We start from the raw sequence: 72,089 nt of genomic DNA, 5'->3' as shown, positions 1-72,089 counted from the left end.
GTGGTTTAGATTAGCTTAATGATACTCTATCGTCCATCAGTATCATGGGTATCATTAAAGAGTATTATAGGTATCATAAGGGTAGGATTGAAAAAAAAAACCATAATAAACTTGTAAATTATATGTTTAATTAGGGAAAATCAAAATGTTAGTTTATTCTTCGGATAAGCTTTCACTTATTCTGTTCATTTCATTTATTAGGGTTTCCAGCTTCCGTCGATCGGTCGATGATAGATGGCGAAGGTCCGAAGTTCGGTTAGTCAATGACGTAATTACCCCTAAGGGTATCAAGATAATTACAATAATACCTACTAAAATGGACGGTTGGATCATAACAATGATACTCTTCATCATCTAGTATCATGGTGTACTGTAAAGGTTCTTCACTAATAACCGCAGTTGGAACATTTGCAATCCCATTCTATTTCGTAGTATCTAGCTCGCTCAGTGACGATGTTTTGTAATATAGTCTCCAGGGCAACCAAGAACCCGCGTCCACATGCTAAGATATCACTAATCCATACTGCGTGACCAATCTATCTATTCCTACCACTCCATGTGCCCACAAAATCCTAGCTAGGCTCAAATTCAGTGTGCCATCCTATCCCCCGTGTCGATCATTCGCCATAGTTCGGAGGCCGTGGTGATCGAGAGACTGTACCACTACGTTCTTGTGCTCAACATCGTGATTTGGTTTTCTTTTCATTGCGGGCGCATCGGACTAACGCGTGCAACACAGCTAATCCTATCCTCACTGGAATTTAGGATAGGATTTGCCCCCAGCTTTCGTACAATTCGTATCACATGTAGTGGAGGCTTTGTTTAGTTAATCCCTAGTCCCAGCGCATAGGATTCTCGCTTGTCTTTGACCCCCTCTTTGCATCGCCAAGCTGATCAAGATTAGATTATTCTTCATACAACAACAGATCACATAATTTAGCGACCCAAATTAAATTAGGTGTCATCTGCAGACAACACAAGGGTCCTTTTGGCGCCGATCTCTCTCTCTCTCTCTCTCTCTCTCTCTCTCTCTCTCTCTCTCTCTCTCTCTCTCTCATAACATAAACATATGGAGTATGTAACAATACACCGTCGTCATCGTGTTCGCCTCTTCCCCATGTCGATGAGAGTAGTGAATATTCGGCTGTTTCTCTGACCAACAACTCCCACCATGATTGCTGTGCTTATTCCTCCAATCGTTGCAACGCTCATCTCGCTTTCGCTTAAAAGAGATGCTGCCCGGCCCAGTTGCTGTGTTGTTTGCGCAATTAGACCACGACATGTATCGTTGAGCCGGGTAACGCGCCAGTATTATACACTAGAGATCGAGTAGAGACCGTATCTGCTATCGAGGGATCGTATCGTACCTGCAACTGCAAGAGCTGAAGCAAAAGCGAGAGCCCGGTATGGCTTCATCTGGCCAGTGATGTGTCGAGCTCTCGCTCGTGCTGATGTTCCAAGATGACACGGGCACTCGCCGCTCTATCTATACGATGCATATGGAAAGCCCTTTCTTTTCATAAAGACTTGTCGACAAGTTTTAGCCTTTTGTTCTCGCCCATTGTGGTGCAATTCTGCTCTGTTTCCCTCGTGCCATTCCCATGACAACGATCGAGCATTGCTATATCCTTTTCCCCTTGTGCGATTCTCCGGTGGCCATTATGAGCTGTTTGTGTACTTTGTGCTATGTCTACCTATGCATTTTTCAGCTTCATGCATAGACCATATATATATGGCTACATATAATATATTCATGTTCCGATCTTCACCTATTTAAACATTTTCCGGGAAAGATAAAGAATGGCATAAGACATGCTTAGTGCTTACCATGGTCCGTGTAAGTGCATTGACAGCTGGCTCGATCAATGGCCATATATACTTAGATCCTTTTCAGGGTGAAACAATACTCTTTTAGACATCAAATTGACTAAACAATGTTCCGTTCGTTCCTAAACTTTACCTGTCAGTAACTTTTATAAAGCGTTTTTTTTTCTTTTTTCAATATAGCAAGCTGCAGAAGGAGATCGAATCCAGATCGCCGGCTTAGGAGGGAGCCCAAGGAACCACTACGGCTCAGCTCCCTCCACTTTTATAAGACCTATTTGATTTTAAAAACTTAATTTTTGTAAGTTCTGATGAACAATTAGCCAAGTTATATACAAAGTTTAGTGTACAAATTAAAGTTGTATTAATAAATTTGTATTTTCAATGTTTTTAATATGATGTTGATTTTATAGCAATTGACAACATATTACAAGAGAAATAAAATATCAAAATATACTTTTGTAGATTTTTTATACCAAAATACGCCCTACGACAATAATGGAAGGAGGGAGTAGCAGTGAAGTTCAGTAAACATCGACTTTTCAAAAAAATAAATAAATCAGTAAACAGTTGAGAACATCGCATAGCCAGGTTGTCAAAACTGAAAACATAAGCCCTCCAATGCGTCTGGAGAATCTTCATCACTAAAACCCTAAGTTGGCTGCCGATCGATGAGCCTCCATTATTGTGCAAAAGCTAGCTTGGGGAAGAGAATGTCGCTTTTGTCTAGTTGACACTAAAATTACTGTGCCAATCTGTGCAGATATCGTAGGGACTGCATTGCGGATCGAGAAGCATACTTATAGTGGTGCATGTTCCATGCAACAATTACTATTGCCACCTGCATGCAATCAGCCCCACGAACCAAATTAAGAAGCAACCGAGAGAAGCATACGATCAGTACTCGGTTAGCTTCTTCTTCTTTCTCTCATTGTTTAACTCTGGCGTGCAACGTAACGAGCCTAGCAATATATGGACGAGTTTGGTTAGCAGGACGAGTTGATCAGCCACAGAAAAGCCAAGGCAGGTGAGATCTCGCGCGACGCTCACGGTGGTTGATCGAAACTTCTATGCAATGTGGGGCTGTAGTTGCGTGAGCCGCCTGTCCTATCAGCAGGGAAATTGCACGTGATTAGGGCTGTCAAAAAAACTCGAGACTCATGAGCTACTCGAACTTAGCTCGCTAAAAGTTCCATTTGAGATGGGCTTATCTGAGATGTGATCTAAGCTCGAGCCTGGCTTGAAGCTCGCAAGTCTAGATGTGTCGAACTTGAGCTATTCGTTAAGGCTCGACTACTATAAGGCCTCAATTATTTTTCACTTCGTGCCTAGCCTAAAATCGAACCCTAGAGCAGGAGTCCTCTGTTGCTGTAGAGTGAACCTGTGATGCTACATGTCCCTTGAGGCACCCCCATTCTAACCCCATCGCTATCAATAGTCCAACACCACCCCAACCACTACCAACCTGGTCCGACCCCAGATCTGGTACATGATTGCCCTCGATTTGGTGTACTTGATCTGGTCTAGTGGTGGAGATATGTCACACTTAAGCTCACATCTGGGAGATTCCACCAAGGCGAGATCCTAGTCGCGGATCACGACTGCCACATGTAGGTGCTGGTGGTGTCCATGGAGGACTTGAAGGAGGCAAGGCAAATAGCGGCGGTGAAGGGGTAGGGGTAGGGCAGGGTGTTCCCAACAACGGCGGCGGCGCAGGGTGTCTCCGATGGTGGCGACGACATAGGGCATGATAGGGTGTTCCTAACGGCGACGACGGATGCTCAAGGGGTTCCTGGGGTTTCTCATGCTCGGTGTTGGGTTTATGCTCGGCATGTGTACTGTGTTATTTGTAAACGAGCTCATTTGAACAGAACTCAAGCCTTTGCGAGCTTTACTCAATCCGAGCTCGAGCTCGTTTGCAAGCTCGGCCTAATCATATGCTCGGAACAAGCTCGGCTCGAATTCTTATCGAGCTCGAGCTTAAGGTGCTAGGCTCGCTCGAGCTCGGCTAGGCTCGCTCGAGCTCGGCTCGTTGACAGCCATATACACGGTTGATTCACTATTTCGGCTACCTCATCGCCACATCACCATGCACTAGCTAGAAATATCAAATATCAAGTTGCTGACGAATCAATAATGTCATCAAATTTGTTGTATATGCTCTGTGTAGGTGTTAAGACTGAGTATTAGACTACAGCCAAGGCATGTCGTCGTTCATAAGGATCTAGTTTGTAGGGTAGCTTCTTTGTGTACATTGTGCAATTTAAGTTTATATAACTTGCATTGCAGTGAGTAGCTGATTAGACTTACTAGCTTACAAGATTAATCCAAAAACATGCAAGCTTGAGCTACTATATATGCTCCAATCAACTCACTCAAAAACCTAAGTGATAGACTAAGTGATGGGAAATGCAAACTCAGGTATCAGCTGTAATTTTTTTTATTGTGTTTGCTAAGATTCAAACTCGAAACCTCTGTCTCTAATCCCTGATTGAGCTACTATACACCAATCAATCTAAAAGTCTAAGCTGATGAGAAAAGACGAATAATTCAACACAAACTTCCCTTGCCAAAAGAAAAGGAAACAATGCAAGCTTGCTGGACAGGTTTTTATGAACATGCTAGCGAAACAAAACCTAAAACCTTTTGGGCGAGACTTGATCTAAAGTCACAATCACCTAAGCATCATCACTTGTAGAGTATTTGTAGAAAAAATTAATACGTACACCTTTCCTTGCGCTCTTTGATGAGCAGGACGTTGCTTTGTCGTATGGATTTGTTCGTGCTTCGCGATCATCCGGTTGACTTCCTTGGTAGGTTAACATCCATTCAACCGCGCGCGCTAAGGGATTTGAGAGATTCGACAGTGACGAGAGAGAGGAGGAAGATGGCAACACACACAGGGGCCCATGCTTCCATCTGATCAAGGCATAAGCGAGAAAAAAAAAAATACAGGCACAGCATCAGTATTATGATAGGGCTTGTCACAGTTGTCCAAGTTGGCACATGTTGAATTTTAATTTTCCCACATATGACATTGGACTTTTAGGGGTACAATTAACCTAAGTTTTTTTGGCTTAAAATTCTGAAAGAATAGAAAATTGTAGAAGAATAACTTTTCGAATTTTTTAGAACATTCCCACTGAAATTTGGTCAGAACAAGGGCATGAGCTTTTTTTTTCCTTCTTCAGGTTAAGCACTTCATATGCAATATCTGACGAGTAGCATCTAGGATACTATGGTTGTGGTATTGCATCGTCAGATCTTCATTGTCACCCACGCTTGAAAGAGACCCCGTTGGAGCGCGGATGATTAACGGCTTCTCTTTGGTCGTCGAGATCAAGAATAAGTAGCAATATATATTGGAAAAAAGAATGAGACTATAGGAGCTAGGTAAAATGAAAAGATAATGTAATTTGTGTTTGATTGATTGGATTATGATTCTCTCAATCGGCCAGGACCCTCTCATATTTAAAAGACGGCATGTCTTAGCCCTATAATATCAGGACTTCTAATTTAAACTGAACACTACTACAAAGCACCACATATGTAGCACCTCATTAGTGCCGGTTCAATAATAACCGTGACTAAAGACGTATCAGTGCTGGCTCTTAAACTCCCGCACGCAAACAACGACTGAGGTACTTAGAACCAGCACTGATAGTTACTATCAGTATCAGTTTCATATACCAACCGACATTGAAGCATAGCCAGACCCAAAATTTTTATTGAATGTGATTTTGGCTGTGATCATCAGTGCCGGTTATAGCCTTAACCAGCACTGAAACATAGCGGATCCAAAAAATTTATTGAATGAGATTTTGGCTCAGTCTGAGCTCTCTTGCGTCCAATCGGCACTGGGCTTATCTCTTCGCGTATGTGCTCGTCCGCGCTCTCTCTCTCTCTCTATCTTATCTCATGCGCTCATCCGCTCACTCTGCCTCCGCTCTCTCTCACTCTACCAAAAGCTCCTCGCCGTTGTCCCGCTCCATCCTTCCTCTGCTTTTTCAGCCATCTCAATGTCCCACCACCTCTCCCATCCGTCATCACCTCACCAAAGCAAGCCCCATGCTCTAATCCCCAGATCTTGCCACTATGGATTGCAGGCATGTACTTGCTCGCGTCCGGCCTATGCTGTTGGTGTTCTTTGATATGTTGTACTCCACTTGCATGTTGTCTGACTTACGTAGTAGCGGTGGGTCCGAGAGCGCGACAGCAGCGGCTCCGAGAGCACTGCAGCAGCGGCGCGGCGGTGGCTCCGAGAGCGCGGCAGCAGCAGTGGGTCTGAGAATGCGACAACGGCGATGGGTCCGAGAGTGCAGTAGCAGCAGGTCTGAGAGTGCGGAAACAGCGACAGGAGTGGCAGCGAGAGCTGCATCTGAGTCGGCTCAGATGCCGCTCTCGTTGCCTTCAATTTTCTATTTTTTTTGTTATGTGAAAATGGCAATATTGCCAGGTGACGAACCGGCACTGATAGTAGTCGACTATCAGTGCCGAGTAAAGAGTGCTAGTTAAAAATTTTCAACCGGCACTGATGCTATTTTTCAACCAGCACTGATGTTCTTTTTTTGCAATAGTGGAATAAGACCTACCGATATGATTCGACTATACTTTTTGATCTTCAAATTTTCTATAACTAACATATCTTTTCTAGTCAACCTCGTAAACTCCCATATATTTGCCCGAGTATCTTTTATTGTAGTTCGACATTCTTAGATTTGACTACATGCTCGACCTAAATATCTGCTCACGTACTACCTTCTCGATTTAACTAACTGCTTAGAGACCAATTGCTCGATATACCCATGTGCTCGAATCCGTCCAGTTCTTCCACCTGTTCGGAGACCGACTGTTGAAATTCACCATGCTCGGAAATCATCGTGGTTGGTGGTCGCATGTTCGTGGTTGTTGGTCGTGGTCACTGGTTGGTGGTCATTAGTCGTGGTCACTAGTCGCTGGTCGTGGTCACTGGCCGATGGTCACTGGCTATGGTCGCTGGTCGTGATCACTGGCTGTGATCGTGGTCACCTTCCACATATTTGATCAGGTCCAATAATATCTTATTTAGCCAATTATCATTGTAATAAATATTATAAATACTAAATTTTGTCATCAATAATTAATTTGTATAACTATTTACAGAGTAGACAGCATATCCATAGCCAGAGATAATGGCAAGGATGAGCCTGCTAGCTAGCTGCTACATTTTGCTTTCACTCTTCGATCCACTCCAACGTATATGCACTATTCGGGAACAGGAGGATAAGTGTTGACTAGTGCCAAAAGCACGCGTGTGCTGGGGCCCTTTGTAGGCGAAAACTAGTGGCCTTCTCACCATGGATAACTACCGAGCTCTTCTCGTATGGGGCGTTGACAGATCTGCAAAAGGCTGCAACTTGGCTGCTTATTAAAAAAGTAAACGGATAAAGAATGACTAATCCATACGAGACCCTAAGGTAAATATTCATTAGTGTAGGTAACTAGAGAGGTCAGTAACAAATCAAGTTAGCTTTACTCAGGAATCACCGAGAAGAAGAATAACAAGAACAAGAGATCTAACAGTGACAAGGCATACACATGTAGCAACTAGGTACGGATTCAGCAGGTGCAGTACATCGTGCGTCCGCCACGGGTGACGACAAACATATATAGATGCTCACAGCCCAGTAGAGGTATAACACAAAGAGACAAGGCATATCATATTGGGCTAAGCGGCTGGGAAACGAGGCAAGTACATGCATAGCATGCCCTAAGTAGTTGTGTGGTTTTCTTCTTTCTTGGGCAACATGAGTGTGCATAGTCAAAATGTTCTCACAAATTGCCATCTTTTTGCCCTGATTAGACCAGCCACCAATCAGCTCATGAGTCATGAGCATCCCCTTGATTTGTCAATGATATATAAGACCTGGTGCCGGCCCCTCCACTATCTACCAAAGTGTTCCTTATATTATCAGAATAATTGTCACCCGTCTCCCTCTCTCTCTCCACGCGCGCGCACTTGAAATGAAAAGTGAGTCGATCACCCCTTTTTTACATAAGGAGGTTGCCCATTTCTGCATATCCTGAAAACATCGTCCCTAGACCTGCCTTTTGCGCCTGTTTCATGGCTTTTGTGGCACATACCGTGCGGCCAAATCATTGTCCCTCAGGCGTACGTGCGCAAACGCGTCACACGATCCAACAGGTACCATATCAAGTGCTACAAAACGGATGCCGATCGGAAACGAACCGCAATGCGCTCTAGGTAAGTCAGCTTCAACTTTTACAGTGATGCAGCGAGCCCTCCGGGAGGAGAGAGGAGCGGAAAATTAGTCGGAGGAAATGCTCAGCCTTAACACTGTACGGGAGCCCACTTAGCAACGGCTCAGTGCTCTCGCGAGTTCACGGAATCGGTCGTGGTGGAGGCGGAGGTGGCGGTGTGGATTGACGACATCTCGCACAAATTCGAGGAGGGGTGTTCGCGTGGAGGGAGGGGGCACAACGGCGGAGGGAGAGAGGAGAGCATGTAAGGTGGAGGAGGGCGTGGGGGTTTGGCGCACGCAGAAGGTGGAGGAGGGCGTGGGGTTGCTCATCGTGGCATCGTCCAGGCGAGAGGAGCTCTGAGGAGGCGACGCATCAAGCGACCATGAGCACCCGTCGGACTTGAGGCCAGTGTGGGAGGGAGGTGGAGCGCGACGAGGGCGCAAGCGAGTGGACCGGTGGGGCATAGCGGAGGAGGGAGGCGGCGGTGAGGTCTAGGGTGCTAGATCTGGTGTCTGCGGCGGTGCAGAGCGTTGGATCTGGCCGTAGCGGAGGAGGAAGATGGTGGGGGGAGGGTGGCAGTTGAGGGGAGTGGCAGGCCAGAGTGGAGGAGGGAGGCAATGGTGAGGTAGGGACCGGGGGGGGGTTGGGGGAGGGTGGTGATGGAGGGGAGCATCAGGCCAGAGCGGAGGAGGGAGGCAGGGACGAGGCGGCAATTATAGGAGATGTGTAATATGCGCGAGGACAAGGGCAGTTATAGGATAGAAGGTAGGGAGTGTGTATAGAGTATCTATTAGAGATGATTAGAAAAGATAGTGCTATAATAGTGATAATGGATACTATAATAGTATTATAGAGTACGAGATTTTGAGGTAGCTGCTGGAGATGCCTTAGTAACTATTAATGGTGCCTAGTCATTGCTTGGTATTAGCACTTTTCTCCTACAAAGAATAATGCATCCTAATCTTTCTCTATTCTTCTTCTAATAGGTATTCACTACTACAAGAACTCTCTTCACTGTCGGTTGGTAAACCCCCTTCACTGCCGATTTTTCAGCCGACAGTAGACAACAGACATTGATAGTCCCCGACTATCACTGCTGGCTCAAGGCTTCAGCTGACAGTAATGACCGTGGAGCACTGCCGGCTGGTGGTTTCGACTGGCAGTGATCCTTGGAGAATCACTACCAGCTAAAGCATTGAGCCGGCAGTGCTCTCCCTCTCTTTCCTGTCTCTTCTCCTCTACTCTCCTCCCTCTCTCTCTCCACTCTCTGTCTCTCTCCCTCTCAATACTTGCATACAATAAGACACCTTTATTAATACATAGTAATTTATGTCCTTCATTAATTAATATATAGTAATTCACGTCCTTCATTAATGTACAAATAAAGCTACTTAATCTGGCTTAATGATTCACAATTTGTTATGATCACGGCATGCATAGGGAGGTTCGTCGGTGTCTTCCATGAAACCTAGGTTGACATCTTCTCCAAAAGGAGGTAGCACATCAAATTGAGAAATATGGTGTCATTTGAACATATATACACCGTCAAACCCACTGATAGACTTCTTCATTATTGCATACTCTCTACTAGAAGGCATGATGTCATCTGAAGGTCTCTCATGCATCGACAGCACAATCGATTCATGAAACTCGCCGTTTGAGTTGATAACATGTTCGATGAAGAACCCGACGATTTGTTCTTGAATGACATGTATTTCCACATGGAGTATCACACTTGTGCGATGTTTAAAGAATCGGAAGAATTAGTCCTTGAACACGTATAGAAATTAAAAAGAAGCCATCGATATGTAATTTCATACATCAACATCATTAAACATGACAATGTCTCCGTCTCCGCTGAATATGTGCATGAAACTAAGAACATAGAACCTGCAAAGATTGTTGCCGGGTGGTTGCCATACACTTCAAGAGAAAAGGATTCGTCAGTGAAATGAACTAAACATTTTTATTTAGTAGGAAATGCAAGAGATGAATATTTCCTACATACCCATAAAGTTAGTTTTTACATCATACTCCTTCCTGTATGAAAAGTAGACAACACCATTTTTGCAGTATCTTGTGTACGACATGTACGTGAATATGAATACCAATTAAATTTAGATGCAATCGATGTGAAGATTAAATGATCAAGCTTACCTATTTAACATGTCGATGAGGTCTCGGTAAGTTGACTTATCTCTCATTTGTCAGTCCAAGGCAATAATCTTGCTCAAGTTTGGGTGGATGACAAGGTGGATCCAATGAAAACTGCAAAAATATGTCACCATAGCAAATTAGTACTAGAATCGAGTTGCTCATAAATGCAGAACGCCCTGACATGCAAACACGCACTCAAAGCTATAGGGTAAAAGTACGAAGGTCTTGTGTTGGTGGTGAAGCAGATACTTCAATAAGTAGTCCTCAGTAAATTCTAGATTCGTCTGTACAAGTTCCTTAGTGACAAGCCCAAGATACTTTATTATCTAATTCTTTTCTGCATGTGTGGATCTCCATTCTACGAAAGAGAGAAGTTGCCTATGCAATTTCAAGGTACAAGATCATATAACTTAAATATATGCATAAGTCATTTACAGAGTTCACGCTCTGATTATGAACAAGCCGAGGGCATTTCCCTAGTACAATTCATACAAGAACTCAAATTTCACCCAAAAGGAGTTGTCCCCACTAAGAAAATATTCATCTCTGTATCTTACAGGGAATGCCTATATACCCTATCTGGACTGCTCCAAGTACCACAGATATAATCGACATATTTGAGTTGTAAGGTTATTTTCTATATCTGGTTTGACCAAAGGTTTGTCCAACTCAAACGGCCACCTAACATCCAACTTTGGGATTTTCGCTCCCCCAACAAGCCATGATAGTTCCTCTACTAATAAACCAAAAGTAGACAAGAAGCCCCAAATGCTTGGAGCATCCTCAATGATTGGATCTGATTTGCTCTTAGCTTGCTTCTTGCTGATGTGTTCGTAGTTAGTCGATGGCTTACTTGAAACCACTCCCATCTGTTTAACTTTGGCTATATTCATGAAAAATTTCATACTATCTTCAGGCACAATAGGCTTCAGTGGAGGTGCTGGAGGATGGAAAAGAGCTGTTACACTAGCATCCACAATCTTTTTGGTTTGCTCAGCATTAAGTGAATAGACATCGTTGGGTTCTGCCAACTTCTTAGATGACACCGACTTCTTAGATGATGTCATATTCTTGGATGCTATGGAACCTGATCGTGTTTTTTAGATGATGGCTGGATTTATGATGGTTCTGGCTTCTTGACCATTAGAATTCCTTGAGACGATGGATGAGGAGGTGGACTTCTTCTAGGAGATGGCTGAGGAGAGGGAGATCTACGAGGGAATAACGACCTAGAGTGTCGTAGAGAGTAGAGGTTGTCAGGAGCTGTCCCTAGTGGAAATGTTATGTAGCCCTTCTCCCACATGATGAAACAGTGCTCGTTCTCTCCTATAGTGTTCGCTCCTCCTCTATGGGGTAGTTCACCTCAACATGATGGTAATAGTCAACTGCCTCGTCTACTTCGATTATGGTGTAGCCCTCCGGTATCGGACGTTCGTGCACAAGTTCATGGGCACCGTGGGGATAAGTCACGTCAGAAGCCACCTTGATGCTAATGTTCTTAGAACCAATGTGTTCACATGATGTCAGTGCTATGATGTGGTCCATGGGATAAGTGATAGAGTCAGTTCCTGGAACTCTCGTGGACGCACAACTACTTTAATGACCACCGGGGCAGGAGCACACAACATTAGGAGATGCTGCCGGCTGTTCCTGTTGCATACCAATGGTGCCTGTTCAAGCCTGATGGCTTCCTGTACTCAAGGGCGAAGCCAGGAATTAGATATGGGAGGGGGCCAATTAGATTAGGAATTAGACTGAACTACAGTTAACACGTGCTAATTAACACTTCATTAGCTAGATGGTAGCGCCGTTGGGGGGTGGCAGGCCCCCTCTAGCCATACCGTGGCTTCGCTACTGCCTGTACTGCTTGTTTTATTTTTACATATGTCTGTTCCCTCTCATGTTGTAGCGTAAGTTCAAACATGTTCATCATCCTAGCTTGTTCTACCTCTCATTCTGCATCTTGCTCTGCTTGGGATCTCTTTCGGCTCTTGTAACTGTCGATGACGCCTCAGGATCTATATTTCTAACCCATCACACCAATGCCTCGTCTGCAACCACCCTTCTCCTTGTTTCCCAGGGCCAAAGTGAGCTCGTTCCTATCCCTATCTGGCTTGAAAGAGCCTTATGCAGACTGCATGTGAGCGTCCGCAAGCTTTTTTGCAAGAGTTTGTGTCACTTTGTAGTCTTTGGAGGTTGTAAAGCATAAGTTTCCATCAGCCAAGTAAAAAGCACTCCTCCTACAAAAAAGCACATCGATCATTTTCTCTAGCCTTTCATCTCGTGTGTGACACCTCTCTCTCGTAGTTCATCTAGCTCTTATTGCCGCTTCCATTCTCTCCTCACATACCCATGACTACCGAATTTGTGGGGGGTAAAAGTTCTTCTTCGAGTTTGCTTTGTTCACCTCACTCAACTTCTATGCTTCTTCCGGTAACTTGTACTCCGCAAAGACTTGCCAATGATCTTGCAGTTGTGGTCATTTGCTGAAATATGGTGTTGTACCTTTCTACACATAGGTTCTGTTTAGTGTGCCCTTCAAATTCTTAAATGAAAGGCCCATAATTATTAGCGCCTTACGCTTAACTACTTCCATATCTGTCTCTTCAGGGAACTCGAACTTTCCTAATATGATGAGCCACAAAATATCATCCTTGATTGAATCAGGAACCACGTGTGGTTCACCTCATTCACCAGTCCACAATTTGTAGTTGATGGGTACGTGATCCTTAATAGCTATCCCACAAATTAACTTGTACGATCCTAAAATTTTCTCTGGTGCAGTTGGCTTCCCAGCTGGTGATATCTTCGTGATGTCAAATCGGCCCCCAGGTATCTTCGAGGGATCTTGGACATGATACCACTCCTGGGATTGATCATTGTTGTGACCCTTCGAAGCATCAGACATCTACATATAAGGGAAAAAAATATTGAGAACCTATACGATCATATGTACAACAGATGTATTTATCTACTTATGAATTACCTCATCGCCCCACTGGCGTCTGTTTGGTCCACATTAAGATATTTGCTCGGGCTACCTTCTTCAATTTTTGATGGCTGCACAACTCCTTCCGGCACCTAGGTCAGATCGGAGGAGCCACCTTCCTGAGTGTTCTGCATATGATGGCGACGAGCGGTTGGTGGTGGCATCCCTTTCTAAGAGTTCTGCATATGATGATGACGAGCAGTTGAGTGTTCTATAGAAAGAGAGCTGAGGAAGGAGGGAGGGAGAGAGGTTGTTGAAAGAGTGAGATAAGTAGGAGGGAGTCTATAGATAGAATGCATAGATATACAATATTGTAAATGAGTACATTATGAGCATATTTAACAAAAAAAGTACATTATCATTATAAGTTCAAGTGTCCAATCTAAATTTAAAGAGGAGAACTAATAATTAGCAAGTTTGAGAGCTCTCACATGAGTTAAACATAGATAAACATAACATGTTTGAAACCTAGCATTTTAACATAGAGTACACAGCGGAATATAGTGCACAAAATAAACAAAATGCCTGCCTTAATTACAACTCATGGTATAACCCCTTTGGCAAAAAAAGAGAGTACAATATTGTGATTACATAATTACAACTTACGGTATAACCCCTTTTCCAAAAAAAGTACTATATTCTCAAAATGAATAGCTTCTTTAGCTTCACCAGCTAATCAAGTGTCATGCACCTACACCTGTCATGATTTTCACTCTACCACATTTCGCTCGTAGTTTCTCATCTACAATAATAGGAGTAGAAAAGAAACATGGTCTCAGTGGCTCAAGCAAATGGCCTTATTAGGCACACATAATAGGGAAGATGAAGTGCATTGACTACAGTTTGGACAAATCCTTCTTCTTCCACTATTATATAAACCTAATAAGGCCATTTTCTAGCATCCTCGAGCCATATCATCATCGGAACTATTGTGTTGTATTTCAAAAGAAATGTTTACTTCTCCATAAAGAGCATTTAATGTAGGAGGCTAAGCATGGCAAATCCCTGAACCCAGCTATTCCCTAAATACCCTATGCATATTTAATTGTGACTATTAATTAGCTCACAACAAAATATACATCGCATTTTTAGAAAACATTCCAAAAACCCAAAAAATAATTTGCACAAAAGACAAATACATGTTTTTGTCTTTTACATAAAGGACCCAAATTTCTAAAAAGAACAAATCGACCATGCCAAGGGTCCTCATACAAATATTGATTGTTTGCCATGGGCCAAAATGCAAATATTCACATTTAAAACAAAGGAAATTATTCAGAAATTCCCTACATATAAATAGACTCCAATTTCCCTCTAGTTAAAAGTCTGCATCTGGCCAAGGACAAGTAAAGAAGCAGCTCAACTCAAGAGAGGAGTGGTAATCAGCCTGCACACACATACACAAGAGAAAAGAAGAAGAACCAAGGCAGCAACACTGTCATTGGCCAAGTCATAGTATCTGCTCTTATCTAGGTTAGAGAAACATTATAGAGGACTAGGCCATGTTATAGTATCTGCTCCTATCTAGGTCAAAGCATATAATTTGTTCTTATGAGGATTAGTCATAGGTGCCTACTGTTAAATATTTAGTAAGAAAGAAACAACAACATACAAGCTAAAAGACTATTGAATGTTTGCTTAATAACTTGAACCCAACATACTTAACAACTGAAACAAAAAAAGATCTTTCACACAAATAGGTAAGAAAATAGTAGTAATTTATGTGTCATGACCATAAGCAATAGAAACCACAACTGGACAGCATGATTTAATAATTCTTTTGCTCTTCGGTTGTTCATTTTAGTTGACCCCAGGGTTAAGATACCATGCTCCCTACTAAAGACCTTTTACACATCACGATATGCGCTACTGTACAGAACTGAATAACAAAACATATGAGTGACATATATCATAGTAATAGAAGATCTATAGCTACTGCCAACCAAAACTAAAACACATGCTCCATCCCAGATTACCAGCATATCCAGTAGCAGCAGTAAATAGCATAGTAACACATCAGTGCAAGTATTCCATGTGATTAGAGTATAGACAGTATACAATGTAGCTAAACAAAAGATTGAATTTAGAAACAAAACAAATGGATAGATCCTAGTACAACTGCATCCTTATAGTGCGCAGATTCAGTGTTCATCAATCATCACAGAGCAACTTGGCCTATCTCATCCATCTTATCATAGAGGACAATCTAGTCAATCACAGAAATGTAGCAGATGCTAGCACATGGCAAACACAGAAGCTAATCATCCATCTATTCACAAGATTATTTGATAGGAACTATAGAAGCTAATCATCCATCTATTCATGAGATCCATCATCTCATCCATCTCATCGCAGATGGGAAGATGACTCACCTCGTCGATGTGGAGGTGGGTGGCAAGGGAATGGGGTGTAGGATCATCGGCGTCAGGGCACTCGTTGGAGGGGAGGTGGCGGTCCCCTCAGTGTTGGGGTGGTATGTCATCCTCGGCGACATTGTTAGGATGGTGGTTGTCGGAGGATTAACTCCTATCGCAGGGATCCCGAGAGACCCCTTTTTAGAGATTCGGCCGGGGGGATGATCCTGAATAAGTTCATCGGAGAAATAAATGGAAACGGAAGTAAATACAACGGCCGGTGGTGAGGGATGATCGACCTAGTGCAAAGGGAAGTAAATGCACCGGAGTTTAGACAGGTTCGGGCCGCGCGGGGGCGTAATACCCTAATCCTGTATGGATGCAATAACTATCCTGAGGGTGATCCCTCAAGGATGTAGCTGGTTACAAGAATATTGTGTCTAACTAAGAACTTGAAGTCCCTTGCTCCTGGGCAGGGACTACGGTTTTTGTTCTCGGTGCTTACGGTCTCTTCTTCGTTGGTTGCGGCGCGGTCCACTGCCTGGGATTGTTGGTATCTTGGGTGGTTTGCTGGATGTATCCCGGATCTTCCTTTCTCTTCTGTGTTGCCGGTTCTTTTATGCACTCGCCGGCCGTGACATACCCCGAATGGGAAGGAAGGGGCACAAGTTCCAAGACGTCATGACTGAGAAAGGCGTCATCATTTCCTCTGGGCGAAGTGACTGGGGCGGTCGAAAAACGCGACGCGCGCCCGGTCACTTGTCACCGTGGACGCCCTGGCAACGGGCGCCGTTGAGAGGGCCCACCGAGCAGCCACAGAGCCACCCGGCGTGCCCGCACTGTCTTGTTCCTCTGCCACAGCAGGGCGGCAGGGGGAACGCCTTGATACTGACAACGTTATCCCGAGATACACCGGATAATACGGGACGGGACCCGTGCAATTAATAGCCCCACGCCCCTCTGCCAAAGCATGGAAGGAACTGACGCCGCGGCGGGAGCAGTTGGATATGTCAGACCACGCGCGCTCATTTAATGCGGCCTCGTACCTCTGACGGGCGGACACCTCATCTGTGGGCCCCTTGGGGGCCTTTCTGGGTCGTCGGGGCACCGAGTGCTCGGGGGTACTGTTCGCCTCCCCGAGCACTCTCTCCCGAGCGCTCTTGCACGCACCTTCGGGGAACCGAGTGCTCGGGGGCTGCCACGTGCAACCCCGAGCACTCTTGCACGAACCTTCGGGGAACCGAGTGCTCGGGGGCTGCCACGTGCAGCCCCGAGCACTCTTGTACGGAACTTCGGGGAACCGAACGCTCTGGAGCCGATGCACGCAGCCTCGAGCACTCTCTCTCGAAACTTGGCTCTTTTGATCGTCGGGGGACTAGGGTGCCGGGGGTGAGCGGACACCTCCCCGAGCACTTTCTTCTCGGTACTTAGACTCCGTGGATCATCGGGGAACGAGGGTGCTCGGGACCACTGACTGTGGCCCCGAGCACTTCTCCCGTGACTTGATCTCTTCTCATCCCGCAGGAGGGACCTCGCAGGATGGTGACACGTGGCGGACGGCTGGCCTGGCCTCGGGACTCAGGGACCCCCAGTTCCTGATACACCGACAGTGGTCCTCAGCGATAATGGGACGACGAGGTCGGCGGCATGGGTGGGCAAGGAGGACGGTGGAGCCCTACTTGTCCTTCTCCTCCGTCTGTTGGGTGATGACAACGACGGCGCGAGTGAGCGACGATGATGGTAGCACAGGCAAGCGAGGTGTAATATTATGAGTTTAGCATATTAGTTAATGACAATTTTTTCGTCAAATGAAAATCTTTTGTGATTAATTAGGCTAACTAAAATCAAGGAAATATGTATATGAATGTGTATATACACTAGTATGTATACATTCATATATATTAAATGTATTAAATCGACCAGGTATTCCAAAATGCACTAAAATTGTTTCCAAAATAACCCATGCATTAAATTGGTTCATATGTGTTGGTTTATGGATTTTATGGTTCTTTGTGTAGAGATTTGAAATTGAATATCTCTCAATTTCAAATCTATTCTTAGTTTCTATTCAACCAAATCCCAATTGAATTCAAATCCTCCCTCAAGAATCAAGATCCAAGTCCAAATCACAATTCAAATATTTTTATTTGAATTAATATTAATCCAAATTCAAATACCTTAATTTGAATTTAAACCTAATTCCTTATTCCATTTTCCTTTTTCTCTCTTCCCAGGCAAAACCTCTTTCCCTTCTCTCTCGCGTGGCCCACGACAACCAGCATGGCCTTCCTTTCTTTCCCCCTCTCCTTCCTTCCCCGTGCTGGGCCACAACTGCGCCGCTCAGTCCACTGGGCCTGCTTTCCCTCGCACTAGATAGCCCACCCGTGTGCACTCCCACGCGAGCGTGGCCGTCCACGTGTCGTACATCGGTTGGCTGCCCGCCCGACCTCCTCCTCCTCCTTCCTCCAGCGCGACACCGTGTCGGTCGCTGCTTTCCCCTCTAGGAAAATATCCTCGCCTGGCCTCTACGCCCTCGCTCTCTCTCCTCTCTCTTCTCTCTTCTCCCTTCTCTCTCCACCCATGCTCATGCGCCCATGCATCTGCGTCGCACGACTTTTGCGCCTGTGCACGCACACGGATGGCGCAGAGCGCCCGTACCACAAGAAAAGCAATGGACGCCGCCCCACCACCTCGCCGCTGCGCTGCCCACTAACATCCATCTGACATTCACGCATGCACCGCCTCTCTCTGCGACCCCTCCCATCTATAAATAGGGCTCCTGGTCTCCCTCTTTCTCTCTTTCTCCATTTTGCCATGCCACCTCGCCGCCATTGCCATTCACGCCACCACACCTCCTCCGTCACCAATCCTCCATTCACAAGCCATCGAGGAGCTCCAGGGAGTCACCGCCGTCTATTCGCTAGAAGCCCGATGGGAGGCCATTCGAGCCGAACCCGAGTGGTCCGTTGCTTCAATGCCATCGTTTCGATGTCCCGCTTCTTCCTGTCTCAGAGCTCGGTGACCCTTCTAGTCCCTCCTCGCATCCACGTAGATTGCATGTCGCTACCTGAGCTCTCTGTTAGCATGTAGCCATGTGCCGCCGTGCTTATTGCCTTCCGCCGCCATGTGGTGGTCGATGCCGGTGTGCTGATGTTTTGTGGGTGTGACCAACCATTGTGTCGTGATTCCTAGGGCCCCTTTCCCTTGTAGGTTGGCACCTCCCAGTGCAGGGGTGGTGCTACTGATTTTTCCCACACTGTTGCCCCCTCTCTGGACACTGTTTGGTATCGCTCTCGCCACCAACCACTGTCAATGAGCCCCTGGTTGAATTCCCTGTCCTCTATAGATCCTCGATGTGGACTTCCCGTTGTGAAACCCTGGACGGAGTGTGTCACCGGTGAGCATTCTGGTGTGGCTCCACTGTAATTCCTCACCGTCGGCCGCTTTCCCCCTCCCCTTCACCACTCACACGCATCCGTGTGCCCGTGCGGCCTGGCCACAGGCCATGGCTCGGCCTGGCCGAGTGGGCCACGGCTCGGCCTGATCGCGGTTGGCCGCAAGGCCGGCCCAGCCACCCGCTAGCCATGCCCCAATGGGCCAGCCCAGCTTCACAGCCCGCTAGCCACCAGCTCAAACCCGAGCAAGCCTGCACTATACGACCTAGTACTGTGCAACCCAAGCCTGACTCGGCCCATCCAAGCCCGGACCTGGCCCATCCAAGGCCACTTCGGCCCAACCAGTTCTATTCATGTGGGTCCAGGCTACTGTTCAGTGGGTTCCACACATCGCCCCCACTTGTGAATAGTGCAATTTCATAATGTCTCAATTTAATTTTAGATTAAATCTTCCATGAGTTATAACTTCTCCGTTCTGGCTCAAATTTTGGCGATTCTTTCGCCGAAATTCATCTAAATTCGATATCTACATATCCATCATAACGTGATATACATTAGGGATCATTTGATTTTTTATTTGGTGTTATTTGATTCTTCTCTAGTGTCATCATTATTTATCATAGAACCACCATAATTCTACGAGTGCTATGCCGGGAGCATCAGGAGCGAAGAAGATGCTAACTACAACTAAGACTTTGAAGAGAATCTTGGAGAAGGCAAGTACTATCTCCTTGATCATATTGAACCTATGTTTTCAACTAATCTACATGATCAACTAAAACTAGACTTATATCACATGTGTTATGTATTGCGCTTTCATAAACTGCTTGTAGTACTTAATCCTATTAAACACTTGCCATGCCATAAAGGTTATCGTCCAAAGTGCATATCACCCTAGAATTACCTATTGTTATCTATATTAATGACAGACGACGTCTTAATATCTAGCATACTTAGGATTGAATACGTCTCCTCGGAGATATCGCTTTTAAAACACCTCTCCTCGAAGATAAGAATTACTGTTGTCAATGTTAAACTCATATACCATAGATCTTTGATGATTATGAATTCCGTGATGGTTGTAAATCCTTGATGTCATGTGGGATATGATGGGAGGTGTGTAAAAATAGGTGAAAACTGATTGGTGTGGTTAGGTGGAGTAGTACTCTGGATGAGGATGCTCCGGGGGTTTGAGTCACATCTGTGGTGTTCATTGCGAGAAGATACCTACCCTGGCTGCTTAAGGACCGAGTCTTGCACCGTCATGCTTAGTCACCCCCGTGCAACCATGCATTCTGAATGGACAGGACTTGACTTTTCTTCACCGGACTGAGTTGGGCATCATACTAGGAGGTTGAGAGTAGCGAGCGGTCAAGTGTCCTTCTGTCCCTCTGTTTGAAGGTTGCTAGTACTGGCCTAGGCTCAAAAAGGGGGCTGGTCTTCAGTACATGGATTCTGGCGCTTGAGGGTAAATTTCATAGAAAAGCCTAGTAGAAAAGGTCATTGGAGTGTCTCGGTATGATTCGCTTCTCCGCTTGCAACTGTTGGAGGCTGAACATATCGCATGGGTAAAGCTGTACAACCTCTGTAAAGTGTAAACCTATTCGAATAGCCGTGTCCATGGTCATAGACATGCGAAGGTATGGTCACACTTGAATAGACTCTGGGTGCATATGTCTTGATGAGTGGGTGTGTGGACTAGATGTTTGTGTGATGAGGTTCCTAGCTTAATTCATCAGAAGCTATGGTACTAGAGGTATACCATATGTGATGATAGGGACCGCGGAGTGAGACATAGCCCCTCCTAGGACCGAAAAACCCCTATATATAGCTTGTTACCTAGTTTTGAACTATTCAAACAGTTTAAAGTAAATCATAGATGATACAATTGGATACCTGCATAAACTGCTTTACGCTTAAAACTAAATTGTAAAACCTTATCCTTGAATTATCCCCTTTATGCATCTATCAACACCTTGAAGTAGTATAAGGCTTGCTGAGTATCTTATGTACTCACTCTTGCTATCATTCAGATGAGAAAACCGATGCTGACTTCGCTGGAGATGAAGGCGAGGATGAAGAGTAGTCTTAGAAGTCGCATTCGCACCCTAGCTGCTTGTGGCTTTAGGTCTTTGCTTTTCGCTGTGCATTTTGTTGGCAGTTTAGCCAGGTTTGTAATATACAGTATGGTTTATAACCTTTTGTTCTGAACCCTAATACTTATGTAGGAAGTTTGACTATGATACTACAATTGTTATACTGTGTGTATCAGCTACTTGATCCAGGGACTGATATGGGTGGCACAAGAGATCCTGGGTTGGGGTCTTACATGAGGAAGCACGGGTGGCCTCAGGGACGGGGAGGGTAGGATGACGAGGTCAGTGATGTGGGTGGGCGAGGAGGACATCAGCGCCCTCTTGGACCTTCTCCTCTGTCGGGTGGGCGAGGACAACAGTAGTGCGGGCAGGTGAGGAGGCAGTGACAAGAAGGGGATCGTAAATTTTCTAAGTGTTAGCGAGGAGACGTAGGGTTTTTATAGGGTGTTCACTGCCTGCTCAAAGGGTGTACTGGCAGTGAAAGGGCGGCTTCACTGCCGATTGACTTTCACTACCGGACTAGGAAGTCAATCAGCAGTGAAAACCATTTCACTACCGGCTATGGGGTGGGGGAGCAAAAAAAAATTTGTGCTGCGCACAAGCGTCGAACCCACGACCTGTAGCCCCAAGTCCAAACCAACAAACCACTGCACTACTCAAGTGTGTTCAGTTGAGTTTGTACAATACATCTTTATTAACACTGTGTTAACCTCCAATTAATCAACAAGGCCCAATATTCATATTTATTTCAATTTCAAAACATATTTATTTTAATTTGAACTTGCTATATACCAAAATTACATACATAAAGTTTTCTCTTTACCTAAATTTCATGGTTAAATTTTCTAATTCATGAAAAGTAAAAAATAGATATGCTCATACTTATAGTTACTATATTGGAGTTTGCTAATTAATTAAAAAATATAATTGGAGCTTGCTATATACCTAAAGTTCATTGCTAAAATTTCTAATTAATTAAATTAAAAAATAAATATGCTCATACCTATAATTTCTATATTTGAGCTTGCTAATTAATTAAAAAAATATAATTGGAGCTTGCTATATACCTAAATTTCATGGCTAATGTAAATCAATAATAAAGACATCTTTCACCATAAACTACAAATTGAAGATTCCATAACATAAATGTGGTATAATTGCATCTAAAACAAATTCATACATATTAATTCATTTCATTAAGTAAACCAATCAAATTAGTCCTTCATTAATACATAGTAACTCATGTCCTTCATTAATATGTAAATAAAACTACTTAATCTAGCTTAATGATTCACCTTTCATTATGATCATGGTGTATATAGGGAGGTTTGTCAGTGTCTTCCATGAGACCTAAGTCGATGTCCTATTCAAAAAGAGGTAGCGCATTGAATTGATTGTAGTCTTTCTCATCGATGAAATTCTCTACTTCGATAATCCTTCTTTTTTCTTGAAGAACCACATGACGCTCCTCCTTGTTAGCCAGGTCCGGGTCCTTTACATAGAAGACTTGCATACCATCTTTCACAAGAACGAATGGTTATTCTCTATATCCAACGAGTTTTTAGTCCACTATAGTCATATCGTACTTGTCGATCTTTACACCTTCTAGGAGTCTGACCCACTAGCACCGTAAAAGGTGAACCTTTAACACTCCATAGTTGAGCTCCCGGATCTCCTCTATGAATCCATATTAGGTCTCCCTACTACCAGTCGTAAATATCTATATGGACACCGCTATTTTGATTGACGCTCTTTTTATCTTATGCTCTCGTATAAAATGTATAGCCATTTATGTCATATCCTTAGAATGTGAGGATTATAGTTGACAGTCCGTGAGCCAACACAATCAACTGAGTACACTCTATCTGCTTATTCATTACCTATCTACATAACGAGGCAAAAAAATGATATCGGTTCTCTCGCACTATCCAAACATCAGACTTCCCTAGGTTCTTGGTGTGTAGTATCTTTTGGTGTTCTTCAATATACAAGCCCACTACAACTCAGTGTTTCAGAATTGTGAAATATGCTTGCGTGAATGAAATGGGATCGTTAGTGCGGAATGAGTTTTCACCTATCGTCCCTTTTCTCTGTATCCTTCCCTCATGGTGAGATAAAGGCACACCAATCAATTTAAGATTCATGTAGTCAACGCAGAAATCAATGACCTCCTTGGTTCCCCAACCCTTGGCCATGCAACCTTTTGGCCGATTTTGATTACGAACATATTTCTTCAGAACTCCCATGAACCTCTCGAAAGGATACATCTGATGCAGAAACACGAGGTCAAGAATCTGTATCTCTTTCACAATGTGAACAATGAGATAAACCATGATATCAAAAAATTGATAGAGGGAAACATGCCTCAAGCTAGGATAGAGTCTTAACCATGTCTTCCCGCAGCTTATCTAGCTTGGTCGGATTGATGACATTCTGTGATATCGTGTTGAAGAATGAACATAGCTTTACAATTGGGTTTTGGATCTTCGACGGCAGAATACCTCTAATTGCAATTGGAAGCATCTGTGTCATCAACACATGCCAATCATGAGACTTCATGGCAGTTAATTTCAAATCCTTCATGTTTACTAGTCTCTTTATGTTGGCGGAGTAACCGGATGGAACTTTGATTCTATGCAAGCACTTACACATTGCAATTTTCTCCGCCTTTCTTAGACTGTAGCTAGCAGGACCAAAATATTTATCACATTCTTCCATATCTTTAGGATGTAGATCATGTTTGAGTTTCAAACGTTTTAGTCCTTCCATGCTTGGAGTGTATCATTTGTTTTACCAGGTAGTTCTAGTAACGTACCAATCAAGCTTATCATACACGTTCTTCTCAATGTGCATGACATCGATTGTGTGTCGAACCACCAAATTTAGCCAATAAACTAAGTCATAAAAACCAATTTTTTTTAGAACATAGGAGCTCTAAGATTATATTTCGAAACCGGTGTACTCCCATGTCCCTTACCAAGGATAACCTTAAGTCCCTTTACCATGGTATCAGTGATCAGTCGCTCTCCCTTCTAAGGTCTCGTTTGTGTTCGATCCTTCGCTTCCGCTTCAATGGAGATTAACCCGATCCTCCCTCCGTCCACTCTACCACCACCTCCCCTGATAGCACACCTCCCTCCTCGCCGAGGCACCTCCCCCTTGGCCTGCCACTCATGGCACTGCCCATGCCCCGGCTGGCACTGGCGCGTCCATCGCACCAGGCGCTCCTGCTGCCTCCGCCTCCAATGCCCCAACCGGCCCTGCATTAGTCGCACATGCCCCTCCTCTCCCAGGGGCGGTGGCTGGCAATGGAGACGCTCCTACTCCTCCTCTTCCCCCTCCCTTCGCCGGCGTGATCCAGATGGTGAACATCTGGACGCAATATTCCGGTCACCCTCGACCTCGCCGAGTCCAGCTACTCGACCTGGCGCCTCTTCTTTGACTTTGTCATCGGCAAATTCGGCCTCTACGATCACATCGCCTATGATTAAAGGCACAATGGAAGGCACAATAACCCCTCTCTCTCTCTCTCTATATATATATATATATATATATATATATGTATATATATATATATGTATATATATATATATGTATATATATATATATGTATATATATATATATATATATACCTACATATATATATATATATATATATATATATATATGTGTGTGTGTGTATATATATATATACCTACATATATATGTATATATATATGTACATATATATGTATGTATATATATATATGTATATGTATGTATGTATGTGTGTGTGTGTGTTCATCCAATGGAAGGCGCAATCTTAGACATTGATTGCCACATGGTTGGACACCACTGCGTTTATGTCGAGAAAACACTAAAGAATGTTTCGTGCGGAAGATCTTCTAACTGGAAAAATGACTTAATAATGGTGGGGACATGTTACAAGGTAAATCTTGAAAGTTTCATTCGAAAGATCTTGTAACTGGAAAAAGGACTTAATAATGGTGGGGACATGGTACAAGGCAAATCTTGAAAGTGTATAAGGTGGAGCATGTCAATCATTCAAATATTCTTGAATATCTTAAAAAAAGGATGATTTCACCTTGAGCATTAGGTGTGGTTCATGGTGCGAGTTAGTCCGAATTGTCTTTTAAAAGCTTTGCACTTATTCTATGTAACTATAATGGCTTTATCTACACAGTCAGAATTAGTCCAATCACGCTAAATAAGTGGGTGTAGAACTTTTTTTTTTTTGCTTCCGATAATTAGAGAACTTCTATGATTTTACTATATTGTATTTTATTTTTTTAAAGAAAAATTAGGATCATCGCAGTGCCCTGAATTAGTTCCATAGATATGTAGATAAAGAACTGCTGATGAAGAGTACATGCTAATAAGAGAATGGAATTCAGTAATTGCGACAACTGCTAAAAAGAAATGTTGATTTCCATTATCTGAAAAAGAAATATTCTTTAGTCCCAGTGCATGGTCTTTTCCCTTCATTTGACACCACATCCTCTTGAAGTACTCTCGAATTACAGCCTCATGAACCACTTGTCGAGTTGATATGCAGATCCTTCACAAAAAAAAGGTTGATGTGCAAATGATTTTTCCATATATGAATGAGGTTCAATTGATTACTCAGACTTGGAAGGAACCGTCCAAGTGGCGCAGGGAGTATGTGGTAATAAACGAAATGAGATAGAACGAGCAAATTATGGAAAAATCAAATGGCACATGCATGAGTATCTTGAAAATGAAACTCTCAACTTCTTCTGATATTACAATCATGTAAACGAAAATAACAGTCTTTCCTTATTTGTATGCACGATACCTCTCTATGCTCGTTCACTTTATTTCTATTACTTTCTTTGTCGACGTCTTGTAATTCACCTCTTCTTTGAAACCTTGCTCTTCTATCTTGAGGCAATGCTCACATGAAGTGCAAAAAAAAAAAAAAATGCCATTGTTCATCAACCCTTTAATTAGGTAGTAATTCATGCCAGCTTCTCAGAATGCAAAAGGTTGTATCCTTTTAGTGCTCGACAAGATTTGGCAAACTTTGTGTTTCTTTTTTTACGGGTGACCTTCCTAGGTAGGGCCCTAGACTCTCTACAGAAATTTTGCAAGATATATTCAGAAAGACATGTGCATTCTTAGTTCAGCATTGAGAGTTTAACTTTACACAAAAGTAAAAAAAGTTCCGCAAAATAATAGTACTATTATTTACACACTTCTGATGTAGAAGTTGTGCCATTGTAACTGCTAGAGTACTTTTTTATCCGCCACTTCGAGTTGATTAGTCCAAAAAAGATGAACAAACATCATAACCACCTAGCTAACTTCCCACCCACAGTATCTCTCAGCTCAACAATATTTTCCAAGTAAAGACATACATCTCTCTGCCACAACTAGTTAAGCACTATTATACTTTCCCTAGATCAAATTGTTTTCTCCCTTCATGGCAGCTTAACTAAGCAATGCACAATAGCTAGTTTTGATTAGTACGAAAACGTACGTCATGATCACTAATTCAAGTTCAATTGCTATTAAAAAGACACCAATTCGTGCATTGTCACTTGCAGCGGCTGTAACATCGTTTATTGGCTAGTGTCAACTTCACTTGATGGCCCTTTTGTTCTTTATTTTTTGTGTTGCTTCTGCTTTTCCATTTAACCCAATAACTTGATATATGATTGGCCCAGTGAGTAAAGTATTAGCTGCATGACCACTATATAGTCCACCTTGATTTTTTGGACATATTTATGAGGCTGCTAATTATTCCCTTTAGGAAACCCAACTTGCATGCATATCCCTTTCTCCACCCCCATTGTCTAATGTGGAATTGGACAACCAACAAGCCCTGTATTTGACATTTGGATAACATGCAATCAATCAAATTCACTTTAGTGTTCACACAAATGATGATGATGTATACCTCAAACAGTGATCCACACTCATGTTGAGCGCAGATATATGTTTACCATGAATATAAATGCCCAAAATTAAGCTACCTGTCATGCAATGTATAGTTGTTTAGCAAGGTTATTCAATTTTTGGAGTTGCTGTTGTGCTATATGCAACACCCCGGGATCACTGCAAGACCGAAGTGCTACAAACCTACCTACAGACCCGCCAAACAAGAAAATTTCGGCAGCACCTTCCCTGAAAATGGATAAAGCAGAAGCCATAAAATACAGATAGATATATAGATAGAAACAACACACTGTCAGTATATCAAACATCCTAGCAAAGAGAGGCATGCCTCTAACATACATAAGCACCATGATGGGACACTTAGACAACAAAAAAGCTACAAAACTGACATCACAATAGTTAAACAAAATACAGAGGTGATCGTGCAAAAGATGTGATGCTATGCATCCCATATGTTCGTCATCATGTCAAGGCGCACCTGGAAAGATAGTAAGAGAATTACTTTAACAAGCTATTTAGCTAAATTTGATTAGGCATTCCTCTTTAACATAGACAAGAAGTTGAACATGTTAATAACATCGGAAAAACCTAACAAGCATGATAATATGGAAAACAACGACATGTTATCATCCACTAGCTTTGGTTCACCATAACAATATCTTCCAAAACAATATTAAAGACTTCCTTGCAATACGAAGAACAACATCGATGCGATTAAATTAAAGATCACCATATGAATACGTATGTATGTACATGATATGCTCTTCCGCACCCTTATACCTTCTTGGATAACGTACGAGTGTGAATCGTACCCATTCTCGGATAACACACGATGTTATACCGGCATGGTCGTGAACGCTGCGCGATAAAAACTTTCAATGCATGAGATGTATGTGACATGTGTCATGCATAAATGAAAAAGATAATTTCCAACATATGTATATACTTCTGTATTGCATATGAAGAATATGAACAGGTACCAAAAAAATGACATATCCCACTTCATAATCTAAGAAAATCATCAAATCATCAGGAGGTAGAAAGTAAGTAATATACTCACATTCATTTTAATAGATTATTAGAAAGTGTTGCAATTAAAAAGATGAAGGTACTAAATAACAAGTTAAGGCGTAGCACTACTACTACATTCGCTTACCTTCACCGATGATAAAGACGGGCACTAGCTGCGTCCCGAAGTGGCACCACCAGAACAAATGTATAATTAGCACCAAAACACCGCAACAATAAAATCAAAAGAAGGCACATACTCCTACGCCTGATAACCCAGCATACAAGTCATCACTGAAGTTTACAGAAAAGTATCTACCACAATGCTTGCACGACATTGGGCGGGAATTTCCTATAACTAGGTCAAAGACGGGAGGACAACAACATCGTGCAGACTAACACTTATTGGGCAACAACACCGCTTTATCAATAAATCCTAAATCAGTTATCTAAAAAAAACGAGTCCAATGCCATTAGAAAGACATTAACGGGACCTATGACTTTTATTTTAGACTTATGGATGAATTTAACACCAACCAATCTTGTTTTCTTTTTTCAAAACTAAGTCTCTACACATCAATTGGATCAGTCAATCCTGAACTTCGGTTGGAAATCCTTCAATCCAACTTAAATTTTCATAATAGGGACTAATTAGATATCACCTTAGCAATGAAGTAGTTGAATCGATGAAGAATACCATTACATCTCTTTTTTTCCTCCTTTTTCTTCCTTGCTTCTCCCTTTCTTCTTCTTCTTTCTTCCTTGCTTCTCCTCTCCCTTCTCCCTGCTCCTTGGCTCTCTTCCCTCTGCCCTCATGGGCCAGTGGTGATGACACATGGTGAGCGGCTGGGCACGGTGCAGTGCGGAGGTAGAGGGTGGTAGCTATGTAGAGGACTAGGCAACAGCACGGCACAGTGGTGGTCGACGAACGAGCGACGGCTAGAGTTAGGGTGCAAGTGGGTGGCAGCATCATGCAATAGTGGATGAGATCGGGGTGGTGACTAATCTCGTACTGTTATATATGATTCTTTTTTTCTTTTCCATCCAACGATCTGATTTATTGGGCTCGCCACGGATTCACTGGGTGTTCAAACGGGACATTTAGATAGTAAAACGAAATCATCTCGACAAAATCTACATATCTACAGTCTCCAATTGTCCATCTGAGCAACGGATCTAAAAGTCAAAATTTTCACTCTCACATGTCCCATGACCAACATCTTATTTTTCGTGAATATTCGAGGTATTATATTGTCCCCTCCTTTAAAGGATTTGTCCCCGAATCTACCTGCTCTAAACCTATGGAAATAAAACATGACAATGCAAAGATACGATGATAAACAACAATTAACACTCACTAGCTTTAAAGAGCTGAGGGTACTTCTTTAGCATTTGATCCTCATGTTTCCCCATTGCCTCAAGCTCGGACTGATTCGACCAAAGGACATTCACATACTTGATAGTCCTCCTCCTCATGACTTGCTCGGGTGAGTCCAAGATGCACATCGGATGACACTCCATGGTCAGATCCTGCTCCACAGTGATGGAATCCAGGTCGATCTTATGCTCAGGGTCATGTAAATACTTCTGTAGTATAAAGACATGGAACACATTGTGAACTCCTCTCATCGAGTCTGGCAACTCCAGACGATATGCTAAACTACCAACATAGGCCACCACAAGAAATGGGCCAATATACCACGAGCTAAGCTTCTCGATGGTACCAAAATGAATGATGTCCTTAGTCGATCCCCAATAGTAAACTCTATTTCATTACGCCTAACATCAGCATAGCTCTTATGTCAGCTCTAAGTGGCTAACAGATTCTAGCGAATCCCTTGCACCTTCTTCATAGTCTGTCAAACAAAGGCTGGATCAAGCAAAGATCTCTCACCCATAATATCCTTACAAGGAGGAGAAACACACTTCTAGCCATAAAAACCTAAAAGGAGCCATCTTAATAGTCGTTTGAAAACTATTGTTATAGGCAAACTTAGCCAAAACTAGATGGTTCTTCCAACTACACTCCTAAGATAGAACATATGAACGCAACATATCCTCCAAAGTTTGAATAAGCTGTTCTGACTGATCCTCTGTCTGAGGATGAAAAGTTATACTAAGAGTGAGTTTAGTGCCCAAAGCACTTTTCAAGCTCTGCTGAAATTTAGACACAAACTTGGAATCCCGATCTGAAATGATTGACTTCGGCACTCCATGCAATCTTGCCAATTTCTTAATATATAAGGGAGTCAAATCCTATGCAGAGTTAGTCATCTTCATAAGAATAAAGTGTGTGGACTTGGTAAGCCTGTCCAAGACAACCCAAATAGCGTCTCAATCACAAGGAGAGCGAGGCAACCCAACCACAAAGTCCGTTGTGACATGCTCCCATCTCCACTTGGGCACCTCCAAAGGCTACAACAAATCGGCAGACTGCTTATGCTCGCCCTTCACCTGCTGGCACACACCACAAGAGGCAACGTACTTAGCGGCCTCCACCAGAAGATTTGCTTCAGATCATGGTGCATCTTAGGGCATATTTATTTCAGCTTTGGATTATAAAAAAATAACTTTTGAATTGTGGATTGTGAAAAACTGGATTGTAAAAAGTTGAAGGCTATTTGGCTACCTAGATTGTGAGAGGGTTTAATGATATCTTTTAATTTACAATGTATGTAATGCCCTTAACTTTTATAGTACATATTTCTCATGTTTATTCCTTTATAGATATTTTAGGAATACGAATTTGCAAGATAAAATAACAAATAAAACATAATTAATATCGTATTGTTTTTTAACTATCAAGTTGCTCATACAAAAATTAATCATACAAAAAATGTTAATCCATAAATTAGGAACTGTTAAATCATTCGTATCCTCACATGAACAATCTAGTTTCTCATTCATATCTCTTTTTTTTCTGTTCTTCGTATTTATCCTCAAAAATTCGTAGTGAACAGGATAGATCAAACTATCCCAGGTGAAAAGATATTTATAAACAAGCTAATATTATTATTACGAACACACAGATTCTTAAATACATGCATATTCTATACAAGAACAAAGAAAAATGTTGGGGACTCATCTAGAAGCCCATAGTCGCTTGAACAAATCCCACAAGTCTGTTTAGAAGAAAACCCTACGATCTTGTCTAATTCTTCCAGTAGCTCAATGTTTCATTAGAAACTGCCTTCCTCTGCTTCTCCTTTCTTGTTCTCCTTCGGTTCCAGATGTACACACGACCCCAACTATATGAAGCAAAGCCATCTCAAGAAGAAACAAGGATTTCCCCTGCTTCGGAGTTGCGCGCAGCAACCACAACCAGATCTACTGCCAACGTAAAGAAGAAGAAAAACAGATCGTCCAGAACTAGTAGTGCCAAGAAATAAAATAAGAAATGGTGAAATAAGAACCAGTAGTGCCAAGAGTCAAATCAAGATAAGCAAATTTTATAGTACTCGATCCTATAAAAAATCATCTCTCTTGTGATGATAAGTGTCCACTCTCTTTCTCTCCTCTTTAGCTCAGTTATTGGATCACGAGATGGATGATATGGATAGTATCTTAGGTTTTTTTAGACCGGGTCCTATAGAATTTGCTTCCCAAATTAAGAACCTAATCAATCGAGACAAAGAAAAATGAGATTTCGGAGGAGGGAGGAGAAAATGAAAATTAGATCGATTAAAGACTCCATGGGGGCAGCTTGGAGTAACACACATAAGGGATTTGGAGTCGCACTTTCACAGAGCAGAACGAGGTGCTGGCCACCAGATTTGGGGATGGAGGAAGCGATTTGGGGGAGACAAGATTTTGGGGAGGAGGAGGCGATTTAGGGGAGAACGAGGGTCGGACGAAGGCTGTTCTGGTCAGTACTACAAGGGTTTGAGGACTCTTCTGCGGGAAGCGGGGCTCTTCTGCGGATGTCGGTAGCAGGTGGAGCGGGGAACCGGTGGCTGCTCTGCATTCCTGGCGACTCTTCACTCCAGGTGGATGGCGGCAGGGGATGATGGGGCAAACTGCGGTGGGAAAGGAGGAGATCATGCCGGTGGTGAGGAAGGAGGAGATCATGTTGGCGGTGGGGATAGTAGAGAGGGTGGGATTAGAGCAGAGCGGCGTGGAGCAGCAATGGAGGTAGGGGTGGATTAGTGGTAATTGTAGATAATTTCTATCAATTTTGATGTCCGAATTTGTTCGTTCATCTCACGCAATTTAATAGAAGTTGGGAGGCCGGATTATGGATCGTGGCATAATTCGATCCTAGATTGTGGATTGTTGATTGCAAAATTGAATTGTTTGTTTCAACTTTTGGATTTTGCTACTAAAATCCAAAAGCAAAACTGGAAACAATCATAGCCTTATGGCATGTTTGTTTTAACTAAAGATTAGTAGCTTATAGATTATAAATTGTAAGATGTTAAATTGTAATAAATTGGACTGTGCAATCTGTAGAATTGAAGCTGATGGAATTAAGATGGTTGGATTGTTATCCCTAGCTAAAATAAATAGTGTCTGAGTCTCACTGGAAACACATAATATGGCATCCAATGAGCCTAAAGAACGATATTTGCCTACAGAAGGTTCGTAATTTCGTATCAGAAACCCTAGCACCGGAGACTATATTTCAAAAGATTGTATTAACAAATGTTGTTTTGAATCTAGTAGTTGGTAGGGTAACATCATCCTAATAGTAAACAATCATCTAAGTGTCCACAGAATGATTGAACAACGCATGGACACAGTTTGTTGTTGTGCCCGAAAAACTATTCATGCAAGTACACAAAATTAACCGAGTCACAGTTGTACTTCCTACAAGTACTACTAATACAACCAAAAAAGGGGAAAAATCCAAGAAAGTAACTGTTTATCAATTAAGTTGATCAACACATGTTATACTACACCATAGGAGCAGTAGGTGTAACATGTTTATATGACCTACCACTCCATTCATCCGTCCACAGTTACACTAAACCTTAAACCTTGCAAACAACTAACCACCAAACCACAACCACAAAACCTCTGTCTCTCTCTCTATCATGGACCGTTCCACACGTACGTACGATGTAAACAGCATATATACGTTTGTCTCTTGTGCCATGCATGCCTAGTTTATGTGTCATGCATTGTGCAACTAGACCCATAGGATGTACCATTCATGATTCTTCTCCCACTATACTCTCCTTCTCTTAGCATTTCCATGTTTCACATGCTTCATATATTATTATGTGCTCTAGAAGGGGGAAAAAAGAAAGGGTAGCTCAAACGGTTTCCATTGCACCTCCTCCTCCTCCCGCGCCACTTGTAACGCTCTTGTGCGCGCCGCCACCGTTGGACGCGGCCGCCACCTTGGCATCGCCTTCCTGCGTCTTCTGCTGCGTGCTGTACTCACCGTACAAGTAGGAGGAGAAGCCCCAGACGCAGAGCACGGTGGCAATGGCCTTCTCCCAGCCGAACGGGTCGTGGAACACGACCACGCCGCCGATCACGTTGGCGGTCAGCACGGCGGTCATGCACACGCCGCTGTGCAGCGACGACGTGAGGTACACCATCCCAGCGGTGCCCATGAAGCAGGTCTGCCACGTCACCACCAGCGCGGCGACCACCGCCCAGTACGCGGCCGGCGACAGGTGCCACCGCGCCAGCTCCTCCCGCCCCTCGCCGGCCGCGGCCAGCCCGGCCACCGCCAGCGCCGTCGCCGCGGCCTGCATGATCACCTGCACCTCCACCACCATGCGGAACCCCCCGGACACGGTCCTGCGGTACACCAGCTCCATCACCGGCAGGTAGGCGGCGAAGAGCCCCGCGGCGCCGAGCGTGACCGCGAAGCCCAAGAAGTACCTCGCCCTGCTCCCGCCATCGGGGCGCTCGCCCGAGTCGCACGAGCGGAGCGCGAGCAGCACGGCGCTGAGCGTGAGGAGCACGACGGCATTGATGTTGGAGAAGGTGAGCGGGTGGCGCACGATGACGGCGGCGAGCACGAGCGTGAAGGCCAGCTGCGTAGACAGCAACAGCGACGAGGTGGACACGGGCAGGTACGACGAGCTGTAGGAGATGAGCAGGTTGTTGACCCCCATGAGCACGCCGATGACCACGCACACCGCCAGCATCCGCCGAGTGAACCACGCGAACGGACGGGGCTGCGTGGCGGGGCGGCCGGCGTAGACGGGCACGATCAGAACCGGGAAGCCGACCGACTGTACTAGCGTGGCCACCCAGCGGTCGCGCCCGCCGTGCGCGAAGTAGTACCGGGACAGCAGGCTGGACGCCACTGAGCCGCCGAGCAGCGCGGCGTAGTTGGCGCACAGCAGCAGGCGCCGCCTCGCGCCATTGTTCGACAGCGGCATGTCGAGCAGCGGGGCCGGAGTGGTGGTGGCGGCGGTGGGCATTGGCGAGTCGAGTTGGTTGGGGGTAAGGTGAGGCGAGGCGAGGCGAGGAGGGAAGCTGGCTGATGGTGGTGGGGTGTATTTATGTGAGGTAAGGTCATCTTCAATTATATTTTTTTATTCTTATTTTTTATTTTTTTATTCTTATTTTTTTTATTTTTTTTAATCTTTAACAGCTTCCTTTTGAGAGGAATTGCGAAGGGAAAAAAGAAAATCTTGTTTTGTAAAGGAGAACTGTTGGAGCGTTAAATGAAACGAAAATCCGGTCGTGAAGAGAATTTGAACCTCAAAGGGAAATGATTGGACATAGTTTAAGTGCGGGTGATTTGCGTGAGATTAACTGCTTCTTTAAAGAGAAGGCGAGGGAATTACGACCTTTTCTTGTGATGGGAAGTAGAATAGTGGGAGCGGAATAAACGGCGAGTATTTTGTTTATTTTCTGGTGATTTGTTTTTATATTGCTCAACACATCCGTATATATCCTCCTTGGTAGTGCACTAGATCATTGCAGCTAGCTCAAAGCTTTATTCAGATGAGTGATGGCACAGAAAACTGATCACCATTCACCAATGGTAAGGAGTGTACGTGGTTATGGTCGTGCATCTTTAAATAATTTGTAACTTTCATTTTTGGTCCCCTAAGCTTTACTGTGAACTTCAATTGACCGTCGTTGCAACACATCGCGTGGAAACACTAGTTCAGAGAAAACTCCAAGGCCCTTACGATAAATATTCCCGGCGAAGAGATGGCTACGTACGACTCGCCCAGGCAGGCAGGCACCCTGGATCAGACTCAGATTTGTACATCATTTAAAAATTTATCTTCTATAATATTATTATAATATTTTTTTAATATTATTATACTATTTTTTATTTTTTTCATCTTCAACCACAACTCTATTTCCTACTTCTATTACTCTCTTCCTCCTATCAAACCTACATACATCATCATTAAAAAATATTACGGTCTCTTTTTTATTGGCAGATTTGCTACTGGCTGGAGCCAGCGGCATTACTGTGCCGCTTGTTGCCAATCCCGCTAGAGAGCTTCCGGTATCCCCATCGATAAAAAGTGATACATGGAAGCTGGCACAGTAATTTGAAGGAGCTGCTGGAGTCGGCATTAAAGAAACTAATGCTGAGGATGAACAGTCCTTAGTATTAGCTTCAATCCGAAGTGTTCATTTCGCGAGTGACAGGATAGATCAGTCGTTATAGTAGTGCTGCAACACATAACTAAGTAGTATACCGTAAATTGGAGAACTCTTTTTATAGTAACAGATGATTAATTAATACGGAATACTGTAGCATAAGACTTATTTTACTGTATAAACTATGATTCTCTGCATTGATACACCATTAATACAGACGATCTGAGTCCCCTGATCGCTCGATCCATATAGCTTTCACGGATTCATGACCCGCACATGCGCAAACGGTCGCACCAAAAGCGCATCCGCAGATAGGACGAGGAACAGGGGCGTCGTCTCGTCCCGGCTTCGAGGCTGCGCGGTCGCGGGGCGCGGATGGGAAAAGACACGGGTGAGGCATCAGATGACGCAGTCATCCTCATCCATGACCCGATCGAAATCGAGCGATCCCCGGTGTGTACCTTTGCTGGCCTGCTGCTGCATTGTTCGACGCCGTTGGACTTGAAGCCTGCCGAAAAGGGATCTAAATCCTCTTACTTCACAAAGTGACATCAGGGAGAAACAGTAATATGAGAGAAACGTTACCGTGGAACAACAACAATCCTCTGACTATATTAGTGTAGCATGAGTACTGTAGACAAAGTTAATGTCCGTAGTAATTATGTAGCATCCAGTCTTATCTATCTCAAATACAATAGCTCACAGCAGTTAGAAAATCTCATTTCGCTGAAAAGGGAGGGGCCGGGGGCATTGCGGCCTGCGGTTATACAGAAAGGAGCGTGTGTTGCAGCAGCAGCCACAGGAAATGGCTATAAAGGCGTGTGCCCTTCCGTAAGAAGGGGTCTGACCAACAAAATCCTCTTACTTCACAAAGTGACATCATGGAGAAACAGTAATCCGTAAGAAACATTATCATAGAACAACAATCCTCCGATTGTATTAGTATAGCACGAGTACTATAGATAAAATTAATATCTATAGTAATTATATAGCATCAAATCTTATCTATCTATATTGAATTTTAATAGCTCACGGCAGTTTAAAGTCACTCTGACTTTGCCTCTTGTGAATTTAGAAAATCTCATTCTGTTGAAAAAGGTGGGGCCGGAGGGGCGCTGTGGCCTACGGTTACAGAGAAAGGAGCGTGTGTTGCAGCTGCAGTTGCAGGAAATGGCTATAGAGGCGTGTGCCCTTCCGTAAGAACGAGCCTGACCAACAATGCATGCGTAGTAGTAGTAGCACCTTGAGAAATAATTTGAGATGGGGCGTACGTACATGTAGTCGTGGACATGATCCACTGCTCGACAGCAGTACGTACTCCCTTTGACCACAAGCTCAGTGCGGGCTTCCTGAAATGAGTTATCACGACGATGCTCCGATGGCTGGCAGTAGATCGAGCCTATCTCTGCATGCGCTGTCCACAGATCCGGTCAATCCTGCCAAACCGCTAGCCCTTGATATGGCAATGGCAGTTGCACATCAGCATCGGCGATTCTGCGTGCAGGACCACTGGCACAGATAGAAACCTAGTACTGCAGTGCAGACTCGGGATGGTCACCCACGGTAGGGGGACGGGCCAGCGTGGAGACTGGAGAGGCGAATTGGTGGGGAGTGCCCTTCGTTTGACACCTGGACAGGGACGGAATGGCACCAAGGTCTCGCAACATGACGGGTTGGGATTTGGTGCAGTAAGAACACATATGATCTAAAATCTAATTTGTATCTGATCTGCACTGAAATCCGATGGAGACCCAAAACACGATGAGAATCTCATGAGTAGGAGTGACAGCCTCGGGCGTGGGCGACGGGAGTGGTGCGGGTGGTGGCGGGAGAGGGGCGGCAGAGAGGTGTGCGGACGCAAGGCGCTAGCGACGGCGGCTGGGAGACGGGCGAACACGAGGCGTGCGATAGCGGCCGAGAGCGAACGTGGGGTGGCGGGCGGTAGGCGGTTGTGGCCGCGTGGGGTGGCCAACAGCGTGCACAAGCGAGCTACGATAACAAGGAGTCAGGTCCTTGCCGGGGGCCCGCGAGCGAATATCGGCCTCCGCCTCTGACCCAACCCGCAATCGGCCCCCAAACCGCGACCCCCGTGGATGAAAATCTAGCCCCACCCCTGTCGGTTGTAAAACCCGCGAGGACATGACTCGACCCGCCCTGTTGCCAACCCTAATCGCACCTACCGCATCAGACGACCTCACACCTGCATGTGACGTGCTCTTTCTGAAGGTTGTCATGTGTGGAGTGAAACGAAATTCTATAGCATCGGGTTCTTCGAAAGACCTCCTCTCACGATACGATATGTAACCCTTTTCTTTTTTTCTGCACACGTTAGTTATTGGATCAGAAAAAAAAAGTACAAATCATACTCTCGTGAGGATATTTATGTAAAGAGTCATGGACAGCGCCACGGTTTTCTGCCCCAACGCTGGGCGCGGCTGCGCCACCCGGGACCCGCAGGTGGTGCCCATCCCAATCTGGGAGAGCTGGGCTTTCTGCTTTTGGGCATCTGACTGCCTGTATTTGCGATGTGTGTGACTGCCTGCCTGCCTGAATGGCCCGCTTGGATGGACTTGCAGCAAAATGATTTGCATTTGAGATTGTATTTCGTCCTGTCTGTGGCAGGTAGGCTAAATCACAGATAGTTTGGTTTTTTGTGGAAAAAAATCCCTTTTTACAAAAAAGGCTTGCCGAGTCCGTATACATGCAGTGTACATACTGACAAAGAACGCGTCCGTGAAGGCTATATTTCACCATTCTATGCGAACGTTCATCGACAAGCAAGCTACTCTGTTTTTGAAAAGGTGCAGCGGATACATAGTCATCTTTGAGGCTCAAACCAAGAGATTGCGGAATTGAATTTATAAAAGTCAAGATCCTTCTCTTTCCAGACGAGGATGCATTTTCTGTACAGACACAAGCTTTTGAGGTTTTGGCGCGTACTGGGTTGGGCTGACAACTCCTTAGATTATCCTTTAACCATGGGCTGATTTCCGTTTAACAATCTTAGTTTTAACGACCCAACTTAAGTATTCTGTGTGTGTGTGTGTGTTTCGCGGCACCCAGCATGTTCAAATTGCCATTTAGCCCATATTGGGCTAACTCAGCCGAAAGAAACAGGGCATTTGTCTTTCCAACTCTGAATTGTGCTTTAATTCTCCAGTAAACTTTTAATCACAACTCGACTTGGAGGTATAATATCTAATTTTCAAACAAGAAAAAAAACTAGAGCAATTAAAGACTGTCACAAACAACAGATTTTGTTTTCAAAAAAAGGAATCATGTTAATATATTCTGCAATGGGAAAACATCATCGCAAATTACAAACTTTTTTCCACAATGTAAAACTTAAACTGCAGCTCCAAGCAACTGAGGCTTGCCACTTCACAAACCAACAAGAGACCAACAAATTGCAGGCTGCAAAACCGAAACTGTTTGTTTCTCACGGGAGACCAAACAACCAGCCGACTCACAAAAGCCGTCCTATCCCCATATCACATTTGGTTCATTAACAAAGGTCTTCCGAACATTTCAAAAGACAATAACACCAATAAAGTGATCTTTATACATACGCCATCTGTACGCAGAATCAGAAAGCAAACAGGTAAGACGTCCCTTTCGGAAAACACTGGATCACGTTCACAATCCATCGATACCATTCTGGAAAGTGCCGCACGGCCTTACACATATTCATCGCGACAAAGGCCAACCACACAGGTTCGAATCAAACACCCAATTCGGGCCAGAAAGAACCAAGCGAAAAGGAAAGGCTCATAGCAGGCTGCAAGACATATGGTATCTGTGAAGTACACATCAAAAGCTTTTCATTTTTTTCATTTTTTTGCTCCTTTTCTTCATAATGGAGAAACTGGAATACATGGTGAAGTTATTGTACACAATAATTCTAGAAATTCCTAATCCCTCACCATCATTTTTTTTTTCTTTTTCTTCTATGTCAGTTTCTAAAACAAGTGCGAGGACACCCACACATCAACAAACATTTCCTAAGAAACACCCAGCCATGAGGCAAACGGGCTTCTTTGGACCACAGCGCAAACTGCCTTGCAAAACCCCAGCAGCATAATTAGAAAAAAGAAAAAAAAATGCAACACTAGAAAAAAATCGACAAGTGGGTGCCTTAGCGCTAGAGGTAACAGATACATAATGGTAGGTCTCTACTTAAATGTGTCCTGGAACCTTTTTCCCAGTCATTGAAGGTTTCTCATGGGAACAGTTCCATGGCTTCACTTTTTTTTTTCCTTTCCGCTTTCATTAGAAAATGGAAGAGATCCCATGATGAATGATTGTTTCTCGACATTCCACACAGCAAACTTATCGTTTCAGGCTGAAGTCCACTTCAGAGACTATCTCATTTTTCCCAGTGCGAGTGCCCCAACTGACATCCTTCTGTTGCAACCTTGTTGGGTTGCTCCTCATTACTCTTGGCTGTTTAAAGTACTGTTGCAGTAACATTGTTGCTCTGCTCCTCATTTCTCTTGGCTGCACCAAGTACCATCACAACATTGTTGCCCTGCTCGTCATTACTCTTGGTTCTATCAAGCCCTATGGCACTTATGAATTGAGTTTGCTTCTTAATCTCAGCAGTTTTTTCAGCTTTTGGCTGCACGAAGAATTAACATCAGTGAGGAACAAATAACCACTATTTGTCAATGCTAATGCAAACGACAAATTACTAGCACAGACTAAATATGTGGAACTAAAATCTTCTATCATAACAAGCCAGCTAATCTTAGTTGCAATACCCTTTTCACCAAGCATAAGCCAAGAAGCATCCATAGCATTGCCATTTTATGGTATTTAAAGTTCTGAACAGGTAAAACTAGTTACTTTACATTCCAGAAATACAATGCCCAGAAAATAGAGCCATGTGTAATATTATTGTTATTGAAGAATTCCCAATGTTGCAAGTAAAAGTGCAAAACACGTAGGATAAATGTAGTGATAAATAAGGAGTTCAGACTGTTCAGTATATACCAATGGGTGATCAAATGATGTAGTAAGTGGCTTGCCTCTTCTGTCCTGCATTACTTTCTGCCTATTTTCGTAGAAGTCAAAGTCGTCCAATATTGATGTTTTACATGAGAAGTTCTTGAAAATGTTCAACATCTCTGTACCTTGTGGAAATTTGATCTGGATTGGCAATGCATTAGATCAGAGGTTGAAATAAACTGAAATATCATTTTTACAGTGCGAGAAAAGCATAACAACATATTCATACTAGAATTAAACATCTTGACTGATCAGTAAAACAGATAAAACAGGAGATTGGAACAGACAAGAATTTAAAATGGGTTGCCATGATTATAAAGATATTGGTATTCACTCCAAACAGAAGAGCAGAACCAGGAAACTCTAGTAAGATATTGGATGCAATACCTCTTGTGTGTCCCTGCTGTTTGTCACAGGCTTGTTCTCATTATTCTCCAAAATTATGTGGCGAAATTGTGGATTAGGCACATCCTTGATAATGTGCCATTTTACCGGGAAGAAACCATTCCACTTGTCCTGTTGCCAGAAGTTCATATTCCTGTTGAAATCTACTGGACCAACCATCTCAGCCACACCACAAAACTGACCACTTGCATTAACCTGACCATCATGGTGAAATAATTAATATAAAAGATCAAAAGAAAACTAATATTGTTACCCTTTCCATAAAATGGTACTCAGATATGGAACTTGTTAACTTGCTACAACATTTAAATGAAAGTTGTAAGGAAACAAAACAGCAAAGTATTATCAGACAGTTAAAAGTAAGTTGGAATTGCTGCATGTTGCCCTTAATGGCACAGCATGCTTAGAAGACTGAATTGATTACCGGAACAGAAGTCTAAAGTTACATGGACCAAAGAAATAATCAAATAGCATCTACTTGTGCAATATTATTAAATGCTCTGTTATTTTATATTAAATAGAAAAATCAGAAAATAATATGGCTTCCAGTTGCGCACTTCCTATGTGAAATTAAGCACTAAAAACAACAGTCAGCAACATTGAAAAAGAACAAATGTTTGGATACCGCAGGGACACACACTAATCTAACAATCAAGGTGATATTCGTGAGAAAATATTTCTCTAGGAGCAACTAGTAGTATTTAACTTACAGAGAAGAAAAGGAAAACATGACATTTGGTTCCTTTTTCTGCCATCCTTTCTTGTGCAAGTCTATAGGCATTGTCAAGCCTTTTATTTCCATTAGGAGTACTTGCCCAGACATTGTATTTGATACTCTTGTGAATATCATCTTCGCTGTAAGATTTAATCACAAAGAATAAAGCTTGCTCATACTTCGTAACAAAATCTAGAAGATTATATGCACTTTTGCTTATTGGGACAGGTGAAGGTATGCTATCATTAGCATCTCCTGAAGTTGACAATCCAACAAAATCAGCTTGAGGGCTCAAACTGTGTTTCGAGTTATCAGTGTGGTTATTCTCGTTAGTTATATCACAATTGCCATGTCCATTTAGCTTATTTCTCGCCTTAAGCTTCTCACTGTTGTTCCAGCTTCTACCACTTTCTTTCACATTGATGCCTTTACTTTGATAAACATTGTTTTTTTCCTTGGTTACTGTGCATCGCAAACTTGCTAGATGGAAGATTCCCTTTTGTTATGGATGCACCAGATGCCTACCATGAGGACAAGCGTGTCAACATAAGTTTCATACTCTATTGGTCAAATGTCGTGATCTATGCTTTACAGGAATTTCAAGTACCTTATTTGCACCCTTTGATGATGGGCTGCTATTATCAGAATTTGGTACAGTGTCTAGAGCTGATGATGATCCTTTGATAGTATCTGGTGCAGATTTTGCATTGCGGGTAGCTTTCCAAGAAGGAACAGCATGCTTATTGGAAGAGTATTTTGTTCTTGCAGGGTAATTTGTTTGATGAGCACCAACAGAATGTCCCTGAACCCCATCCAGAAGAACAAAAGAAGGGTCCCATGAGTATGCAGGGGTTAGTTCAGGTCCAAAAGCAACTGGTTGAGCAAAAATGCCAGGTGTGCTAGGATCCTGCATTGGAATTGCAGTGGAGCAATATGGCTCTTTGCTGACATATTGACCATCCACACCAGTAATGGCTCCAGGAACAACCGAACTATAAGAAGGATATCCATTTTCATACCCCGGAAGATACCACAAATATGACCCATTATCAGCTTGAACCACCTGAAATGGAACATAAAGCAGATATAAACACGGTTTTCTTGCAAATTGTCAGGTTTAATAGCTGCACCTTCAAGGAACAGTTCACCCAGAAATGATGGCACCAAAAAATAGATTATAAAGGGCTACAAAAAGGGCTGCACTTCAATCACCGATTTTGAAATTGAGTACTCCAAACAACTCTTCTGTAATTTACGCTTTATCAGGCAAGATTAGGACTGGAAGTATATATAAGGTGCTTGACCATAGATTCTTGTATATCATGCATGGGACTAAGAAGGCTGATTATCACTAAAACAGCACCGGCGATCATTCAGCTTTGTTTATCTGGGACACTACAATAGAATAGTCATGAGGCCATGACAGCATATTGTGTGATAACAACTGGCACAAGAAAAACAAAGATCATTTAATAAAGCTTGCAGAGAGACTTTTGACACAAGGACAACAATAGAAGAATAAAGAGTGACACTGAAAAAAGTTGGCCACTTTCCCAAACATAGCAAAGAAAAGATGACAGCAAGGTGAAAAGGTTGTTGGTACCACCATAATGCCACAGAGATGCACAAAGTGCACAGTTGTTTAGATTTTAGATAGGACCACTAGTGAGTACTGTAGGAAAGGCATGTATCATACTCGACGAAGTGCACTATTATTACAACTTACTGCTGGATGAGTCTCTAGGCCATTATATCCAACAAAGTAGCCATTCTCATCCCATCCTCCATATGAGCCTGCAATAAACAATAAAATCATCAAATGGATGAACAGCATTTTTAAATTTCAGGTCATAATCCTGACCTACCCACCTGGATAGTAATATCCGTAGTAGTACATCCCTTGGTCCCCAACGGAAGCTTCTTTGTTGATTTCACTTTCCTTCACAGTACTAGCTGCATCGCCCGAGGAAATGCAAGATATTGCATCAGAAGAACTTGCTTCTTTCTTAGCAGGCTACAAGGTCGAAGATGAAAGGCATCAAGGAGACGATAGATATAGTACAACCAACCAACCACAGTGCAAAGAAGGAAATAAAGGTGTTCCTTATACGCTAAGATAAGCAAGTTAGTATATTGTGTATAGGAATGAGAATCTTACAAAGTTGATTTTGCTTGCCTTTGAGTTAGCATCAATCTTCAAGCTGTCCATTGCTTCTTCAATAGCTGGATGATAGAAAAGTCAAGGCTTGCAAACGGAATATATACTTATAAGGGTCGTTGTCCACGAGTGACCAAAAAAATAAGCCAACCACGCCACAATGATCAATAAACATAGCATCAGCCTGATATTATGCAGCTAATAATTGCCTTTCATCAATTCATCAGACAGATCTAAAAACAAAGATATAGATCATTTGATTAAGTGCAGGCGATTTATTTCCATTTCAGAAACGAGGGCGGTCAAGGAGCCAGATTGAACTAGAATTAAGGGACTGAGACATGCAAAACTAAACTCCGGAATCCTTCAGTACATGCAACATATTATTGCCGTACCTGCCAAATAAATGGGAGTTGGCTCAGCTCTCATTATCTCTCAAATCCCAATAACGAAGGGCACCTAATAATAGTATATTACGGAATTTCTAATAGCAAAGGCATACCACGGTGGGACGGAACAACTCAATAATGTCAACTATCAAGATTAAAAAATTGACCAAATTGTACACAGTCCGTTCTTGAAAAGAAAAATCAACACAAACAATTCCTGGATAAATTGCATCTATCCTGCAAGAAGGAAGAAAATGATTCGGAAACAGGCACGCTCGAAAAGCTAAGAAATTTGATCGAGTAGAACCCGTGCTGATACTTGAAACCAAGAATCAAAACATGTTCAATTAGACAAAAAATTTATCCAATAGTGTATCGTTTCAATCAAAGATTTCTAAGAGGGTAACAATGGAGTTAAATAGCAACGGGAACGACAAATTTCGCCAGCACTTCACATCAAAATAGTTGCAGAAATTTGATTGATCCAACAGAAAGCTCGCAAAAACAGCAGCAGCAAACACAGGAACGCCAAGAATCCATCCATCAGATCCAAATCCAACTCTTGCCGGATGGAGAGAGAAATGAGTGGACTCAGCGCGCAACGTGCCCAGAGAAGGAAGGATACGCTTGTGGCCCAGCTCGCCCTTGGGCTCCATGAGGTCACACCACAGCTCGCCGCAGAAGAACCCGGGGCTGCTCCGCGTGTCCTCCAGCTCGACCGGGAAGGGGGCCTGGGACCGCTGGAACCCTAAGCCTGCTCCGGCCCGCCGCTGACGGAGGAGAAAAGGAGGCGTCAGTTAAACATGACACACGGTCCAGAGCGAGCGAACGAAGTGGTGAACGGCGAGGGAGGAGGAGGAGGAGGTGAGTACGGCGGAGGCGGGAAGCCAACAAGGGAGAGGAGGACGGTGGCCGCAGCGGCGAGGGCGTGGGCGAAGGACGAGGGAGGCAGCGCGCCGGTGCGGAGGCGAAAGGCGAGGAGGCGGCGGGGAGTTTTGGCGAGGCGGGTTAATGGTGTCGAAGCTTTTCTTTTCTGGTGGATGGCGATTTTTGGGATGTGGTTTTTGATTCAGGAGACGGCTGCGTGCATTCTATGCAACAGCTTTTCATTACTAGTGTTCAGCTGGTAATATATAGAGAATTTCTCCTGCGTTATTGAAAATTCAAACATTTTCTTATATATTATTAATGTGTCAATGATACGTAGCTCTTAAAAAATAGATACATTTTTAGGGTACCGGAGGAATTTATTCTAATATATACTCTATCCAATTATAAATAATGTAAAGACTAAATTTCGAACGTGTACACCCTCGTCGTGGCATGCACGCTCGGATCGGCCGACCATTCCACATCTAAGGTTCAGACAGTAGTGTACATTCTGCATATGTGTTCACACGACATCGCACTGAATCGTCAGCGAAGTAGAGAGACCAAGAAATTTTTCCGCACACGTTTGTCTCGCGTGCTTGTGGAACTGATGAGATAGCTTTTTAGAGGTCTTTTTCAAACATTAGGAACCTCACCTATCATTTCGTCACCCTCGTCTCTCTACAGGTTTGTTGCTCTCGTCATCTCTCTCGCACGTGATTTCCCCCTACAAATCCACGCTAACTAGGGTTTTCTGATTTGCACTTTGTTGATCCATTGCAAATCAGTAGCGCGGGGGAGGAGAGTGCACGGGAAGGTGAGTTCCCTCCCCCCAAATCCATCTGAATGTGCTATTTTCTTCCTTCTCTCGCATATTTTTTGCTTTTGAATCCGTATGATCCAATGCAAATCGCGTGTAGCCGTGTGTGGATTGCTCTTAATGTGCATATTTTGGTTCTCTTGCATGCAAATTCTCCCCAAATCATATGGCCTAGGGTTTTTGATTCGTGATTTGTATCGATCCATTGCAAATCGGTAGTGCAGGGGTGAGTTTCTCCCCAAAATCCATCCGACATTTTCTCTTCTATCACATATATTTTGCTCGCGGGTTGTTTGATCCAGTGCAAATTGCCATAGCCTTGCATGCATGCCTCTGAATGTGCATATTCGCTTCTCTCGCATGCATTTTTTCTCCTCAAATCAGTCACACCTAGGGGGTTTTCCGATTCGTGTTTTGATCTAGTGTAAATCGGTGCCGAGGGAGGAGGGTGCACAGGAAGTCGAGTTTCTTCACGCGTAGCACATTTTTTCATTTCCATTTTGTCTCCCACTATGAAATTGATTTGGGTTTTTTTTTCATATTTGTGCCCCCTCTCCGACTTTGATTTGGGGATTTATATTGTTTCAGTGTTTGATTCATTATGATTTTTTTGAACACAGCGGAGCATGAAGTTGGGGTGGGCCGACGGTCGTGCATTGAGGTGAGCGCATGTTTTTGCCCTAGTTTTTTGAGTTGTTTCTCTAATCGCGCACTTTTGATTTTTTTTTTGTGTGGTAGTAATCGTTTTCCCCTTTTTGTTTTTTGCAATCCATTTGGGATGGTGTTGGATCCAAGGGAGGACTTGATGTGGAGAGGAAGAAACTAGACCGTGTAGGGGGCAACGACGAAAGGTTAGTTTTTGCAGACTATTAGTTTTTTTTACTTTGTTCGTAATGTATCAGCAGTATGCTTAGTAGCATATTGAGATCCTAGTTTGTGTCTGACATCCCTCTCGTCTGCCCGATGCAGAGGGGATCAGAGAGGGAGGAAGAGAAGTGTAGGAGCGGGAACAGAGGGAGAGAGGAGAGAGAGAGGAGGAGGAGGAGATCCAGTTCGAGAGAGAGGGAGGGAGAGGCTTGTGGTGAGAAACAGATAAGGCTTTGGCACTCTATGGACATGAGGATTGAGCCGGACGTGACTCGTGAGGAAAGAGATAAGGCTCTGCGGATGCGGACGTGAGGACTAAGCCGTCGTGAGCCAAAATTGTATTGGATTATAAAATTGGGTATGGATAGACATCGGTGTCGGTTGTAGATGGAACTAGCACTGAAAAAGCACTATCATTGCCGGTTCTTAGCGGTTCACTTATTTTTCATGCGTGGAAGATTAAAAACTAGCACTGATATATTTTCAGTCACAATTTTTGCACAATCAACATGCCCGTTTTCATTTCGTGAAAGTCCCCGGCAGAGGAAAGGGCTGTAGGTGATGGCGCGTTCTGCTTCTTAGGGCGGGGCGCTATTTATGGCTTCTTCTGTAGTAGTGCTAGTTGACAATGAATACTGGATAATTACCATATCCAAACACCACAGGGTTTCTCTTAATTATAGGGGCATATCTCTATCTTTAGGAAAGGGATCCCTGAATAAAAGAAAACTAACCGTAAGTACCCAGGGTATCTTACAAATAGGAAGGTTTATCTCAAGAATAGGAAGAAATACTCAAGATGAGGTATGACGCCTCCATATATATACTGAGCTTAGGGCCCATGGGGAACACAAGTGTCATGAGAAGTCGAAGCAGTCACTCGAACCTTTCGACAAGCCAGAAGACACTCGAAGCTGAGCAAGGAAGTCGTCGACTAGATTTAGATCCATCTAGACCAACCACATACTGTAACACCTAGTTTTAAAGGAACAAAACCGAGCACAACACATGTATGCTAGGATCAAGCTTCATACATGCGTTTACATCATTAGTGTATCATCACAGTGCTATTATTACAATAACATAATTAACTTAATACAAAAGGACTCGATGGTCTAAAAGAAAACACAGTGGAACTAAAGATCTTAAGCGTCAGCGGAGCTTCCATCTTTGACAGGCATCAAATGGGGGCACTCCAACCTAGAACAGCAACTCCGAGTCGAAGCCGTCTTCATCAAAAGTTGCAGCTTCATTGACGGCTCCTAAATAGCGGTAGAATGCAAGAGAAGGGATAACATGTGTGAGTACAAAATGTAATCCGCAAGTGAAGGGAAAACATGCTATGGGGCTTAAGTCAAGGAAATGTTACATACGGTTAACTGCACTGAGCAAACTTTAACCTAATAACTCCAACAACAGGCATCTTATTTTCTAAGTGTGAAGACACCACTATAACAAAAATATTGACTTATCGAATTCCATCTAACTACCAAGACTCACCAGGTAATTTCATTACTCGGCTACCCAACCAACCATACCAACCCTGATCCACCTAATCCTGAAGAAGTCTAAGTCCACTCTTGTCCATGAGCACGGCTGATCGACTAGATTGATACTCTGCAGAGTTTGCACAGTTTTCCCCACGAGTCGTGATTCCCGTGCTACTTCACACTTCCGGGGTGTAGAGTCGGATCTCACTACAAGGCCTTTACAAATCTCCCGCCAACTTGCAGGCACCCACTGAGGTTTCACCTAACAGACAATTACATCATTGCAGAAGCCACCTCTTATGCCACTCAACCGTCCAACGATGCCCACAGAGTTAGAAAGGTGGCTAATTAGTTGGCCAGACCGTACCCATATAGGCCTGGTGGTTGTACGGATTCACTTGGTTACATGTTCAAGAACCGGTCCTTAGGACCCCACACAGGAACAAACTCAAGCCTATTGTATAGCAACACCTCAAAACAACCATCATGTTAGGATCCCTATACCATGTTTCTACAAAAGATTATCACTCCCAATTTATGTTTCATTGGCATTAGTCAAGATTAACATTTTCCCCAACTATGGATGCACTAGCATATACTACCCATTTTAACCATGGTTAAACAACGGTGATAAGAAATGATCATACAAAGCTAGTAAACTCTAACATAGGATTCTAATTTAGACAAGCATGCATAGAAGGAATAAAATAGCTACACATGATTCCTAGAACACAGGAAAAATTTTCGAGGACACTTGCCTTCAGTGGAGGGTTGCTCAAATTCCTCGAAAGCTTGATCTTGAAGATTCCTGAACTGCTTACCTCCTAAATGACATACTGGAGAAAGCACACAATAGAAATACTAAAAATAGTACACCAAACAGAACTAAAACTAAGTAAAACCCCTAAAAAGATTCTACATGACGCTACAAGAATTTGAGCGCGAAAATCGTCCAAATCGGAGCTACGAGCAAAAAGTTATAACCTTTTGAAGTTCTAGGGGCTTTTCTGCAAATTTTACTTAATTTCAGAGATTAAACCAATTATTTTTATACTGAAAATCTCTTTTACTATGAATGCTGGCGTCATAAAACAAATTTGAATTATTTTTATTAAACAAAAATGGCATGGACCGAGTCCACGCGTTTGTGAACCGAGGGAGGGGGGTCGGTCCACGAGTCCATCGAGGACCGGAGGCGCCGGCGGGCTATGCACGGCGGCGGGCGGCTGGAGAACGGCTAGAACGGCGCTCCGGTGGCTAGGGAGCTCCGACGAGTGGTAGAAAAGAGAGAGGGGAGGGTGGTGAGCTCACCCCGAGAGAGAACAGTGACGGAGTGAGGGCGTGGAAACCGGGCGACGGGAACGGCGGCGGTGGTGAATGGTGCGATGTTAGGGACGGGTTCCGGTAGCCGAATGACGACGACATGCCCCAGGTTCGACTTCGGAGGGTTCTGCAGAGCCAGAGAATGGATCAAATTGGTCGGAGATGGCACAATCGTGAAGAAAGGCAGCGGTGATGCAATCTCACCGGAGACGAAGAAGGAGCGAGCGGTGACGGCAAACCAAGAGGGAAAAGAGGGTGTGAGAGGGTGGAAAACGTGCGGAACTTCACCGTGTAGGTGGACGGCAACTTATATGGGCGTGAGGGAAAGTGTAGCGACCGGGGGGTGCGGAGAAACATCCGGCGGCGGCAATGGCCATTAAGGCGTTAGTTTCTTCAATAACTCGAGCAATAGAGGGGGAAATGAAAGGGGAAACGGGTAGCGCGACTTGATGAGGAGTTATGGCCTCGGATTTGGCCGTTTCGGGTAGGAGAGAGGGTGCGGGGAGGCGTATGAGGCGTTGGAGGGGATCAGAGCCTGTGGGGAAGGAAGAAGGTGAGTCGGCTCGGTCCGGCAAGGTGGCTCGGCTGCGGCTTGAGCTGGGCCCATGCGGCAAAGAGAGGGGCAGGAGGGGGAGGCCGGCTCGGTCGGTGGGCTCAGCCTAGGTGGGGGCACGGGGAAAGGCCGAGCCAAGGCCCAAACTAGGGAGAGGAGAGGGAGCCGGCCAGAGAGGGGGAAGGGAAAGGGAGAGATTTGTGTTTGGGCCGGGATTTTGAAGGAGATTTGGCCCGGAAGGGTTTAAGAATTTAGGAAATGTTTTTCTTTTGATTTTTGAACCATTTTTGCAAAGCGTTTTCAAACGAGCGCCTTCTAGCAATTTTTTTGCAAATCTTTTTCACGCATAGAAGTCTATTGCAACTATGACAACACAAATGCATCAAACTTATATAACCTATGTCAAATTTAAATTTAGAAATTAATTTCTTCTATTGAACGAAATTGCAACCCCTATTTAAAATTCTAGCAAAATTTTAAACTATTGCAACCCCTATTTACAAACCTATACCCCTTAGGTTGAATCTCACCCTCGAGGTTCAGAAGGATCGGAAAAGAGATTGGGAAACTCGGCCTTCAAATCATCTTCTCTTTCCCAAGTTACTTTCTCTTCTAAGTGATGCTTCCACTGCACCTTGCACATACGGACTCGCATGTTTCTAGTAACCCATTCTGACATGTCAAGAATCTTGACTGGATATTATGAGTAGGAGAGATCTTCTCGCACATCTAATTCTTCTACTGGTAGCTTCTCTTCGAGAACTCTCAAACACTTTTTCAACTGTGACACATGAAAAACATCATGTACTCCTGAGAGTTGAGCTGGCAACTCAAGCTGGTAAGCTACTTCTCCTTGTCTTCACAATATCTTGTACGGACCAATAAACTGAGGTGAAATCTTGCCTTTGACATTGATGATTGGTTACATCTAGAGTCTAGAAAAACTTGGTTTTCCCCTTAGCCCTGAGTTGGCTACAGATGTGATTCTCCAGTCGCTCTCTCTGAACTTTGAGTTGTTCATTTTGAATTTTCATATGAATAGCATAGAGAAGAGCATGGCTGAATTGCATGGGATGCTTAAGACTATTGAGGAAAGCATTAAGAAATGTTCTAGTCATATAATGATGGTTCAGAAGGATAGCAAGAAGAGAAAGTGCAAGACCAAGGCTAAAGCTTTAGATGAGATCTCGAGCTCAAATCCTAAACCTATTGGAAAGTTCAAGGCTGGCTCTGCTGCTTTTGCTGCTTACCACCACTGCCACAGGACTGACCATTGGCGGAGGAACTACAAGCTATACTTGAAAGAACTCAAGAAGAAGAAGGAAAGTAAGACTTCCACTTCAGATATAAATGTTATTGAAATTAATCTTGCTACTCTTCTTAATAATTCATGGGTATTTGATATGGGATCGATGGCTCATACTTGCAATTCATTGCAGGGACTGAAAAGGACTAGAAAGTGTGCGAGAGGCGAGATGGATGCTCGTGTCAACATTGGTGGAAAATTTGTTGTGTTGGTTGGTGTTTATCCTTTATCGCTACCCTTAGGATTAGTTTGGAATTAAATATTGTTATAACATTCCTGCCTTGGGCAAAAAACATTATCTCTTCTTCATGTTTGGAAGAAGATGGATATGAATTCATAATAAAGAACAAGTGTTGTTTGATTTATTTAAATAGTATTCTCTATGGTAATTGTCCATTGGTGAATGGATTATATATTCTAGATCTTGAGGATGTCCTTGTCTATAACATTAATACGAAAAGCCTCGACTTAATGATTTGAATCCCACCTTTATTTGGCATTGTCGCTTTGGTCATATAAATGGGAAGTGTATGGAGAGGCTCCATAAATATGGTCTTCTTGATTCATTTGATTTTGGATCATTTGATACATGCGAATCTTGTTTACTTGGCAAGATGACTAAGACGTCTTTCACCCGTCAAGGTGAGAGGTCGAGTGAGTTGTTGGCCCTTGTACATACGAATGTATGTGGACCAATGAGCTCTATTGCTAGAGGTTGTTTTCAGTAGTTCATTACTTTCACCGATGACTTTAGTAGATATGGTTATATCTATCTAATGAGGCACAAGTCTGAATCCTTCAAAAAGTTCAAGGAGTTTCGAAATGAAGTACAAAATCAACTTGGCAAGACAATTAAATTTCTGCGATCTGATAGTAGAGGTGAATATTTGAGCCATGAGTTTGGTGATCATCTAAAGCAATGTGGAATTGTTCCATAGTTGACTCCGTCGTGCATGCCTCAATGGAATGGGGTGTCCAAACGGAGGAACCGAACTTTTCTTGACATGGTCTGGTCCATGATGAGCCAATCTGTTCTTCCATTATCCTTTTGGGGATATGCTTTAAAAACGGTTACGTTCACTTTAAATAGGGTTCTATGTAAAGCTGTAGAGAAGACACCATATGAGATATGGACCGGGAAGCGTCTCGGGTTATCTTTCCTTAAGATCTGGGGTTGTGAGGCCTATGTAAAGCGTTTGATGTCTGATAAGTTCACTCCCAAATCTAATAAGTGTTTCTTTGTGGGGTATCCTAGGGAAACCAAAGGACACTATTTCTATAACTAGGAGAAAGCAAAGTGTTTGTCGCTCGGAATGGTGTCTTTTTGGAGAAAGAGTTTCTCTTAAGGAATATTAGTGGGAGCATGGTGCAACTCGAAGAGATTCGGGAACTATCAAAAAACATTTCAACTCCTACTGAACCACAGCTGGATGTTGCAAAACATGTTATGTTGACATTAGCCCCATGTCGGCCGGAAAGGATCAGTCGCGCACCTGAGACGTTTATATTCCTAACCACGAAGCAGCGATATATTATTGATGAACAATGATGGACCTAAGATCTACTCGGAAGCAGTTGTGGGATCGAACTCTAAGAGATGGCTTGGAGCCATGAGATCCAAGATAAAATCCATGCATGATAATCAAGTTTGGAATTTGGTTGATCCACCCGATGGTGTTGAAATAGTTGAGTGCAAATGGGTTTTTAAGAAGAAGATAGATGTTGATGGAAATGTTCATATTTATAAGGCATGATTTGTGGTGAAAGGTTTCAGGCAAATTCAAGGACTTGATTATGATGAAACATTTTCGCCCGTCGTTTCGCCCGTCGTAATGCTAAAGTCTATCTGGATTATTCTAGAAATTGTTGCATATTATGACTATGAGATATGGCAAATGGATGTCAAAATGGCATTCCTAAATGGAAACCTAAGTGAGGATGTGTACATGACACAGCCTGAAGGTTTTGTCGATCCAAGAAATGCTAGAAAGATATGCAAGCTGCAAAAGTCTATCTATGGGCTAAAGCAAGCTTCTCAGAATTGGAATCTTCATTTTGATGAAATGGTCAAAGGGTTTAGTTTCATCAAGAATAAAGAAGAGTCTTGTGTTTACAAAAAGGTTAGTAGGACCGCACTTGTGTTTTTGGTCTTATATGTAGATGACATATTGTTGATCTGGAATGATATTCCAATGCTTGATGCTATCAAATCTTCGTTGTGAAAGAGTTTCTCAATAAAAGTTATAGGAGAGGCAGCATGCATATTGGGCATAAAGATCTATAGAGATAGGTCGAGAGGCTAATAGGATAAGGTATTGAAAGTGTTTAATATGCAGGATTCCAAGAAAGGTTTCTTGCCAATGTCATATGGCATCACTCTCAACAAGAGTCAGTGTCCTTCGACCACTGATGAGCTCGAGAGGATGAGTGTGATCACGTATGCTTCTGCTATCGGGTACATCATGTATGCCATGCTTTGTACACACCTAAATGTTTCGTATGCTCTAAGTGTTACGATTAGATACCACCGGGGTGAAGGTCACTAGGTAATTGTAAAGAATATCCTCAAGTATTTAAGAAGAACTATGGATATGCTCCTAGTCTATGTAGGTGAGGAGGAGCTCATTGTAAATAGTTACACTGATGCTAGCTTCTAAACTAACAAGGATGATTTGAGATCGCAATCTGGTTTTGTGTTTTGCCTCAATGGATGAGCAATAAGTTGGAAGAGTTCCAAGCAAGAAATGGTGGCCGATTCCACGATGGAGGATGAGTATATCATAGCTTCTAAAGATGCAAAGGAGGTTGTTTGGATCAGAAAGTTTGTTTTTAATTAGGTGTGATGCCTAGTGCTTCTAGTCCAATGGATCTCTATTGTGATAATAGTGGTTTCATTGTGAAAGCCAAAGAACTTAGGTCACATCAGAAGTCCAAACATATACTGCGACGCTATCACCTCATTCAAGAGATCATTGATAGAGGTGATGTAAAGATATGCAAGGTACACACGGATTTAAATATTGCTGATCTGTTGACGAAGCCTCTCTCGCAGCCCAAGCATGAGGCGCACTTGGGCTCTATGGGTATTAGATACTTGCATGTTTGAGTCTAGTGCATGTGAGAGAATGTGCTATGTCTATGTTAATATACTTTTGGATAATTTTTTATCTGGTTCCTTGAATAATTATCATTTACATTGATCCGCAAGTATGTGACTTGTTTGTAAAACTCTTTAGTTTTATTGTCATATTATTCTAAATGATCCCTAATATCATATCATTATATGAGACAATAATGATTTATAGATTAGTATATTTGCTGATTGATGATCATGTTTCATGGATCATAGATATGGAGATATCAAATCAGTAATGTGGACATATATATTAGAGAATATGGTGTTGGATAGACCCACCTTAAGATACTACTACGGTTGTTATTTATAATGTGCCATCAGTTATTATCTTGAATGGTGTACTTGTAGAATCCTTTGACCTGAGATTGTCATTGATTCCAAAATGTGTAGTAACATACTTAGGGGCTTCCAAACGTTACTTTGTAACTGGGTAGTTATAAAGGTTGTTTTTGGGTCTGTTACGAAACATGTCGTGGAATGTGAGTTATCAAGATAGAATTTACCCTTCCTAGATAACAGGAGAAATATCTCTAGGCCCCTCGAGGAAATTGGATAGAGAAAGTGCATAGTCATACCAATATGATTAAAGAGCTAATCATGATGAATGCACTAATTGATCGAGTGAATGGTTGAGCTATCACAAGGGTGGCACGAATATCGCCTTGAGCTTGACTGGTATCGTGTGGTAAAAAGATTGGTGCATGAGTATATCAAGATTCAGTTGATATGTTTTTTGTATGTATTCAAGAGTCATTATGTCATGTTAGGTACCGCATTGACTTGCAATTCGGAAAAGGGTTTCCGGTTGTGGCCGTTTATAGATGAAACTAACGGGTCACACACTTAAGGGGATGTGATTTAAAACTTGCATGAATCGACTCTAGTGCAAGTGGGAGATTGTTAGTGATTTTCCCTAGAGGCGATCACATATCATATTGGATTTGCGAATGGGATTTGATGTGATTAAAGGTCCATTAGGGTTTAGAGTCATACTAGCTTTAATATGATTAAAGGTCCTCTAGCGTACTCTATATAAGATGAGGTAGGAGCCGTGGGTGCACAGGTTCTACCACCAAAAACCCTGGCCGCCACTTCTTTCACGAGCTCCATATGAAACCCTAGCCAAGTGCACGATGCTAGCACACTGGCGTACGATGTTCCATCCCTATACATGTGTATACCGTAGAGGCGCTGCTGCTATTACAGCGCTGATCTCCTCGGCATTAAGATCGAAATGCTGGTCATGCTCTGTTGCCGAGGGGCATGACGCACCCGCTTAAGGGTGGTCGATGAAGTGGTCAGTGTGATCGACTACTTCCTCTATTCGGTCACAGAGCTGGTCGAGATGATCGATTACTTCCCCTTCGCTGCTCAGAACTGGTCGAGGAACACGCTCTCACTGTTCGGAGTTGGTCGAGGAACACACGACGCTACTCCAAGCTGGTCGAGGAACACGCGACGCTACTCATAGCTGGTCGAGGACGTGCACAAAGTTGTATCAGTCTACTCCAACTTTTCTTCTGCTGCACTACGCGTCTTGTGGTAATAATCCATGATCCTCTACTCGCATGGTTTTCTGTTTGAACGCAGTAGAGAAAATTTTGTGCTAGTCATAGCCTACCCGTTCCCCAACAAATGATTCATATATGCAACCGCTAAGAGGATTCTTGTTCTACCAGAGACCCTCGTGTGTCCTCCGACCATAGATCTGGCGACCCTAGCTAGTAAGGATTGGATGAACTTGTTGATTGACTTAACAAAAGAGGTCATCATCTAGAACAAGAACTCTCGTCTGGCCCTACCCAGAAATAGTGCTAATTGTGGCAGATCACGCAATCCCTCGTTACGAGATGTATCAGACTCAGAGAGGTGAAACCCTTGGAACAAAACTTCCTAGGATGACAGTCGGGTGAATAACTACAGCCGAGGCTCACCAATCAAAGTTCATCCGATCAGTGACTTGCGTGAGGTCATCGACAACCGGTAATGGAGGCTGAGGGCCTCTGAAGGGGCTTCATCTACCCCTCAACAATCTAATCGGGGGACATCCCGATATCGATCCCCATGGGAAAAACTCCTGAGGCTGCTAGAACCAAGCAGGGTGTCATCAACGGAGGCATGGCTTTCTCTCTAGATTTACGGAACATAAGTTGATCGACAAGGTTCTGCCCCAAGACAATCAAAAAGTACAATGGAAGCACAAACCCCATTGAGTTTCTTTAGATCTATAGCACGGCCATCCAAGCGGCTAGTGGAGATGAGAAGGTAATTGTGAATTACCTCCCTATTGCCCTTAAAGGGCAGCCAAGACATGGTTGACCAACCTATCATCAGGAACAATCTACCCATGGGAGCATCTTTGTGATGTATTCCGAGCCAACTTCCAGGGTACATACGTTTGTCCTGGCTTGAAAAATGATCTCTACCATTGCAAGCAGATGGGGAATGAAAAAAATCTTATGCGAGTTCATGTGCCACTTCAGTAATATCCCGAACAATATCCCCAAGGTTAGCGACTACGATGTCATACAAGAGTTCACTTGAGGGGTCAATATCCAGAGATGCATTGAAGCCATCACCATCTAGGAGCCTGAGACAACCAGGGAGCTTATGGAAATCGTCGATGAGCCTGCCAAGGCTAAAGACGCGCTTCTCTTCATCAAGGAGAAGACTCATGGTGTCAAATGCCCTCAACCCGGGCTCAAGGGTGACAGGGTTAAGCGCAAGAAGAACATCAAGGGAGGTAAGGGCAAGAAAAATAATTCTGATGAAGTTTTTGTAGATCTGCCTGACACCCGTACCGACAAGTGTCCCGGTTCTTCTCGGGGTAAGAGCTCTACACCAAGCCCCGATGAACATGGCAATAAGCATCGATGTGACCTCCACCAGACTGACAACCACAACCTCCATGAGTGCCGCCTCTGGAATAGGATGGTTGAAGTGGAGGTCGAGAAAACAGCCAAAGGAAAGAAGACCCAGGTCATGGCTCAGAGTAGGGATTCCAAATTTAGCAGGAGTGAGGATGACATGGATTCGATATCTTTTTAGCCAGATGAGAGAACGATTGACCACATGTTCGGTGGTTCTGCATCCTACAATTTCAAAAGACAGTACAAGACGGTGGCCCAAGAAGTCTTATCTGCCATCCCCAATGGTCATTAGGTCATTAGATGGTTAAACATTGAGATCCCCTTCGGCCAAAAAGATTGCTCTAATAACTTTATACGACCAGGCCGCTTCCCGATAGTGGTCGAGCCTACAATAAATAACTATAGGGTTACACGAGTTCTTATCAATGGATGGAGTTCCCTAAACATCCTCTTCGCTAACACACTCAAAGAGATGCATATCTCCTAATCTTCTATCAAGCCGGTTACTCAAGCCTTCCATGGTATAGTACCCAAATCTTCACCCACCCCCATTTGCTAGATATTGCTCTCTGTTACCTTCAGTAAGCATGACAACTTCTAGACAAAAAAGATTATGTTCGACGTGGTTGACCTCGAGACAACATACAATGCCATCTTGGGAAGACCTTGTAAGACCCCGATCTCGGGTTCTCCTGTACCTCATGTATTAGTCCCTAGATTAAGTAGTTGATACACACAGAATTCAACAGAATGATATCAAAAACATACATTGAATAAAATAATTATTTAAAAAGAGTAACGATGATCTCATGGGCTAGAATCCATGGCAAACCAGTTAGGCAGAAGAACATATAGCGGAACGAAGCAGCATGAAGCGAAACAAGCCAATGCCACATGCAACTTGGGTGTGGACGCGACCTTAGACTTCTTTTCTTTAACTTCATCTGGGCTGAAAATGATCTCTATCTCAACAATCTGTAAGCAGCAAGACTGAGTATAGAAGGTACCCAATAAGTCCTAACACTTCTTCGGGAAGTTGAGTAGATGCATAAGGGAGGTAACCAAGGATAAAGCCATAGGGCTATAGTTTGGGCGTAAATCCAGTTTTACATGCAATGTGAACTCAAGTGAACAACTTGGTTTAAACTAGTTTAATCAAAAGACATGTTTGATTGATAAGAGCTGTTTGGCCCTAGGGAAAAGCTATCTGTTCCTTTGCAGTTCCCATTTTTTAGCTGGTTGACGCCTAGTCCAACTAGTTTCAATGGCATACAACCAACTTTCTCCAAAACACAGGCACACTGCCCACTCAGACATCAAGGGGTACACACAACAAAAAACTAACCATTGTGAATATGTAACTTCACATGTCCATGACCGTGGACACAGCTATTCAAATAGGTTTACACACTGCATAGGTTGTATACTGTACCCACACGATATGCTCAGTCTCCAACCGTTGCAAGCGGATGAGCGAATCATATCAAGATCACGTGCCCATCCAGCATGTGGCTACATGATCCATCCACAGGAAAAATAGGGGTTTGGAGCATTAGATTAATCGCTTCTCAAGTCCGGCTATTGCAATGTCACCAGCCAACCCTCATAGTACGCACAATAACGAGTCTTTTTCTAAGTTCATGTGGAACCCCTGCCTCCAGGGTGGGTACCAAGCTTAGCAAATGGGGTGTGAGATCAAGTCTTGCCCATAACATGATGCATGGTTTCACAGGAAGGCTTAGCACAGCAGCTCAACGATTCGGTCCTTATACGGCCGGGGCAAACATCTTCTTATTAGCAATCATCCTCTGAGGACTTGCTTACCAGGAGGCATCCTTCCACAAAGGAATACTCGTATGAGATAGCCTCCAACTTTTGGATGACTATCCTGCTTGCCCCCGCCAAAGCAATTTTTAGGGTTTTCTTAACACTGCACCATTTTCCACCACTCACACCATCAATCACCTTAACATATTTCACTCATTTGCAAAGCAAGTGATCATAATAAAAAGTGATTAAATACTCTCCAAGGAGAGAGCAAGCGTCTCCGAAGAGAGCAGAATAACCAACCCTAAGGATACTAATTGACAAGGTTTCATCCAACATCATTATATCAGGTATTGGGAGTATTCTAGGGTTAATATTTGAATATTACGAGTAGTGATTGTAGTATGGCTCAATAAATGGGCTATTATTAATACCAGCATTTAAAGAGAAACTATTATATATAGCATGCATGTATAACTATCAGGTTTTAGTTTGTCATTTTATTATATTACAAACATGGGATCAATATGATCAATTAGTTAGAAGTTGCCTTGATGAAGGTCAAATCTTGATTGGTTTTGTCATTCAAGTCTCCTGAGTTCTTCATCATCGGGTCTCACCTTTAGTTCCTTCCTTGCATCCTTGCTTAGATTCTTGGCTCCAAACATACGTAGATTAATGACAAAAAGTGCAGATCAACTAAGCAAAGGAACACCAGAACAAAACGGAACACTAAAGCGAAAGAAAAATGACTGGGAAAATGACAAAACCTAACCTAGTGGGAAGACGATTGGCAACTCTTAGCTATGCGAAACTAACATATGAAGTCTAGCGGGGTTATTTAGTGAAGCTATGTTAAGTTGTTAACTAGTTGTTGTATCAACTTTTAAGAGGAAGCCTAATCATGTCACGATCGACTAGGTAAGCATCTATTAGCTTAACTACCGAAAAGCGACAATTAGGGTTTCCACGTGTAGGTGAGTGCATATGTACAGACATATACGTATGTGTGATACTTACATAGAGATGTATGTGAGCAAGTATATATACGTAAGTATACCACTAGGCGGTTAAAACTATATGTGCTAAGTGTCATGATTAATTATTCTAATCTATACCACTAGTTTAAGGTTATCAAGTATTTATTCTTAATTTCTTAGTGTTACTTAATTGTCACTCTAATTAAGCTATAAACTATTGCTATTGCAAAAGTATACATGTAATTAATTAACTATGTTAAACTACTCTTATTAAAAGGTTAATTAATTAATTAATTACTAATATTAAACTATTCTATTAAGATTAATTATACTAAGATTAATCTATAGCATAGAGCATGGAATAACAATCTATTCTAAACATTAATTAAAATCAAACCTTTAGTTTATTCTAAATCCTATTCTAATTAGGAAAAAAGATTAAACCTACACTTGAACTAGGTTAACATATGCGACTAAACTACGATTTTAACCTAAACATAATTATTGTATTAGTATACATCATAATCTATTTTTCGGCTAGCTAAAAAGGCTATAAACAATTCTAGCTTCGCTACGACAAAAAAAAATCAAACGGGAATTAAAAGGGATCCAAAATTTACAAGATTTGGCAGGAAAATAGATTATGATTTTAGAGGAATATCAGCGAAAGAATCGTTGAAATTAGAGTTAAAATGGAGAAGATACGGTATGCGGAAGATTTGCTAGAAAGGATAATTCTGGAAAAATAATGGGGCCAACAGAGAAGATAAGGCCGGCGTTCCTTTTGGATGGGAGAGAGAGATCAAAGAGAGAGGTAAGGCACTGAAGAGGGGGAGGTGCACCAGAGAGGGAGATGGCCGGCCGGGAGAGGAGGCTCGCTATCGAGTGGTGGTGAGGAGGTTGGGTCAGCTAGGTAGCTCGGTGGGGAGGCCTAGGATAGCACACTCGCTACTGCAAGCGGCCGAGTTGTGGCGCGAAGCGCTCACTACTGCACATGATCAAGCGGCAGTGTGGCAAACTGGGCCAATTAGCTGGGCGGCTCGGTAGAGTTGTTGGCCTAAGCATGGCCGAGTGGCGCTCCGGTGATGGAGATGAGGAAAGGCGTGGCGGTGAAGAGGAGGCATGCCGGTTGGCAACCAGGTGGTGGAAGACTGCGCAGGAGGGGCCATAGAAGGGCTGCTAGTGCCCGAGCGTGGCCCAGCAATGAGAGGTGAGGTGCGGCAGTGGAACTACCGGCGCTCGTGCGTGGCCAGGCATTTAAAGGGCTTCGAGAATCTATTTTGCCAGACCCCATCATCGAACGATGGCTAGCATGTGCTCAGACATCGGCCGGAGGTGATGGCGGAGGAAGAAAAATGGTGCTCAACAAGGCAACACAAAGATCAAGGCATGGTGCCCTTCGACGTCGTTCACGCGGGGCGGCATGGATCTGCTGAGCGGTGCTTCAACAACGGTGGTGGGGAGAGCTAGGCTGTTGTAACAGCCCAAATGTTCAAAACCAAGAAAATTAAAACTTTTTCGAAGAAATAAAAGAGTCTTGCAAAAACTAAATTAAATTCCTAAGTGTGTATGTGTGCTTCTTATGCATGTACACATATATGTGAGTATGTGTGTTATATGCATAAATACATATATACATTGAGGGCTATTTTCCTATAAAAGAATGTTTGTAGATATATATGTGTATATATATTTGATTGCTTGATTGATTTATTGTTTCTGTGAGGCTAATATTATATATATGTGGTATGTATGCTATATGTATGAATTTACAAGTGTCTATACATGAGAGAAAATAGAATAGAAAAAGGAAAAGCTTTTAGAGTAAGAGGCTGAAACCCATCTCCTTTCCTCTTCTCTCCCTACTATCCGGCCCACCCGATCAAGCTATCCCGAGCTGGCCTTCGCTTTCCCCTCTCCTCGTCTGGGCTGGAGCCATCCATCACGCCCTTCTCTCTCTGGATCGCGCTCGCGCCTTGGCCAAGTGCTTCCACGCCCTTGCTGTTGTCCTCCCCGAGCCGCTGATGTGCGAGCCCCGCTGGTCGGATCCATCCCCAACCCGAAGACCTCCACATCATCGGAGTTCGACTCGAGCCGAGCGCCGCTGTGCAAATCCGTGCCCAATCCAGCCAAGAGACCATCTTGAAGCTCTCTGATTCGAATCCTTGTGAACCCTGCAATCTATTGCCAGCCCTATCTCTAAGCCCCCGTACGTTTAAACAAAGAGATCGAGTTCAGGATTGAGCTACCACTTCTCTTTTCAATCCGGGTAGAATAATAGATAAGGGAGCCGCCTGCCTATATATGTGTGACCCGACGCCCTCCGCAGAGTACCTCGAGCCTTTTCCCCAACATCCCATTGAGAAATCGATGTCGTAGCACCCTTACACCAAAGCTCCAAGCATTGTCATAGTTAGAGCTCACCGCCAGGTTGTTCCAGTGTTTTTTCACCCTACTGACGCCGAGCACGAGTCGTCTGAACCGACCAAACCTCCTCACCACTCTGTTCCGCCGCTCACCGTCAACCATAGCGCACCAGAGCGCCATCCCCACCGATGCCGATGAGTTGCCACCATGATTCATTGTCGTCAGGCCAACACGTCGCCTCCTCATAGATGTTGACACCCTAGGTGAGCTTGCCGCCCTCTTGTGAGCCTTTCCGCCGCTCATCGTCACCGCTAGCGAGTCAGAGCTCAAGTCCGGTGAGTTTCCAGCGGTGCCGCCGCCATACCCAAGCCCCTCTGTCATTGGTCGTCTTCTCTTCGGTCGCCATCAATCCAAGCCGTTAGATCAAAAACCAGTGGCCACGATTAGATCTCCTACTTACCCTTTCACTAGCCAATGTCGAGCCGTCACGTGGCATATATAATCCCAGTCAGCTCCTAAGCTATGTCATCACGCCACCTCACCTTGCCACATCAACAAATCAACTTATGTGTCATGCCAACTCAGCAAGAATGCCTAGTCAGCGTTTTTCTTTTCAATTGTTTTATCGCTATGATGGCATCATAATACATAAATATTATACAATAAATAGATTTCTAGTATGAAAATAATTCTAAAAATAAGAATAAATAGGAAATTAATTTCTAATAATGTTTTATAGGTATATCTAATTCTGTTTAATGGTTTTATATAGTATCATAATTCTATATAATGTTTCTTTAGTGGAATAATTCCAACAAACGTATTCTCCATAATAAAAATAATTTCATAAATAGGATAAAATCTGAAAATAGTTTTAGTAATGTTTCTATAATGTTATTTAATTATGTTTAATGTTTTTATATAGTTTAAGAATTATAGTAATGCTAATAAATTCAAGGAAAAATCCTAGAAAATAACAAAAAATCATAGATGACTTTGGAAAAATACTAGAAAATTCCTAACAACATAATTTCATCTTTATTTAATCTTTTTAGTCCTATTTTCATCTTCAGAAAATTCAAACTTGTCAATCGTAGCTCCATTTTGACCCGTTCTTTCGTTGGATTGTCCAGAAAAGCGTGATCATGTATGTGATGATGTTTGTTATATGATATTTGGTTGTTTTTGGATCTTGGTGTTTATGTGTTACCTTTTTGCTTATTTTCGTGAGTAGATACCAACATTCCGGAGGAGCTACGAGGAATTCAAGATCGAGACTTGAAAGACCCAACTAAGTGAAGGCAAGTTGTGTTTTTGATAATTTTTATCTTAATTTTTAAATATTTTATTTTACAAATATGCATGCTAATAATATGTTGGGAATCCCAAGGGTTAGATTTTATCCTAGTTTTTCTTTATCATCCTTGTCGCCATAGTATGATTTTGGGTTATGGAAGGGTAGATGATGCTTAGTCTTGCTTTGGGATGGTAATCACGATAATTGTTCCACAAACTTGATAATTATCCTATGCAACAATGATAAATATGATGGAATAATTTTTCGTAGCAACATGAAATAGGGATTTCAGGAAGTGGTATGATGAGATATATGGTTGAGAAAGTGGTAGTCTTGCTCAAATCTAAGGACCGATTCATGGGGTGATCATTCTGTGTTTATAGTGCAACCACAAGTCCGGCATGGGACAGGCCTAGTCAAGTAATTTGCTTACTCTCAGCATAGTATATACCAGGCAGAAGAGTGATGAATGGATGATGTCTTGGGATCCGAAAGGCACAAGAGAGGGCTTCCATTATTGAGGTGGAATCACGCGGCAGTGAAACCTTAGTGGTTAGACATGTGCTGAGAGAGACATGTGCTGGAGATGGTCATAAGTAAAAAAGAAATAAATATGACAACAATAAAATTCATTATAAACTTTATCACTCACCCCATTTCTGTGTTTCTCTCACTGCAGTAACAAAGAATGTGTCATGCACCCTTCTACTAGGAATACCTGAAGTATGAAAAAATTTGGACCATGCTAAACCAATAGCTGCCTTTGCATTTTTTTTCCTTCGCACTCTATGGCCCAGTGTCAATCCTCTAGTGCACAAGGGCTTTTGCTGCAGCAACATTGTAATCTCTGACATTTTGTGCCTCCCTAGTTGAAGATGCCCTCCTAAGCATCCTCTTCAAAACGTTGCCTCCTCTAGAACTTCCACTGCCACCTCCATGCTCATAGAAATCACTTGCCCTCCTCGTGAACTCTTCCTCTTCCCTATACTGAGCCATGACATGCTTCATCCATTCCTCTTTTGTCTCCTCATTATCGTTTGTCAAATCTATGTGGACAGTTACCTCTTGCCTCTGTAGCCTCTCCTCAGACCTTTCCTTCCTCTTCTCTCTTGTCCTATCAAGCTCACGCTTGAAGTAATCACGCACATCTGGAGGCACCCTATCGTAACTTATAATATTCGATCCGTGCCTTTCCAAATGTTCTTTCAACATTATGGCACCACCACCTTTCTTTTCCTTATGGTAACAATTGCACCTAAACCCCGGGCACAAGTTATCCCTGTGCTGCCACACCACATCTCTATCCACCATCGATTACTGCAAAACAACATATATCAACCTATTAGCACTCTACAAATTCTAACAGTGAGTAAACATTGAACAAAACCAAGTACAAGACACTAACCAACGCTATCGAACACTAACCAACACTAACAACCTAAAACGGACCCGTACCAACACTAACCAGTTTGTATTGCCTCTGTTGGAAGAATAAAGCTCAATTGTTATCCTATTGAATATACTCTATGAACGAAATATATTGATATATTTGAAAAGAACCTTCAAGCTAAATTAATTATGTCCATGCATGTTAAAATAATAAACATGTGCTGTCATGTTGCTAACTGAGCGCACAAGAGCTAAAACCGACCGCATCGAGCACTAAATTGTTCGGCTCCACCGAGTCGACCGCATTACACAAAAAAACACTCAGATTTAGGCGCTTACCGCTCGACTTGCATTGATATTCCCTCGATCGTTAGGCGCTCGCGACTCCCTCTGCAAATTGTGAAACCCGTGTCAATGCAGTCGGTAACCGCCTTGTACCGACTGACTTCTTCGCTTTCTCCACCGGATTTCTTTGGCTCCGCAGTGGATTTGGCTGGGCACACGGAGTTCGTGCGATTGTTTATGTTGGCTAACTCGAGGGCACTGAAGGAAGAGGATAAGGACCTTCTGCCCTTATCCCATTGAGCTGGGCTTAAACAACCCGTTTGCATTGTGTATTCGGTCCATTTCAGCCCTTTCTATATTTTTGGTCTTTTTTTTAACTTTCAATGTTAAACCACATATTTCCTGATACAGGCAACATTTTTTTTGAAAAAAAATTGTCACTGATATTCTTAGAATTGTCTCTAGTTTTTATGGAATTTTTTTAATTTTTTCAAATCTGATTTGAATTTTTTGAATTCCAAAATTGAATATCATTCGACTTCTAATTGTGGACCGCATAACATTGGCTGAATATCACGAATACCGAGCATTATTCAATGAATTTTCGAATCTTGGTGCCAAGCATGCAAATCATTGAAAACTCCATTACTCCGATGATTTGTATCTCCTTGCTAAGCATCTTCCTACGGCTAGAATTAGGAACGCAAGTGGTGACCCCTAGGGCTAGAAATGTGCCGAGCAGTCTGGCTTGGCTCGTGAAAGCTCGATGAAATGCTAGCTCGGCTCAGATTGGTTTGTAAACCGAGCTAAAATGCTAGCTCAGCTCAGCTCGATTGCTAGCTCAAGCCAGCTCATGAGCCTGCCAGATCATAGATTCACATCACAACATCATAGATTCACAACACAAGTGCCAAATCACATATTCGAGAAGGAGCGTGAAGGGGTGCGCGTGGATTTGTGCGACGTTGGGGTCCTCGTCCTCGATGTCGGTGGTGACCTGCAGGATCTGCTCGATGCTAGTGGTCTTCCCTAGGGAAGCTGTCACTGCGTTTGCCAGGCATGACCCCCTGCGGAGGTGGCTCCACCCCCGTGGAGGTGGTCCTGGTCACGCTTGAGCGCCATGAGACGACGCGCTCCCAGTTATCCGCCATTCTCTTAGGACCCCTGCCCTTGCTCGCGGTCGCCAGGCGCCATCCCACCAGGCCACCGCCACCGTCGGCACGCCGTAGACCCGCAATGTCGCACCCACATAGAGAGAGAGGGAGGAGATCAAGAGAGGAGTCATGTGGGAGTTTGGGACTTGGACTCGAGGCCTAGAGCAACGGACATGCTGCCGGCAGGCTGTGGTGTTGGCTGTTAGGCTAGGCCCGGGGTCTACGGGCTCGATCTGGCTCGGCTCGATTCAGAAAAGAGCCAATAAGGTGACTCGGACTCGGCTCATTTGGACAATGAGCCGAACTAAGGCTTTACGAGTTAGTTTGTGAGCCTCGAGTTTTTTTTTTCCTGCACTAGTGACTCCAGTTGGTATAGTCTGCCCAACTCTGGTTCTTTTATCATACAAATCTAAGCAAGAAAACAAACAGGCAATTTGGTAGAAATTAAATGTATTTTTAGTTGGCTGGATTAAGCTTTGGGTCGAGAAAAAATTGAACTGGCATCCTCGCCGGAATTCACGGTCTGATATCTCGGCAAGTTCGGCAGCGCTGCGAAGCGAAACCCAACAGGGGGAAGCCTAGGAGAATTTGGTGCCAAGCGTGCGTCGGCGGCGGTGCAACTTGCAGCGAGGATTGCCGGTGCGGGGGGGCAAGGGATAGGCTCGTAAGGCCAGAAAGAATCTTCGGCCTTTAGCAAGAGGAGAGGAGAGGAGAGGGAAGACCACGCCCGGCTGGGCTGGTGATCCTCTCCCAAAGAGATCAAGAAAGTGCGTTGAGCCCATACGGCTAGATGCTACGGTACGTGGCAAAGTGCTTCTCTTTCCTATCTACGTACTTGTGGTTACACGAGCGATAACCAATCACTGCCTGGTCACTTCGAGTAACGCCGTCTGTTGTTATTTTGTTGGCACAAGCCGACTGTAAAGTAGAGGACTGAAAGATGAGCTTGTAAATCTGAAAATAACTGCTGGCTTTTAAATTTGGAGCCATCAAATAGTATGACTTGCTGAAGTGAAAAGAGAGAAAAAAAGAGGTATATTCCCCAAAAATAAAGAGAGAAAAAGAGGTATATAAAATGGTCACCCACACTGCACTACCATTATAAAGGAGAGCTGTGCACCTTTCGATATCAGAAAACGCGCTAGTGACTAGACACGACACTACCATTTTATGTGATGCTCCACTAGTCGAGAGAGAGAGAGAGAAGGACAAAGAAAACTAAAGTGTTGCAGGCCATTATATTCTCTCCTATCTGATTTTGACACCTGCAAATGAAAATCAAACTTGCATATTTCCGGTTATGTTCTTTCCTCCCAGGCTCATAGAAATCATTTGTTCTTGAAACTTTGATCAGTTCTTAGTTCTTAATTACTTTATCATCCTCTCAAGTAAAACTATTCTTGGATGGCTAAAATTCAAAATTAGACAACATACCTGAGAGTATTTGCCGAAATAGATAATATGTAGTTGTATTTATTATTTTAGCATTCGTATTCGGCAGGCACACCGTGTGCTAAAAATGGCTTTTTCGGTACACGGTCATGTCGTGTCTGCTTTTTGATATACGGTTATGTCAGTACCGAAAAAGTGTTTTGGCCACACGATATGCTGAATACGGCAACAGTACCGTATTCGTTGCCGTATTCGACACACTGTATACCGAAAATAACTTTTTGATACACGGTGTATCGAAAATCTATTTTCAATACACGGTGCGTCGAATACGGATACTAAATTAATAAATACAACTACATATTATCTATTTCGGTAAATAAGCTCATATATATTGTCTAATTTTGGATTTTTTCCCCCTCTAAATAGACAGATTTATAACTTTCCCAAGGCATCTTTCTCTGGTGTGAAAAACAAAAAAGAAAAAGTCTCCCTCTTTTTTAAAAAAAATCAGAAATAGTGGAGAGGCATCTTCTCTACACATTGTTGTCCCGTCGGTCAAGCAGCGTACTACCATCATCGATGGATCACCTCTCCTTGGAGAAACTCCCCCTGTGAGAGAGATGTGGAATATATCTGTCTCCTTGGGACCTACATTGATCTGCTCATGTTGTTGTGATGTCACCACCATGTCACAGCAAAGGATACCCTACACCAGGTCATGGCAAACGCTGTTGTCCAAGTCCAACCATTGTTTCTGGGCGGCCTTTGAGCCTTTTTTTTGGGTCCCTTGTTTCGTCGGTTGATGCTTTGCATGTGTCGACCGCACAAACATACATAAGATCATCTCTAACAGCTACGTCAAATTTTCATTCTCAAAACCACTATTACAGTATCCTCTATAATTATTACAGTATTCCTTATTTTTTTTTATTTCCAATAGTTACCCATTTCTTACCTTCTACTACTATTTTCCTCTCTCCGGACTCACTGTTACCCTCTGTGAACAGTACTGCTACAGTAAACCCCGGCAATGTTTTCCTCCATCCGAGCCCACTGTCGGTCTCTGTGAACAGTACTGGTACAGTAAACCGCAAGTATTATAGCACTGGGCAGAGGATCTGATGGAGATGAATTTTCGGTGCTACAGTAGACCGTAAAGTACTGTAGCACTAGAATCTATAAATTTGAAGACTCCGTTGGAGTTGGCCTAAGAAGGTTCTTAAAACCGGCACAAAATCCATCATTCGTGGCAAGGCAAGGGAAGCACGAGTTTTTTTATTTTTATATTTTTTTATTAAAAATTTAAATAAATAGATTTTTCGTGAAAAAAATTACAAAACTAGACATCCACCGCCCTCTTATAGGATCGTTAGGCCCTTACCGCCATTTGAGAGAGCGGTAAGCAGTCCATAGACTCTTCCTCTGACCTTCTCATCTCATTACTGACTACGGATATATGACTCATTTTACTAATAAAAATAAGATAAAATCTAAATTCCAAGCTTGCATGATTTGTTGTTGTGGCACGCATGTCTATACTCATGTAACAACCCAAATTCTTAAAATCAAAAAAGGTAAAAAGCTTTTTCCAAAGGAATAAAAGAATTTGCAAAACTATATAATCCTAAGTGTATATATGTGTATATATTTGATTGCTTATTTAATTACTTGATTTTTTGAGCTAATATAAGTATATATAAAGTATGTACATTGTATGTATATATAAATACATGTGTATATACATAAGGGAATTAGGAAAAGCTTTTTTGCACTAAAAGGCCGAAGTCCACCTCTGTTTCCCTCTCTGCTCTCTGTTCGGCCCGACTCAGCCTGGCCTAGCTCCTCAGCCCAGCCCATCCATTTGTCCTCAACCTCCATCTTCCCCTCTCCTTCGCGCTCGCGTGCCACCGTGGAAGTTTGAGCCGGCCACGGGCCAAGGAGCAAGTCTGACGTACTTTCGATAGAGAAGGTCTTCTAGAAGCTCGCCAGCTTCGGATTAGCAAGAACCGCAGTTGAGGACGCCTTATCTCCAACAGATTTGAGTTTAAACCAAGTTTAAATCAAAGCTGTCGCCGTTCAAATTGAGTCCAAATTGCCCACGAGCTATATCTCCTCTGGGTATATAAAGCACCTGAGACCTCTTCACTAGAGCATCCCAAAGCAGCCATCGGTTTTAGAACCTGAGAGCCACCGTATAGCTTCATCCGTCACCATGCCGGTCTCAGTCGTCGTAGCCCAATCACCGTCGTTTAAGGGTTCGCTAGCACCGCAAGAGTGCAAGGAAGCTTCCAGAGGCAAGCCCGATCGCCGTTCGTCACCGGAGCTTCGTCCGCGACGACGATTGAGGAGAACCGTCGTCGTGCGCCATCCCGACCTAGCTAGAGGCTTCCCCGAGCTTCAACGAGTGTCTAGGTGAGTTCCCCGTGCGCATGTGCTTCTATTCCACCGCTCGCCGTCAACCATAGAGCACCGCAACGCTGTTTCGAAAAGGATCCGACGAAGCGCCGCTGCGGGAGCTGTCTATGCCGTCGTACCACCCGTTTAGATGAGAGCAGAGTGTTGTGAGCCGTCTGATCCAAAACGAACGGCCAGAATTAGATCTGTTTCATGCCTCTTTGCTAGCCAATCCAGTGTTGACATGTTGCATCCATAAACCCAATCAACCAGTCGGCCACTTCACTTGCCAAGTGAGATGCCATGTCAGCCGTTTCGCTGGCATTCATGCCACCTCAGCTTGCAGTGTCCCGTCAACAGCCCAGTCAGCTTTTGTTTCTTTTTAATTGTTTTAATTATTTTGCTGATATCATAAATACTAAATATTGCACAATAAATAGTTTTTTAGTAAAAATAATTCTAAAAAATAATAAATAGGAAATTTGTCGGTGATATGGGAACCGGGGGTCCTCGAGTCCCGAGACCAGGACAACAGAATGCCACGTGGTGCCTTCCCTCGGGGACCATCCCCCGAGGGCCGAGAAGAGCCAGTGCCGGGAGGGGTGCTCGAGGCCATGAACAGTGATCCTCGAGTACCCGTAGTTCCCCGAGGACCCGAGAAGAGCCAGTTCCGGGAGGGGTGCTTGGGGCCATGAACAGTGGTCCCCGAGTACCCGTAGTTCCCCGAGGACCTGAGAAGAGCCAGTTCCGGGAGGGGTGCTCGGGGCCACGAACAGTTGGTCTCCGAGTACTCAGAGTTCCCCAAGGACCCAAGAAGCCCCTTGCCAGTGGACCCCACAAGGGCTCAACGGTGAGTGTCAATTGGTGAGAGGCCCGATACTGCATTTAAGAGGAAGCGTGACCTGTCACTTCCAACCACTCCCCCCATGCCTGTCGTACTGAGTACGTCAGTCCTTGCCACCGCCTGGCAGGAAGGCATGAGGATATTTAATGCGACGGGTCCTATCTCACATCACCCTGCGGGGCCCATAAGGGAAACGGCTTGGAGATATCGTCGCTGGACTCGAGGCATATCGCCTGCCCCCTGCTGTGTCAGATCTGCTCTGACCGAGAGGGCATGCGGGGCAGTTCGGCGGCTGCCCGGTGGGCCCCCTGCATCTGCTAAAATTGGGCGTAATGGGCGACAAGACCGATCGAAGGTGCATTTTCAACCCCCTGTAACATCAAACTGTAGCCCCATGATGGTTGCTTTCCATTTATGGCTCGTGGGAATTTGTGCCCCAGTTCTGGGCACGCTGAGCCTCCCCCAACGGGATAAAAGGGAGGGTGCATTCCGTAGAAAAGAGGAGGTCGGAGAGCTTAACGAACAAGTCAGAGAAATCCAAGCCAAGTAGAAGCTCAGAGAGATCGGCACTTGAAGACCGAAGCTCAAGACTTAGACAAAAAACCTTGTACCACAAAAGATCCAGAGAAAGGTATTTCAAGAGCATTAATAGCATACTAGACACACAGGAGTAGGGTATTACGCTCCGTGCGGTCCGAACCTGTCTAAAATCCCTTGAGTATTTACTCTCACTAGCCGACGATCATCCGCCCCGCCTAGACCTCACATATCCGCATTAAATCCACGTATGAG

At 43.4% G+C, this 72,089-nt stretch overlaps 1 protein-coding gene and 1 pseudogene across 1 annotated transcript; both read right to left on the bottom strand.

The window, feature by feature from the left end:
• Nucleotides 1–32,852: 32,852 nt before the first annotated feature.
• LOC133918065 (probable purine permease 4) lies at nucleotides 32,853–34,392 on the bottom strand. Its single transcript, XM_062361831.1, has one exon. It carries the CDS (start codon nucleotides 34,367–34,369, stop codon nucleotides 33,242–33,244), a length of 1,128 nt encoding a protein of 375 aa, XP_062217815.1. The 5' UTR covers nucleotides 34,370–34,392; the 3' UTR covers nucleotides 32,853–33,241.
• A 4,928-nt stretch (nucleotides 34,393–39,320) lies between these two features.
• LOC133918055 (YTH domain-containing protein ECT1-like) lies at nucleotides 39,321–45,281 on the bottom strand (annotated as a pseudogene).
• Nucleotides 45,282–72,089: the final 26,808 nt, after the last annotated feature.

The sequence above is a fragment of the Phragmites australis genome, chromosome 1 (genome assembly GCF_958298935.1).
Source record: "Phragmites australis chromosome 1, lpPhrAust1.1, whole genome shotgun sequence".
NCBI lineage: Eukaryota > Viridiplantae > Streptophyta > Magnoliopsida > Poales > Poaceae > Phragmites > Phragmites australis.
The sequence above is the reverse complement of the archived record's forward strand: the minus strand, read 5'-3'. Positions and strand labels throughout refer to the sequence as shown.

Coding starts and splice junctions, on each gene's coding strand:
- LOC133918065 (XM_062361831.1), bottom strand. CDS start 34,369: ATGCCCACCGCCGCCACCACCACTCCGGCCCCGCTGCTCGACATGCCG.